Source organism: Lontra canadensis, unplaced genomic scaffold (assembly GCF_010015895.1).
Source record: "Lontra canadensis isolate GAN:19392208 unplaced genomic scaffold, GSC_riverotter_1.0 scaffold11, whole genome shotgun sequence".
Taxonomy (NCBI): Eukaryota; Metazoa; Chordata; class Mammalia; order Carnivora; family Mustelidae; genus Lontra; species Lontra canadensis.
Genome location: NW_022631005.1, coordinates 29422827 through 29494915, shown reverse-complemented (window position 1 = coordinate 29494915; position 72089 = coordinate 29422827).

Sequence of the window (72089 nt, the reverse complement as noted above, 5' to 3'; positions counted from 1 at the left end):
AAATACTCTCCTTGCTCAGCTTCCTTCCTATGCCCTCTACTTCCTATGCTTAACATCTTAACAGAATGTTAAAAGCTATAAAAGAGCTCTAAAGGAAAACTGTTTATAAGATCCAACTCTATTATTACAGAGCAGATAATAAAGGGTGAACTTGGTGCTGTGAGTCAATACATACATCAGTGCAAATAACTGTCAAATGTACATTGTTTCAAGTATATCTTTACCTTGTATATTAATATCCTTTCTTCTATCATTGTCATTCTTTAAACTTTCACTGCCACCCAGATTTAAAATCCATTTTCTCCTGCTACAACTAAATGATCTACCCAAACGGGAATTCTAAATTACTCTTCTTAGAAACCTACAAAACAATACTCATTATTCATAAGTGAACTCTAAACATATTAACATAGCAAATAAGCTCCTTCATCTATTTTTCAAGTCAGATCTCTTAGCATCCATTGGCTGAATTTGTCATTTAGTGCAAAACACAAAACGAAACAAAACTTCAGTGGCATTACAACAATAAGGATTGTTTTTCCCTCAAGTATTTGTGGACTGACTGATGTTGTTTGATTTATGGTAGACACAGTTAGGTGGCTTTTAGCAGCTATTTGAAGCCAGGTCTACTCCCCAAATTTCTTTTTCCAACAAGAGGCCAGTGAGGACATTAAACTCATGATAAGGACAGAATGCATTAGAGAATATCAAATTGTACAGACCCATTTTTAAGTTCCTACCTTCACCACCTGACATCCTTTCTTAAACAGATCATAAGATCAATCTAAAATCAAAGAACTGGGAAATGTAAGCCTCCCATGAACGTGGCAAGGGGAGGGGGAACTGTTTATAAAAAACATAATCACTTGAATTACTTCCTATCATCACTCATCTGCTAAAATGATCCTCTGATTAATAATATATAAGACACCTTACCAGACCATACTAATATAATTCTGAAAAAGCAAAAACATCTAGGACTTTAATTAATGTCTACATACTTGGCATTGTTAAATGTATGATTTGTTATGGTTTCTGAAGTGGTGGAAATAACTTACAGAGTTGTCAATCATTTCCTGTTGCCTATTTATCTCAGTTGAACTTCCGTATAGAAAGTATCAATCAAATGTATTCTTTCATGGTATCATGTTGTCCTTTGGAGAAATTATTTATCTTTTAAATTTTTAGTACTTTCTACATGCTTGTCACATTCATGACACCAACTGTTACAGTCATTCACTCTTTCTCTTTTTACTCCATAAGTCTCCTCCTAAACCTCCTGAGCACAGCTCAGAATCAGGGATTCTCCTTTGCATACCTTTCTCATTCTCTCTTTTCCATCTGTCTTTGGTTAGTTTGGGTCCATGTATTTCATAATCCAACTCATGCATTCATAAATGCTTATACATTTATGTCTTAAGAGAATGAGGGACTTAATTATCATAAAATATTCATACTCACTGTGCTACTTTCTGGCTAATTACTGCTCACTAATAGCTTCTGAAAGGGATTGTCCTCATGTAAGAAACCTAGAAGAACAGACTCTTAAAAAATTAAACAGGACTTGAAATGTTGGATTAAATATTAATTGGCCATTTTGCACAAATATAATTTAGCCAGAAAAAATGAAGAAGGGCAGATGGAAGTAAAGATAAAAATCTTGAAGGAAACAATAAAAAGCACAGTATCCTGACAAAAGGGTTTAGAAAGATGCTTCCTGACCTATGAGTAGAAAGATAAAAGATGAATACTTTCACTGGACCTGTCAAGATACCCATCAAGAATTCCCTTTGATGACAGAAATCTGTATCATTTTGTCTTTGGGCCAGCTATAATCTGTCCTAAGGAGTTCTCACTCCATGTTCTCATCCATCCCTTCTGTGAAAGAAGGATCATTCATTCTATTTTGGTCTTGCTCCAAGAAAACTGCAATAGTGTTAAATGGTGACTCCTGAAAAATGGTAGGGAGACTAATTCAAATTGGAGTTCCTAGGGCCAGAACAGACGTTGGATAAATGTGAACAATGAGGAAGATTTATAATCATTGTCAATCAACTGTGTTTCCTAGCACCTGCTGTGTCAAGAGCAATGAGAAAGGGCACCAGGTTAACGTCCTCCCTCAGTAAGTTCAGAATCTCTTTTAATATGTAACTGGGTCTTAATAATTTCATAAAACTTGTCCTTTTTCTGGTATATTTAAGGGACAGAAATGGTGGGAAAATTTTAGAATGAGTTGTCCCTACTTTTTTTCCCTTTAGCTGGGGCTCTGAGACTTTCCTTATCTACTAACTGGGTTCAGGGTCTTAGAAGGCAAAAGCCCTGGTATAGTCATTCCAATTCACTATATTCTCAGGCAGATTCTGAAAACAAAACAAAACAAAAACCAAAAATAAAACCCACCCAACAACAACAAACACACCAAAGGAACAAACAAAAACAAAACAAAAAAGCAAAAACCAAAAAAAAAACACACATTTTCCAGAGTCTACTACAACCAATAATTACAGGAGTATTGTGTAATCTGACGTTCAAGTGACCTATGATGCAATATAGGAGATCTATACCTCTTTTTATATGTAAATATTATGTAGAAATATATGGTCATGTTTTATTTATAAAAGAATTCTTAGTGGTAGCTACTTTCAATTACTAAATCAAATATTATATCAGCACATTCTTGGCAGTTTTATGATATATCCAAATGCCAAGTTTCACTTAACCAAAATCATACACCTTTTGGCACAATCTGGATTTTATAACAAAAGATTGTCACAATGAGTGCTGGTACCTGAGTACCATCAAGACTAAAAAAAAAAAAAAAAAAAAGGAAAAGTGAAATATTGAAGCCACTGAATAAAATAAATGCATCCTTTCTGGACTGCAGGAAGGTGCATATTATAGACTAAAGGATTCTGGCAAACTCTAATCGTTGTTCTGGTTGCCAGAATATCCTATCTTTTAAAAAGTAAATAAGTAAAAATACATATATGGATGTATATATGTCCATATATATTTTTCAATCTAGTGTATAAAATTTTATTAAATATTTATTAGGAAAGTGAATAAAACACAGAGAATAAAGTACAGTATCAATCCTTTTAATTGTGTGTTTCTGTATATGAAAACCATGATCTAGGGTAGAAAAGGCTCTAGGAAAACTCCTTAGGACTTATTAATACCCTTAAGAAATAAGCAAGAGTATTTGCTTTGCCTGCGATAAACACATGTTGCTACTAATTAACTTTGATGAAACAAAAAATATTCCTAACAAACACTGTCCCTAACTTCAAATGCCAGACATTATCAATCTTTTGACTTTTATCTTCTTTACATAAGATATTTGAAATTGCTAAGTTTATTTTTTTGAAAGTACAAAAGCTGTGGGATAAGAAGAAAAAGTATACAATAAACACAAAATTTTTCATAGCAACTTGAAAAGATTAAATTAAAATGGAAACATCTTGCATAACTGAAATTTTAAATCTATTCAGTAACACTTCCTCATTTTCCTCTCTTCCCTAGCCCTGGCTACCAAAAAACAAAGAGACAAAAAAAAAAAAAAAAGCCTCGTTAGCCAAACTACCAGGACTGATTGTACATCTTTTTCTCCAACACTAAGATAAAATACCAAATAAATTCTATTAAAAACAATCTTGGGGCGCCTGGGTGGCTCAATGGGTTATGCCTCTGCCTTCGGCTCAGGTCATGGTCTCCGGGTCCTGGGATCAAGCCACGCATCTGGCTCTCTGCTGAGCAGAGAGCCTGCTACCTTCTCTCTCTCTGCCTGCCTCTTCCTATTTGTGATCTCTGTCTGTCAAATAAATAAGTAAAATCTTAAAAACAAACAAACAAACAAACTTTACCCTGAAGAAGTTTAAAATCTGTCACTGAAGCCTCAAGAAATAACTGCAATAATATCCATAATAACAAGAACTACAACCACTTAAAAGTATATTCATCAGACTCTGCTTTTGGTTAGAGCATAGAACACAATGTAAATCCCACAATATGAATAAAATAAATACACAACGAGTAAGTAGTTACATTAGAAATTTGAAGGTTGATTCAACATTCAAAAACCAATCATTATAATTCACCATTTGAACAGAATGTAGGATAAAACATGTGATCATCACAATACAAAGGAATAGAAGGGGGCTTTCTTAATCTGATAGAGGAGATCTACCCAAATCCTAAATTAACATCACACTTAATGGTAAAGTATTAAAGACTTTTCCACAGGGTTTCTCCCTCAAAAAAATCACTTCCACAAGAATTTCTATCTCAGATTCAGCATCTAAGCTCACAGATATAAATAAATCAATTTAGAATCTTTCTTAAGATATTAGAAAAATTAATATAATCACAATGATACAGATAAGAACTAAAACTAAATAATAAAATTAATGAAATAAAAAGGAATAAATATTTGAAGATAAACTAAAACTCACCTTTAGAAGAGATTAATAGAATAGCTTTCATTACCTTGATTAATTAAGAAAGAATTTTTAAAAATGAGTAGGAATGAGAAAATAAATATTTTATATTAGTTTTACAGCTGATTATACATAAGAGAAATAAAAATAAGAAATACCACATGCAAGTCTATGACAAAAAATTAAAATCTAGAGTAAAAAAAAAATAAAACCTAGAGTACTTATTTTGAAGTAAAATTTTAATTTCCTAATAACCTAAGAATAACTAGAATATTCCCCCATAAAAGTGATCCCAAAAAAACAAGAGTACTGTGAAGTGTATAAACCTGGCCATTCACATACCTGTACCCCTGGGGCTAATAATACATTAAATGTTTATAGAAAAATAAAAAAATAAATTAAAGATAAATAAATAGATAAGAACGCCCCCAAAAAAGTGATCACAAAAGTAATCCTGCCATTCATAAAGTTAGAATAAGTTAGTTTGAGTTCTATTAAAGAATTGACGGGTCCATTATTTAAAATAATCTATTTTTATAAGGTAATAATGTAATAATGTAAAAATAATGTATACTCTATAATAATAGAGATTCTAACATTAAAATAATATTCAAAGACTATCCTAGGGGCGGCTGGGAGGCTCAGTGGGTTAAGCTGCTGCCTTTGGCTCAGGTCATGATCTCAGGGTCCTGGGATTGAGTCCCGCATCAGGCTCTTTGTTCAGCAGGGAGCCTGCTTCCCTCTCTCTCCCTCTCTGCCTGCCTCTCCATCTACTTGTGATCTCTGTCAAATAAATAAATAAAATATTAAAAAAAAAAAAAGACTATCCTAGAAAAAATATTCTAGATATCTCTCCAACTTATTTTATAAGGCTTACATACATTTATTACCAAATTCTGCTAAAAGTATTATAAAAAATAAAGTATAGGCCAATCTCACTTATTGTAAAACCTAAAATTTCAAATGACACCTTGATATCTTTGAATCTCACAGGACTTTTCAAAAGACAGTTCCCCTAGTCTCTCCACATGTACACCAACCCAGTGAGAAATTATCCCTACCTCAGTTTGCCTATCAGCCATACCAACTGCCTCCTACTAATCCTCAATCTAATGGGTTTTATTTCCTTCCCAGTCCATGAAACTTGTCCCAAAAGCCAAGCACATATTCCCACTGGAATCTGGGGTCTCTCCCCACTCTGTCTACTATAAAGCCTGTCTCTGTTGTTCTCTGCTCAGTCACTTTTCTTCTGAGTGCAACCCCGTGTGGTCCTTTGAGGTGTACAGTGTCCTCTTCCACCAGGGAGTATATGTGACTAATAAACTGCTACCATGCTTATCTGTCTAGTGTCAGGTGCTGTGTATTAAGCCATCTCATACTATTCAGGGCAGGAGTTTCCTTATTCACTAATAGGTTGAATAGGAGGTGTTCAGAACACTTAAAATAGAGATACAAAAAAAAAAAAATCTATGTAAATATTAGCAAATGCAATCCAATAAGGCATCACCAACAACAACTATAATGTACCACAACTAATGTAGATTTATTCCAGAAATACGAGGGAGTTTTCATGTGAGGATATACATTCATCTGTTATCTAAATATAGAAAGACGGAGAAATCTCATATCATCAGATACTGATAAGACATTTCATACACACAAAGAGATTCTAGTGTTGAAGTTTTCTTTAACATATTTTTACGTATCTATTTTCGTGAAAGAGAGAGAGAGAGAGAGAATGAGTGGGGAGGGGGGAGCAGAGAGAGAAGCATGTTCCCTGATGAGCAGGGAGCCCGATGTGTACTCGATCCCAGAACCCTGGGATCATAAACCGAGTCAAAGGCAAACACTTAACCAACTAAGCCACCCAGAAGCCCTCTAGTGTTGAGTTTTATGTACACATATGTTTAGATAAATTTATAACAAGAAGGAAGTTCAAAAAAGACACATGTAAGGCTAGCAATGAGAAGAATGGTGAAAGGGCAGTGGAAAATGCCCTTTAATTTTCTCTTTGATTTCTTGTTTGGTAAATGGTAAACAATGGAAATGGTAAACAGGTAAATGGTAAACAGTGGAAAATGGTAAACAATGACAATGTACACATTATAATACATTACTGCACTTGTTTTAACAAGCATTCATTCATGTATAATTAAAAAGTAAAATTTCCTTTAAAAATTAAAATTTAACATAAAGAGAACAAAGCTAACAAAATCCAACACAGGAGATTTGATTCTTATTATTAAGATTGTCTTTTGTTTCTTTTTGAGAAGAAAAATAATGTAGAAAAATGTTTGTAAAGTATTATTAATTAAAAAAGGGAGACAAGACTTCTAAGGAAGATAATGGAGTAGGAAGATGCTAAGTTCACCTCATCACACAGATACAGCTAGATAACACCCATATCAGGGTAAAAAACCCAGAAAACCACCAAAGACTGTAGACCAGACTATCAACAACTAAATGTAGGGAAGAGGCCACATGAAAGAAGGTAGGAAGGGCAGAGATGCAGTTGGGAGCTTAACAGATCTCCAGGCAATCCCCAGGAGGGAAGGATGTTGTAGGTCCAAAGAGGAGAGAGAGCAAACTTTCATACCAGGGAGGCTACATGAAGAAGATGTATCCCTATAACCTCTAGCTTTGAAAACTGGGGGTGGGGGGTGGGGGGTGGGGGGCAGTATTTAGCAAGTTCTTACAATCAGCAGGATTTAACACCTAGAACCTTAAAAATCAGTGGGTTTGGCACTGAAAGAGCCAGCAGGGGGAGAGGAAACTGAGTCCCTGCCTTTAAAGAGACAGCATAATAAACACCCCACTAAGATATAGCACAGAAGCAGCAGTTGAAAATGCCCTTGGTATATAGGAGGAGGATTTGTTGATTAATCTCAAGAGCATGTGAGGAATCAGCAGGAATCAGTACAGGGAGAACACTCTGCATCTAACTCACCAACGCATGCCTTACCCCCCATATTCTCCTGAAGACAACCCTGGCCAGCCAGGTGTTGGCTCCAGGTCCTCTTAAGCAGACCCCCCAAAACATTACTAACACTGCATACCTGCTCCCATGTTCTTCTGCAGATCTGTCCCCTCCAAACACCCCCACCCCATTTCAGTTCCAGGTAGTGGCAGGTCTCCTTCCACAGACCAAGGCAGACTTTGCTGAGACCATGCCCTTCATCTCTGCACTCTACTGAGGGCTACCCCTTCCAGCCCTCTATCAGGAGTTTTTGAAAGTGACTCCAGGTCCCCTCCTACAACAGACTACACAAACACTCTAACAATGGGCACTCATTATACATGTTCTCCTGTGGTTCTGTCCCTTCCAGCACACTCTTGGCTGGAGCACATCCAAAGCAGTGCCACAAGCCTGGCAGTGTGCGAGCAGCTCCCAAAGGAACCACTACCACTCTTAAGTGACTCCTGACCTAGGGAAAGGGAAAGGGAAAGATAACTATACATACCAGTCCAACTGCAGCCTAGCAATGGGCTGGGGACAGACATCTGGTCTAATGGCAGTCTCTGCACACTGATGAAAGCTACTCAGGGAAAAATAACACAGGGAAATCATCCCATAGCTCAGTGCTACTACATCTCTGGCAACTCTGATCTGACTCATCTTAAGTGCAAGGTGACCCCAGCTGGTTCACTAACACCACATGGACCAAATCCTGCCTACAACAGGCAAAGAGAGTCATTTCAATCCACTGGCATGAGGAGAAGTGACTTAGACACAAAAGCAGGGTGCATACAACACACACAGAAGACACCCCTGAATTGCTGGGTTAGGGTGAACAGGGGACATTGCACTCCATGACATTATAGGACCTCTTCTTCATAAGACCACTACTTTCAAGAGCAGGAGACGTAGTTGACTTTCCTAACACATAGAAACAGACACTGAGAGTTAGACAAAATGACAGAGAGTTAGACAAAATGAGGAGATAGAGGAATATATCTCCAATGAAAAAAAATAGGAGAAAATCACAGCAAGAGAAGTAAACAAAAGAGAGAGAAGTATATGTCTGATAGAGAATTTAAAGTAATGGTCATAAAGAAACTCACTGGACTGGAGGAAAGAGTGGAGGACCTCAGTGAGATCCTCAACAAAGAGATAAAACACAAAAAGTACCAACCAAAGATAAAGAATTCAGTAACTGAAATTAAAAATACACTAGATGTAATGGGTAGTAGACTAGAGGAAACATAAAATTGGATTAGTGACCTGGAGGACAGACTAATAGAAATCAATTAAACAAAAGAGCAGAAAAGAAAAAAAAAATAAAAAATGAAACTAGATTAAGGAAACATAGCAACACCATCAAGCATAATAACATGGACATGATAGGGACCTCTGGAGGAGAGAGACAAGGGCAGAGAATGTATTTGTGAAATAATGGCTGAAAACTTCCCAAATCTGGGGAAGGAAACAGAAATCCAGTCCAGGAGCACTGAGAGCCCAAAACAAAATCAAACTAAAGAGATCCATACAAAAACAAATAGTAATTAAAAAGAGGGGAAAATTAGGGATGAAGAGAGAATTTTTAAAGTAGCAAGAGAAAAGAAGAAAAAAAAAAGTGCTTATACAGGAAATCTTATAGGGCTATCAGCTGATTTTTCAGCAGAAACTTTACAGGCCAGAAGAGTAGCATCGTATTTTCTAAGTGCTGAAGGAAAAAAAAATCTGCAACCAATGTTACTCTATCCAGTAAAGCTACCATTCAGAATAGAAGTAAAGATGAAGAGTTTCCCAGACAAACCAAAGTTAAAGGAATTCATACACATTTAAACCATCCCTATAAGAAATATTAAAGAGGAATTTGAGTAAGAAAAGTAGGAAGCAGAGAAACATTAAAATTAAGTATATCTCTAAAAATCACTCAAGGAATTCACAAAATAAAAGGATATAAATTATGACACCATATACCTAAAACATGGGAGAGAAAGGAATGAAGACTGAATTCAATCTTAAGTGACCATCAACCTCACATAGACTGCTATGTGCATTAAGATGTTGTGTAAAAACCCAATGGTAACCATAAATCAAAAACCAGTAATAGATATGCAAAAAATAAAAAGAAAAGAATCAGAGTATATCATTAAAGAAAGGTGGCAAGTTATAAGAAAGAAAAATAGAAGAAAAGAACAGAGAAGAACTACAAAAACAACCATAAAACAACCAAGTGGTAATAAATACATACCTATCAATAATTATTTTGAATGTAAATGAACTAAACACTCTGAACAAAAGCCATAGAGTGTTAGAATGGATAAAAAAACAAGACCCATCAATACATTTATATGCTGCCTACATGAGAATCATTTCAGCATAAAGACACATGAGAATGAAAAGTGGAGGCATAGAAAAACATTTATCATACAAATGGAAGTGAAAAGAAAGATGAGTTAGCAATAGTTATATTTGACAAAATGAATTTTAAAACAAAGACTGTAACAAGAGAAAAAGAAGGACACTAAAGGGTGTGCCTAGGTGACTCAGTCGTTAAGCCTCTGCCTTCAGCTCAGGTCATGATCCCAGGGTCCTGAGATCCAGCCCTGCATCTGGCTCCCTGCTCAGCGGGGAGTTTGCTTCTCACTCTCTCACTTCTCCTGTTTGTGTTCTCTCTCTTGCTATGTCTGTTTCTGTCAAATAAATAAATAAAATATTTTTTAAAAAGGACAGTAAAAAATGATAAAGGGAACAATCCAACAAGAAGATACAACATTGGGGCGCCTGGGTGGCTCAGTGGGTTAAGCCGCTGCCTTCGGCTCGGGTCATGATCTCAGGGTCCTGGGATCGAGCCCCGCATCGGGCTCTCTGCTCAGCAGGGAGCCTGCTTCCTCCTCTCTCTCTGCCTACCTCTCTGCCTGCTTTGTGATCTCTGTCAAATAAATAAATAAAAATCTTTAAAGAAGATACAACATTATAAATATTTATGCACCTTATATAGGAGCACCTGAATACGTAAAGTAACTATTAACAGACATAAAGAAAGAAACTGATATTAATACAATAATAGTAGGGAAACTTAACACCCCACTTACATAAACAGATGGGTCATCCAATCTGAAAAACAAGGAAAGGGCTGTTCTAAATGACACATTGGACTAGATAGAACTAAAAGTTCTATTCAAAACATTCCATTCAAAATCAGCATAATACACATTCTTTTCAAGTGCACATGAAACATTATCAGAAAAGATCACATGTTAGGCCACAAAACAAGTCTCAACAAATTAAAAATCAAAGTTATACCATGCATCTTTTCTGACCACAACTCTATGAAACTAGAAATCAACCACAAGAAAAAATCTGGAAAGAACATAAATACATGGAGGTTAAATAACATACTACTAAATAATGAATAGGTCAAACAAGAAATCAAAGAGAAAATTAAAAAAAAATACATGCATACAATGTAAATGAATATATAATAGTTCAAAATCTTCAGGATGCAGCAAAAGCTGTTCTAAATGGGTAGTTTATAGCAACACAGGCCTACCTGAAGGGTAAGCAAAATCTCAAATTAGCAACCCAACCTAACACCTTAGGGAACTACAAAAAGAAGAACAAACAAAACCCAAAACCAGCAAAAGAAAAGAAATAATAAAGATTAGAGCAGAAATAAATGAAATAGAAACCAGAGAGAGAGAGATGACAACACAGTAAGAAATGAAAAAAAACCCAACAGAAATACAAATTATAAGAGAATATTATGAAAAATGATATGCTAACAAATTGGACAACATGGAAGAAATAAATAAATTCCCAGGAACATATAACCTCTCAAAACAAAAGCAAGAAGAAACAGAAAATTTGGATAGAGTGAGGTACCTGGGCGGCTCAGTTGGTTAAGTGTCTTACTCTTGATTTCGGCTCATGTTACATCTCAGGGTTGTGAGACTGATCCCCGTTGGGCTCCGTACTCAGCTCAGAGTCTGCTTCAGATTTTCTCCCTTTCCCTCTACCCCTCCCCTCACTCTCACACTCGCTCACTCTCTCTCTTTCTCTAAAATAACAGAGCGATTATCAGCAATCTCTCTCTTTATCTAATCTTTCACAGAGGAGGCAAGGATATGAAATGGAGAAATGACCGTCTCTTCAACAAATGGAGTTGGTAAAACTGGGCAGCTACATCCAAAAGAATGAAACTGTACCACTTTTTTACACCATACACAAAAATAAACTCAAAATGGTTTAAAGACCTCAGTGTAAGACCTGAAACCATAGAAATCCTAGAAGAACACACAGGCAGTAAGTTCTTTGACATCTCCATAGCAACTTCTTTCTAGATAGGTCTCCTGAGACAAGGGCAGCAAAAGCAAAAATAAACTTGGGACTACCTCAAAATAAAAAGTTTCTTCACAGTGAAGGAAACAATCAACAAAACAAAAATACAGTCTACTGAATTGGAGAAGATCTTTTCAAATGACATATATAATAAATGGTTAGTATCTAAAATATTTAAAGATCTTATACAACACAACACCAAAGAAAACCTAAGTAATCCAATCAAAAAATAGGCAGAAGATATGAACAAACATTTTTCCATAGAAGACATCCTGATGGCCAATGGACCCATGAAGAGATGCTCCATATCACTCATCATCAGGGAAAGAAAGACATTGGGATGAGAAAGGTGAAGTTGTTTTCAGCTTAAGTAATTGATAGTAGGTCTACAGCTGAGTTTTTACGAAGGGGAAAGTAGGCCAGACTAATGTCAGAATTATCATAGTGAGTGTCCTTTTGTTCAAAATCCATCTTCAATAAAAGATAAACTTGTAGAAGTCAATAGAATGTGTACCCCCTCAAGAAAAAAAAAAAAGAAATTAAAAGGGAGATGGTACAAATGAGCGAGCATAATTTGAGAAAGCACACTTTTTTTTTTTTTTTTTTTTTTTTTAAGGAGACACCATGCCAGACATGCAGCCTGAATTCAGAACCCTGAGATCAAGAGTTACATGCTCTACATTTTTAAAGAGACAGAATGTTTATAAAATACTTGGTAACCTGTATAACTCTTTGGTAACAAATTTTAAAAAATTGGACAAAAGGACACATTTCTAAGAAAATATAACTTAAATGACAGGAAAAAATGAAAACTCAAATAATCTAAAAACCACTGGAGTAACTAGAAAGCCAGTCAAATATATATAGCATTGACAATAGATGACTAGAAAAATTTCTACCATATTTTCAATAAAGAGTTTATTATTCTAATAATGAATGTTTTTATAGCACAAAAGCATGGACCCAATCCCAACCAATCCTTTAAGCCTATATCAATCATGAGATCATTATTAGTCAAGTATAGGAGATAAAATGAAAAGTCATCCATGAAAATTAATATAAAAGCAATAAGCAAAAGAATAACAATCAAGTCATTAGTTTATTAAAATGTTAGCTTTTAACAATGAAAACTTTTGAAAGCAGGCTAGGAATTTAATAATAGAGACTAGATTGATTCATTACATCTCATCTTTAAAAGATAGAGGTCATGTGCCCTTAAGAATTATTTTTTGAAATCTAAAATGATATTGGCGGGGCGGGGGGGAGTTGCATGACATATATAGTAACATTCTTGCTTTTTAAACTTTTCCTTTGGCCTCAGACAATTAAAACATTGTTTCAAATATTAAAACATAGTATTAATGATGTTTATCTTAGACTTGTATGGTTATGTATAGTACCTTTTACAATTCTGGCTTAAAAAATTTTTGTAATTTTTCTACAATTATACAAACTGCTTTGGATTTTATTGAGCTCCATTGCCAGCTACTTTTCATTTAATATAGTAATTATTTCTACATTTTTCACAATTTGCCTTATTTTAATCAATTTTTAACCCTTACAAATAACCTATGAATAATTATGCTACTATCAAAAATGAGAAAACAGAGTTGTACATAAGTAACCTCAGGAGGTCAGTGTAGCTGGGAACCATAAGCCAGGCTCACTCCCAGGTCTAAATGATCCCAATGGCTGTGCCCTAGGTGCTGCACTATGTTCTTGTCACTAACTAAACAAATGCTAGGCATATAATAAGTAACAAGTATAATACTTGTTCATTGTTTAAGAAATAAAACATTGAGCTGAGCACTTCATTAGGGAAAATGATATTTAATTCAGTAGTTATGGAGACATACAGGATTAAAAACTGACAAGTTTGTTTTGTTTTCCTAAGTACCTTTAAGTGAAGACTGGCCTTAAATGTATATAGTACAAAGTATAATCTGGGAACACTGGTGCATTTCTGCTGCTTAGAACTGCTCAACCAACATCAGTATTCAGGGAGAACCCACTCTTTCCCACTATTCTGTTGATCTTCACTCCTGCCATTATTTCTTAATAGAATTCCCATTTATGAGGTACAGGCCCAGTCAGGCCACTATTGATTACCATCATTTAAAATGCCATCCTGTCTTATCCTTCCCAAATCCCTAGAGATGAGAATTACTGGTTTCACATTATGGGTAGGCTTAGAGAGGTGATGGTGTTAGAACCAAAATTCAGTCATGTCTGCCCAAGAAGAAAACTGTTTCCAAGACGTTGAGGACTGCCGGCCTCACAGCTATACATCTGAGTCAAAGGTTCGGAAGAATCTCTTTTGCAACCCAAACAGAATAAATTATATGTCATGTTTTTGTGATTAATAAAGTGAAGATTGATTTAAATTGCTAAATTAAAACCAGCTTTGTTGTTCCTATGCATTTTCTCAATTAATAGAATCTGTTTATATCACATGAGAGTCAGTGAAACCTCACATTAAAATTTCTTCCTAATCCAGATTGTTGGAAACTCCTGCTCATCTGTTCCTCATTCCTGACAAAGAAAAATGGTTGGGTCAAGTCGATTTAGGGAATTTTCTACACATGTTCATTTATGTAATAACTGTATTGAGAAGATCGTGTGCTAAGGTACTTGACTGAGACCCTGGGAACTCAGCAGTAAACAACAACAACAAATTAACACAGCAGCAAACAAACAAATAATAGAGATACAGATACACATATCTATCTCTGTGTCTCTGTCTACACAGACATCTCCATTTACATCTATATCCAGAGGATCCCTATTTGAATGAGAGGAGACAAAGAGGAAAAGAATGAATTAAGTGACACATTAAAAAATGTAGTAGATGAGAGGGTAAAGGACTGTGAAGTGTCTATGCATGTGTTGCTGTTTAGATAGGATTATTAAGTAATTCCTCGCTGCACAAACATCATACAAGCAGACACAAAGGAAGGGAAAGAACTAGCTGCTGTAGATTTATGAGACAAACAGTCCAGATGCGAAGACTGCAGAAAAGACCTTTGAAGAGCAGTAAGGAAGGTAGCATGGTGGAAAGCAAGTGAACACAGGGAGAAGAGAAGGAGTCTAAGATGAGAACACTATCAGGATTCACATAGGGCTTATGGGCTAATTTTAGGATTGTGACTTTTACTAGGAGATGGGCACCCACTGATGGGAAAGTTGACATGACATGATTGATGTATTTCATCATTTGAATAACTATAAAAGGTGACTGGGTGCCTCCCAAATATTACCTCGATCAGCATGCCATAGTGTTGTGTTAATGTTATCTTTTTAGGCTCTTTAGAAAACTCATTAGAATAGGATGAAGAGTCAAGTTGTATCTGACTAAGCTCATGATGGAGTCCAGCAGCGAGCCAGCAAGGAGGGCATGTGAGCGGCAGTGGTGCTGATGCTAGAAAGAATTTTATATTAGCCTGGCACAAAAATAGAATAGGAGTGCCATAGTGAATATATTGCATTTAATATGTATGCTCATAGAAATCAGCAAGCTTTCACATATATTAACATATGATGCAAGTGGTAATGTAGTTTGGACAGCATGGATGTAGAAGTGAAGCAAGCAGAAGAACTACCAGTATGCAAAGAAGTTCTTCCCCAGTCTGAGGAGCCTACAAATATTCCAAGAGAGAGGGCATCAGAAAAACCAAGAGGACTTCCCTGGGCTGATTCCAGCCTTGATAATTTTTCTGTTTGTGAGTAATAAAAGTCATGCTCAAAAATAGGAAAGACAACACCTGAAAGCATTTAACTAGTTAAGATAATTTTGACAATGCATTTGAACATGGTTTACATGTACAACTTCAGATATTAATTGCCTTTATGGGGTTCTAGGTGTGGATTAGCTCTTCATATAGCTCTCAATTCACCAGGCTCTCACAAGGATCTTAGAAAAGCCAACAGCAAACTCCTCTTTGTCGACATGGCCAAGGCTAGTTCTCCTGCTAATGGCAGGTATGTATTACAGCTACAGTAAAAGCTGGCATCAGTGAACGAGCAGAAGCGTTCATGCTCTTGTTTGTTATAGTTTACCACCCAGCAAAACAAGATTCATCTCTGGTCTGTACACTTTAATCTTTTCCTAGCTATGTTGCTAAGATGGAGACTTCCCAGGAAATGTGCAGAGGAGAACATAGACTATTAGGTTGCAGATAAGAGAATTAAATTTGAATCCCACTTATAACCTTCATGACCTTAAATGAAGAATTTAAATTATCTGTGATTCATTCTCTTCATTTTTAAGCTAAATACAATAATTTCTTTTTCACTTGGTTGTTAGGATGGTTAAATAGCATGACTATTATACTAGTCTTTAATGTAATATGTGCTTACATGGCCTTATTTACAATGGTGAAAATAATATTAATAATAACAAATATTGTTTTTAACCATACAGCAATTTATCCACGTACTTCTTAATATATCAAACTAAAATTCCATTGGACATTCTATCCATATAGTAAACCTTTTTTCCCCCCTATTTTTCATAACCAATGCCAGCCCCAACCCCCATTTGAAATTACCACCATTAGCATTTTACAAGCTAGACACATAGGCTGGCTTTTTAAAGACAAGGGTAACATTAAAACTTTGCATTAAAACATGCAAAGACTTAACAGGATGGCATAACATTAACTTCATTTTTATAAGAGAAAAATCATGCTGAACAGAAATGCATTACTCTCTGAAGCTTCTTGGCTCCTTGCTTATTGCCTGCTGAATGGTCTGCCAGAGATATTAATCACTATGAGAAATGCATACATATCTCAGAGAGCTCTGTCGGACTAGACTAGATTTCTTTTTTCTTCTTTTTCTTTTCTTTTTTTTTTTTTAAGAAAATGAGGGAGCAACTGTCCCTGTTTAAGCTGAAACATTTGCATCTCAATTGACTTTATCCTGAGCTTCAGCTCTCACAAGGAAGTGGCTCCTTAACTGGATTCTCTTGTTTTTTTGTTTTTGTTTTTTTTAATTTACTTACTAGTCAAGAGCATACTCTGGAAGCATGGCATTGAAAGTGATTATTTAATTATTTCTGACTGCTATAAAGGGACTCTACATCATGAAAGCACATTGTACTGAACCACAGAGAAGAGCTATACACAATCATCTTCTCAAAGAATAGAAGCACTGATGGGTGGACTCTAAGGAACAAGAGTGCAAGCCACTGGATCAGCTCTCCTCCTCCTCCTCTGAATCTACTTATGGGAGAACTAAGAAAATTGTTGGGAAAGAAGCCCACTTTAGGCTCAGGTCATGGTCTCAGGGTCATGGGATCGTACCCCCACATTGGGCTCTCTGCTCAGGGGGGAGCCTGCTTCCCCCTCTCCCTCTGCCTACTTGTGATCTCTCTCTCTGACAAATTAATAAATAAATTACATCTTAAAAAAAGAAGAAGAAGAAGAAGAAGCCCACTTTAGAAACTTGTCTCAGAGAAGACCATTAGAAAACATCTGCAATGTCTATATGCTCAGACCTAAACTTCCAGGCTGTGAGAACGGAAAGGCATTTCAGATGATGCCAGTTCCAAAGCTCTCATTTCAGGCATGGAGGAACTGAGCCTCAAGCGGTGGGACAATTTGCCCAGAATCTAGGGAGAATAACTGCAGAGTAGTGGCCCCATAAAGCTTCCCATTTCTAACATATATAATTTCAGTGTCTTTCCTGTGATTATTGTCATCAGACTGAGAATATAGCTTCTTCAAGATTCTACAGTCAAGAGAAGATAACTGAATTGCTAAGAGAAAGAAAGGGAACTAATGAAGCTGTTTCTCTTGGCTTCCTCACCTTATGAAGGCTTTTTTCTTGGTGCTGGTCATATTGCACTATGATCACCTCTTTCCTGTGTCTATCTCCTCCACTAAATCAGTAACTCCTAATACTGTCTACTTAGCCTAATAATTTCTGGGACTAATTAATTACCAAAGGTCTGCCCTAGACCTAATGAATAAGAATCTCCCTGGGAAAGGCCTTGTTGTCTTTAATTCTCAGTGATTCTGATGTATGGTGAAGTTGGAGATCTGTAAAATTTTATATAGTTTCTGGAAAACAAGAATAATTCATTCATCTTATAATTTAATGCCTAGCATGAAGTAGGTCTTGGTATTTTATAAATTAATGAATAAATGAATTGCTCTCAAATCAGGTAAGTAAGGAATCACAGTAAAGTAGTAAGGAGCCACAGGAAAGATTCAGACTTATGAAATAAAATGGAAAAAAAAAAAAGAAAAGAAAAGAAAACTGAAATAAAAATTATTAAAAAAATAAAAACAAATAAAATGAAAAAAATCAACTATAAAGCTATAGGGAATGTTAGTTTATACTCACAGTTTTGATATAAAGACAATAAAACCTAGGGAGATTAAGTAACTCTCCCATGGTCACAAAGGTAGGTAGGGAACTGTGACTAGAAATTAGGTGTCCTGATTCCTTCCTAGCTCTTGAGAGAAGATTACAGCTGAAATGATACAGGGTAGGCCAGTGGTTGTCAAGGTTGATCTCGGGACCAGAGGCATCAGCATCACCTGAAACCTTATAGAAATGCTTATTTCTAGGACCAACTACAATTCTACTGAATCATACACTCTGAGGAAGAGGCCTGGTGATCTGTTTTAACAAGCCTCCTGCTGATTCTGAAGCACATCTTAAATTTGAGGACCATGGATATAGGCAAACTTATCTTCACCAATCCAAGAAATTTGTTCTTTAAATAATACCCATGTTAATCTACTGTTAATCCACAACATTTCCCAGTTTTATTTTAGGAAGAACCCAAGGCAATATATCATACCTTTGAGAGGAGAAGAGTAGAAATTAATTTAGAACCAAATATCCTAATGTGTTGACCTCACTTGAAATTTTTTTCTTCCTTTTAGAACAATGTAGAGCCTCTGTTTCTGTGTTTCTGTGACATTTACATAAACTCCAAAGTTGTTTTTTGTTTTTTGTTTTTTTTTTCTGTCTCATTGTTTCACACATAAGACCATCAAGCTCAAACCCCTATAGATAGGGAGCTGTTGCTTAGGTTCCGAAGGGTTTCGGGTATGATCTCAAGCAATGTGCCGCACCTTCCTTGTCAAAGCTCAAATTCTAGCATGGTGATCAGTATCATGTGCTATGAAGTACAAATTAATCAAGTTTGAGTTCCATCCATTATATTAGTTGTGTGACACAGAACATTACTTAACTTTTAATATCAACAGGTACAAAAAATTGCTATTAGAAACAAACAAACAAACAAAAAAGAAGCAAAAAAGAACAAAAACCATAGGTGTTCAATGAAGTCACTTGTGCTAGGTTTAAATCACCAAATTAGAGCTTAATACCTAACATAATTACAGTTTCAAACTTCCGCAGGAATAGAGTCTTAACCAGCCAGTCAGAAATTTTCTGGTAAGCACCACTGAGATCATCTGCCACGTATGCCCTTTCAATGCTCTTTCTCCTGAGTTGTCGTCATATATCCCCCAGCCATCAATTATATCCATCAGTGATATCCTTCTATACTCACATTCTAATACAATTACATTATTGCCATTGTTATCATTGCATTTAATAAAGATTAAATTCCACCTCGTTGAATATTTATTGACCCATATTATTTTAAATTTCCAGTGATGCCTGGAACAAAGATCTCCCTCAGTCTTGTATGAAAACTAAAAATAACACTTAATAATTGGTTAATTTAATACCAGTTAAACATAAAGGTGAATACTTTAGAATCTAATATACAGTAAAATAGAAAAAATGTATAGAATGGGGGCACATGGGTGGCTTGCTCAGTTGAGCATCTGACCCTTAGTTTGGCTCAGGTCATGACGGCGGGATTGAGCTCCATGTTGGGCTCTGCACTCAGCATGGAATATGTTTGTCCCTCGCTCTCTGCTCTTTCAACCACTAGTGTTCTTTCTCTCTTAAATAAATAAATAAAGATCTTTAAAAAATGGAAAAAAATTTTCTAAAGTAGAACTGTACAGATATGTTTTTTATCATCTAGGAATTATATGTGAATTATATTTAAAATCTTTTCAGGGCAATCTAAAATAACTATATGGAGTTTATCCCAGGAATGAAAGATTCAGCCAACATTCAAAAATTAGCCATTGCAATTCACCATGTCAACAAGCTAAAGAAAAACTATACGATCATCTTAAAATGTGAAGAATAAGCCTTTTATATAATTCAAACTTTAATGGTGACAAACTTCAAAAATTAGCAAAAGAAAGAACTCCTCCACCTGATTAAAAAAAAAAAAAGCTACAGATATACAAGCTACATAGCTATAATCATATTTAAAAATAAAACACTGAATGAGCTTCCCTAATGATGGGTAATAAGGTAAGGGTATTTTCTTCCACTAAACTATGCAGCCTTGTACTAAAGCATCAGCCCTGGATAATCAGGCAAGGAAAATAATTAATGGTTATACACTTTGGAAAAGAAGAAGTAAAATTGTTTTTATTTTCAAACAACAAGATACTTGACAAGACAAGAATCTACCAAAATTACAAGAACTATTCAGTGATTTTAGCCACTGGATACAAACTCAATATTTACAAATCAATTTTATTTCTATATCCTAGCAATTAAGAAACCAGAAGTTGTAATTTGAAAAGATCCACTTATTACTTCACGAAAATGATGAAATACTTAGGTGGACATCTTAGAACACCTGTGCAAGACCTATACATGAAACTATACAAACACTAATTAAAGAAAGTTTAAAAATATACACATAAATGGTGAGATGTATTATGTTCATGGTTTAGGAGACTCAATGTTGTCAAGATAAATTTTTTCCCAAAACTGAATATGCAATTTCAATTAAAAAAAAAAAACTACAGCAAGATTTTCTGTAGAAATCAACAAGCCAATTTTAATCCTTATATGAAGAAACAAACAAAAAATATTAGAATAGTTGAAGCTTAGAAAAAGAAAAAGAAATCGGGAAAATCTGTATTAACCAGAGACCCATACCATCTTACTATACAATTTTATGTGTAGCTTTGTTATGAAATTGCATATATATCCATGTACCAAAATTGAGTCTAGAAACAGACCAAAATGTAAGCTATCAACTCATTGTTAACACAGTTGAAGAAAAAAGGATATTTTCTTTAACAAACAGTACCTTAGACAAAAAGAAAAAAGAGAAGAGAAACAAAATAAATCAAAACCTCGTTCCTACCTCACACCATACATAAATATTAATTCAAAATTAATTATAGACCTACATGTAAAACTTAAAATTATAACACAGTAAGAACTAAACATAGGAGAAAAGTTGCCATTGCCTAAATAATGACTTCTTAGGTAGAAGAGCAAAAGCATGACCCATAGTTTAAAAAATAGAACAAAACCAACAAAAATCAATTATTCAAAATCAAGAACTGGGGCGCCTGGGTGGCTCAGTTGGTTGGACGACTGCCTTTGGCTCAGGTCATGATCCCGGAGTCCCGGGATCAAGTCCCGCATCGGGCTCCCAGCTCCATGGGGAGTCTGCTTCTCCCTCTGACCTTCTCCTTGCTCATGCTCTCTCTCACTGTCTCTCTCTCAAATAAATAAATAAAATCTTTAAAAAAAAAACCCAAAAAACAAAATCAAGAGCCACTATATTTCAAGAGTAGCTCTTAAGAGAATTAAAAAAAAGCCATGAACTGGAGAAAATATTTCTATTTTTTTAGATTTTTTATTTGTAAGTAATCTCTGCACCCAACATGGGGCTCAAACAAACAACGCTGAGATTAAGAGTCACATGTTCTATCAATTAAGCCAACCAGGCGTCACTGGAGAAAATATCTGTAAATCGCTTATCTAATAAAAGACTTGTATCAAGGATATATGCTCAAGTCTCAAAATGGACTAAAAAGGAAAAAAATCGTGAAAGATGATGCTTATTTCCTTAGGGGCATTTCACGGTGTTTCATTTTGAGTAGTTTCAATTGTTATATGTCTAAGTCCACTAAGCTTTTCTTCTACATTGCCTAATCTGTGTCAGTTCCACCCGGTATCTTCATCTTAGAGAAGTTTTTCAATTTCAATAGTTTGATTTTAGTCTTTTTTTTTAAATAATTTTTATGTGTCTATTGTTTTCGTTGTTCTACTTCTTAAAAATATGGGATGCAATTATGAAGAATACATTAGCATAGCAACTCTTTAATCTCTCTTTATACTGTTTGATTTTTTTCTTCATTATGGGTCTTATTTTCCTGCTTCACTGCATGCTAGTCTTTGGGAATTTCACTTTGTTGAACTTCAACATTTTTTTCCTATAAATATATCTGTGCACTGTTATAAGATGTAGTTTATTTATTTGGAAACAATAATTCTTTCAAAGCTTCTTTTTCAAGAATTCTTGTATTTTCTCTTAAGCAGTATAGGGCTAGTTTTGTCTAGGGCTAGTTTTACCCTACTGAATAATAATTCCAACAATCTACTCCATACCCGATGAATTATAAGGTCTTCCATTCTAGTCACTAGAAACAGACAAGTCCTTGCCCTCTGTGAGCTTTAAGAATTTGTTCCCAATGAAAAAAATTAACTAAAAATCTATCAAAGATGTAAATATAAGAGCTAAAACCATAAAGTTGTTAGAAGAAAACATAGGGTAAATGTTCATGACCTTGGATTTGGCATAGGTTTTTACATAGAACACTAAAATCATAACAAAAAGAAAATTAGATAAGTTATACTTCATCAAAATTAAAATCTTTTGTACATCAAAGGACATTATCAAGAAAGTGAAAAGATAACTACATAATGGGAGAAAATATTTGCAAACTGTATATCTTATAGGGGTCTAATAACCAAAATATATAAAGAATTCTTATAATTCAAAAACAAAAAGCCCAATTAAAAACAGGTAAAAAAATGAATAAACTTTTCTCTAAAAAGGGTATACAAATATATTGCTAACAAGTACATGAAAAGATGCTCAACATTATTAATCATTAGGACAACGCAAATCAAAATTGTAAGAGTCACTATTTCATATGCACATCCACAAAACAATTAAAAATAGGTTCTTAAACAAATACACGAATACACATATTATCGCAGCATTAGTCACAGCAGCTAGAAGGTGAACACAGTATAAATTTATCCACAGATAAATGTATACATAAATAGTAGTATATACATAATATATACTATAAATAGGAATGTATATACATATATACCATAAATAGAAATGAAGTACTAATTTCATGCTGAACATTTATCAACCTTGAAAATATTACTGTAACTGAAAGAAGTCAGATACAAAAGGTCACATGTTGTATATTTATATGAAATATCCAGAATAGGAAAATCCATAGTAACAGGAAACACACCGTTGATTGCCAGGGAAGAATAGGAAGTAGCTGGTTTCCTTTTGTGGTGATGAAAGTAGGTGGACACGGTGATTGCACAGTACTGTGAATGTACTAAATGGTACTGAACTGTTCATGCTAAAATGGTTATTTTTATGTTATATGAATTTCACCTCAATAATCATCTTTTGAAATGGTTCTCTCCCCCAGCTTTGCTAATTAATTTATATGCATGCACCAATCAGTACTCAGTTGAAGACTGGAAGGTGATCCTCTGCAGATATTTCTTCCCTTGTACTATTGTAAACTCTACCTGCCTTCAGCCCCCTGGACTTGGAACTGTTTCTTTAAATCAGAAATACCTCTGACATCCACCTGATTTCCTAGTACCTTTGCTTCAGCTTGCAATCTCACTGGATGTAAATTGGAACAATCTTGGGCTCACCTCATTTTTCTCCTCCGTCCCAAATATCATTGTTCTACAGGGCCCAGTGTTTAATGTCTGAAAACCATTATTTTATGTATATTGTCTAGTTTTTAGTTATTTGGGCATAATAAATCCAGTGTCTGTTATTTATTGTGGCCAGAAACGGAAGTCATCATTTACCTTTTACTGAAGTGTTTCTCATCCTGGGTTTCACGTACTTATTCTCAAGCATTAATTTTATAAACCACAGGTGCATGCATAAATATACACACATGCACACACACAGGTTTTCTCTCTTTAGAAAATGTAAGTGTACTACTTAAAAGTGAGAAACACTGATCTAAATCTTCTCCAAGTTACAGAAGCATGCATGCATACAATGTGACACCTCAGATTGTGTTCCATTCACTGTGGCAATGGGAATTTTTAGCACCATAAGGCTCTGATATTGGTGAGTACCACTGTGGAGCTCTTAGTGCTCAAAGGACTAGGAACAGCCAGGGACAGTAAAGAAAAACACACCTAAGGGAAAGGATATCAATTTTTAAAAAAATGTTCAGCAGGAAAACATAAATATGATTAACGGATTCTGCCCAATGGGTAGACTGAGTAGAGAACCATCATTCCTCAATTAAAGGGCTTCATGAACCATATTCTAACTTTTTAAGTGATTCGTTTTAAATAATTGATTTTAAAGGATTTTTCCAACAAGAAGAATGGCATGTCACTTATAAAAGTATATTTTGTTGTGTTATTCTTATTCTTATTTGCTTGGTAATATGAATATATTTTTTATATTCCTAGAACAACTTGTAGGAAAAATAATTTTCAACCAAGCAGTCTCAGAGCACGATTACAACAGTAACCTTTTATTAGTTTGTTGTAGGCAGGCATCCCCTTCCGTGTAACACCTCTGCTACTCCCTCACTGTGGTAAAGGAGCAAGGACATCACACTTGCTTATGAGTCCACTGACAGACACTTTCTAAACACTCAGTGTTCTTTCATGACTCTGTGGCCTTGCAATTATTGTGCCCCTACCTAGCAGACAATGCATTCTTCTTCTATTCTATGTAAACTTACTCATCTTTCAAGACCTATTTTGAGTGCCATCCATTCAATGGAATCCTCTCCCACTTCCATAGTAAATTAAGTAGCAAAACTTTCTCTAAACCACTCCACCAGAGACATCCTTTCACAGCCTTACTGACTGGACTTGGGTTGCTTCACTCACTGCCTTCTGAGCTTCTGGAAAACTTGAGCCCTATTTTATGTTAGGACATCTTTGGATCATCTAACCTCAGTACAATAAACCTTTGAAAAACAACTGGTGGGAGAAAGGGAAAGGAAGCAAGGAGCAAAGTGGATAAAGAAAAAAAAAAAAAAAGGAAAACATCAAATGAGTATCTTACTGTAGGCATTAGATAGTACAAAGATAAGAGAATATCCCAATTCTGACATTTGCACAATTGGACAACCAAAATCAACAAAACTTGGCCACAATATCCAAATTAAGATGATCTTGATAAGCTCACATTTCAGATAGTTCAGAACCTTAAACAGGAAAAATTCTTAGATGAGACAATGTGATAATGATTTCAAATCAGTGCTGTCTATGGAAAAAATATAAATAGAATTATGTACTATGGAAGCAGTATTGGGCAATGGGTCAGAGAGGCTAACAACATTTTATAATCTCTCCACTTTTATTCTCACATTAGCTTATTGTGATATTAAATAAAAACACACAGTTCCCTCACTGGGTTCCAAGGAGAAATGGGAAGATGATAAAAGTCACTGCAACTAGTTTCTATGCGGAGGTGATGATGCATATTGTCTTAAAGAAAGATTGTGAACAAATTTCCAGCTTAATGCCAAGGACAGAAAACAAGACTTTATTTCCAACCTTGAAACACTCATTTTTAACCTGATGAACCATGAGGAAATAATATCCCTCCATGGGACTCACTGACAACATAGAGGGCTAAGAACCCTCCAGCTAGAATATTCATACACAAGCAAATATTTCATAATTGAAGTAAAATACAAAAATATTAAGATAATGTCAGTAAAGTAGAAATTGAGCTATAGGGGATATATTATTATAAACAAAACAAAACAAAACCCTGAAGGGCTAGATGGCATACAGAAACATAAACACAGAGTTCGTGGTTTTGACTATACTCTAACAGGTAGCCAGTGATTGGTATGGCAGTTATTTCATAGTAAACAAAAAAAGTTTATGCACATAAGACAGAGACTACCAGATTATATAGGAAATATGAAGAAAAGATGTCATGTACTTAAAGATGACCATTCATTGGGGGCACCTGAGTGGTGCAGTTAGTTAGTTAAGCATCTGACTCTTGGGAATGCCTGGGTGGCTTAGTCAGTTAAGCAGCTCAGGTCATTATCCCTGGGTCCTGGGATGGAGTTCCACATCAGGCTCCTTGCTCAGTGGGGAGCCTGCTTCTCCTTCTGCCTTCTGCTCCCTTGTTTATACTCTCACTCTCTCTGGCAAATAAATAAAATCCTAAAAATAAAAAAAAAGCATCTGACTCTTGGTTTTGGCTCAGATAGTGATCTTAGGGTCCTGAAACTGAACCCCCGGTGGGGCCCCTTGCTCAGCTGGAAGGCTGCTTAAGAGTCTCTTTCCCTCTCCCTCTGCCCCCTCCCACTGTGTGCTCTCTCTCTAAAATAAATACATAAATCTTTTTAAAAAATGACCATTCATCATCTTATGGCTATCTTCATCTTACTAAGTTGAGCTATATCTGAAGTTAGGGTCAAATTAACTATTTCCACAGACTTGTCTTCAAATATTTAAACAATACTTCCTGCATTTTAAGAAATACTTGGCTTCATGTCTGAAAACATACCAACACTTCACAAAGGAACCCCAATTCACATCTGAATGTTGCAAGAAACTCATAATTGCCTTGACTGATGATATCATTTTTTTCTCAAAATGCTAGATATCCAAGGGCAATGCTAAACTCTCTGGTTACAGTATTAGATGAACTAGTTTTTATTTAAAAAGAAATAATATCTAATGTCTATTTCACTAAAGATCAAATTATCTCCTATTAGACATACAAAATGATCTATTTAGGATTAACTACCAATGCAGAGCACGGTAACTGATATAATTTGTTATTTGTAAGTGACATAATTTGTTATTTTGAGTCCACCATGCCACAGTTGTAAGTTTTTCAAACAGCATTGTTTTTCTTGGCCTAAAAACAAGAGAAAATCTACAGACTCAGGTCTCACAAGTTATGTTAACAATTAGATTTAAAGCAGTTGGCACTGAAGCACAAACTCATTTGTGCATCTATTTCTCAAAAGGTAACTATATTTACTCAACCAGAATTGAGCATTTGCTGGTAAAAACTTAAGTACAATCGAATCTCTTCCCCTCCCCCACCAACTCCTTTAAGTATTTTCGTTTCTGAACAAAATGCATTTTATTAAATTCTGATCTTTTCTGAATTCTTACACAAAATAAGAAGGCTCATTTCAGGAAATTACCAAAGCCTTTTTTTAACCTTTTATTCTGTGACAGAATAATAGCATACTAGAAGTGATAGCACCTAAGGAAAGAAATCAGAGCAATTACCTGAATCATTCTTTTTTGGAAAATTAGCAAACCTATGAAATGGTAATCTTTGGACACTTATATGATTCAAGGAAAGCGTTAAATAGTTTTTTCATAGCCCACCATTGTAAAAGTTCTTTCTAGTACAAATTTAATCCATTTTTCCATAATAAGAATTAGAAAGAAACCTTTCATTAAAAGAGAGAGCTCAATTTTCACCAAGTTCTATATGGTATATAACTAGGTTCTATAAAAATTAGAAATTACTATGACCATTCAAAAACTAATGACTCAAATCTATAAAATACAATGCTATCTCTAGGTAAATAAGTTATTAGAATATGAAGATCATTATAGTCCAGTTACAAGAAGGGCTATGCCACCCATGAATATTTCTTTCTATGATTACTAATGATCTACTATATGGGTCTGACATAGCATTTTATCTTTTAATTTTTTACAGTTGCTTTCTAGCCAGTCTCTTCCATCCATAAATGGAATCAGTTATAATTTCTGTAGTTGGATGTTTCAATTGTATTCTGAGATATTCAGATATTTCTGAGCTTCTTCTAAGACTGTTAAGCTCCTCTGATAGTAATTTCTTGAAATAATACTGGAAAGTCAATTGAGCAGTTTTACGCCTAAAGATGGTGTGTTCATGAGAGGGAAATGAAATGGAGAGTACATCATCATTTTTGTCAATAGTATTAATTTCCTAACATAGGCATCAGAAAATTAATATCCACTGGGAGGACAGAGCTTTTTTTTTTTTTTTTCTTCCATTAAACTTTGTCTAACATTCAGTATCAAGAATGACTTCCTTGGGGTTTCTCTGCAGCGTGTGATACACAAGGAAAAGACTCAATCTCTCCTGATTTTTGTAAAAATTTGAAATTCTAATTGGGGGCATCAATCAGCTCATAAATATTTTACTGAGTGAAAACCTCATAAACAGTTGTAAATCACTCTCAGGCTTTGTCATATCTGGCAAAGCAGGGACAACTATGGGGATGGGGAACACCTGAAACTTCACTGGTAGACCATGGAAGAGAACCACAGAAAGACAATTAATCCTAAAGCTAACAAATCACAAATGCATCCTTCATGTTGAGATCTACGTGACTGTTATCCCTGATGCTCATGCGAAATTCTCGTTCAGAATCCCCTAAGTTCCTGAAGCGAGAGAGGATCTGCACACTGGAATTCCTATGAAAGGATACAGGGAGCAAAAGAGAGATGTTCCAGTGAGACTTTAAATAGTAGGTGCTTTCCACAACATTTTTATTGTAAACCTCCAAAACCTTTACTCATGGAGTTTATTTTGTATTTTCAACTGCCTGAGGGTAGCTCAATAGATGTAGGTTAAAGCAGAGCTCTTGGGCTGTATCCATAATACATTCAGGTTTCCAATACAGCAAAAGGAGACCGAGGCTGAGGTTGAGAAAAAATGCCCGAGTTTCATTTCTGAGTGTCATAAATTCCTCACTGCCCCAGGTCAATTCCTGTGACTGTATCTGTGCATCTGCTTTCTTTCATCTTTACAACACATGGAATTCCCTTATAGTATCACCATAAGATACTTATGAGATAGTAAGTAAAATCACTATAAGTATTGCATGATGTCATAAAATGAATGTTATTTTCCATTTAAAGGGTCCACTTGTCAGCCACTGGTTTGGATATTATAAATACATTGGTTTATGAACAATGTCAGTGTCATACGATTTGTGGACAAGATTATGGCATTAGATTTCAAGTAAAGTGAAATTAGAAGTTATTTTTATTTCTACAGTATTCTATATACTCTTTCTAATTGTGCACTTCATCTGTAGCTATTAATTCAAGAAAAATTCTCCCTATTCTCTGAATGTCATATTTAATTAAGTTAGTATTCATAAGAACACACTCAAGATTTTATTCTGTTATAAACTGGGCTTGTTAATTTTCTTTCTCAATATAATCTGATGAAAACTGAACCATGGAAGTTCAATTTATGGGAAATCTGAAGCCTGTAAAGTAAAAAACAAACCAACAAACAACTTGGATCACTAGTTCCTGAGACCAAAATCGTAATTCCCAGTCCACAATAGCCTTGCTCTATGATCACAGGAAATGCTTACTTCTTCACTTTTTATTTCTTTCGTCTTTTAAATCAGCACTACCATGCTTATTGCACTATTTAAAAAAAAATGTTCTGGCTTGCAACCATGAAAATGGAACATGTAAGAAATTAATCATACCACTAAGAGAAATTGGACAAGATGGATAAAACACACAAACAACTGTTTGAAGATGCAAGAAAGCACAGGGACAAAGGCAGGAAGGAAAAGGGAAGCACACCCAGGTAAGCACTGCTTCACTTCTGTTATTGCCTCAGAAAACTTTCCAATCACATTTTAGGGAAGTGAAAGCTATGGTAGCCTAAAGACTTGAGCAGTCAAACTGGGAAAGGGACACAGTTTGCGGTTCCTAGGGTGAAAAAATTTAAGGGACAAAATACCAGAATCAAGAAACCAAAAAGAGTGAGGCTGAGATTTATAGGTCATTCCCACTTTAGGCACTGTCCAATTCCTTATATTTCGTGTTTGTAAGCTGAGACTTCTAAAAAAACAAGTGGAGAGCAGTATCTGATGAGCTAGAGAGCTGAGAAAATAGTTTGGCAGCCTTGCTACAAAGAAGTGAGAATTCTAGACTGGCCACAGAGGTAGAAAAGAGAGAAAGAAAGAAAGTAAGGGTGGGAAGGAGGGAAGAGCAGTTTTAGGTGAGACACTAAGAGAGCTACATTGAATGAGTGGGAAATCATACCCTAGGATGAAAGCAACCTAAAATATAGCAGCTTGTTTAAAATGGAAACAAAGGATCCACTGGAATAAGGTCATTTACCTATATTCTATTTACCTGCTTGAGTAGAGTCAAACCCTCTCTAGAAAGAGCACCAACCAAGGCAGAGAATAACCCAATTTTTAGTGAAAAGTTAATAGGCATCTCAAGAAATAGAATCAAAAGATCAAAAAATCAAGTGTAAAAACAAGTAACAGAAAAATACCTAAGAGTGGTCCAGATACTGGAATTATCAAGAAAGAACTGTAAAATAACTCTTATTTAATATGTTCAGAAAATACAGAAAAAGGCAGATTTTCAGCAGGAAACTGAAAATACATTCTGGAAATTTTACAAGTGAAAATGCATTAACAGAACTTAAGAATTCAAGAGATACGTTTAATAGAATGACAATACAAAAGGATATTCATAGAACTTTATATTAGGGAAATTAAAATGAAGAACAAAATGTGATATCACTATGCTGATATTCAAACTGAAAACATTAATTTCAAAAACACCGGTAACATGTTAATAGAAATGAGTGTTGGCACTGCTAGTGGGCATGTAAATTACAACCACTACTCTGGAAAACTTCGGTAATAACTATTGAGCTACATACATAAAATTTACCCCATATACAGAAACTATATTTTCCAAAATGTAAGTGCATAAGTGTTGATAGCAGTGTTACTCATAATAAAATAACAATAATCTGTTTATCAATGTTGAAATTAATATATTGTAGTATATTTATTAATGGAATATAACACAGCAATAAAAGATTCTGAAAAAAATAAATGCTGGTACACATAGCACAGATAAATCTGATAGAAATAACTGAGATAAAGAAATGAGATGAAAAAAGTATTATATACTGTATAATTTTTTATGTGAAGTTCAGCAACAGACATAATTTATGTTATAAATGTCACAGAAGTTACAACTATGGGGTGGGAATTAAATGTGAGAAGAAACAAGGAAAGTTCCTGATGTGCTAATATTGTCCTTTAGCTGGGTGATACTTACAGATGTTTATACATTTGAAAAAAATTCACATACAAGATTTATACATTTATTTTGTATTATATTTCACTTTTAAAATATACAAAAACTACGGGGCACCTGAGTGCCATAACCAGCTTAGCTGGTTAAAGTTCTGACTCGATTTGGGCTCAGGTTATGATCTCAGGATCATGGTATCAAGGCCTGCCTCCAGCTCCGCACTGGGATTGGAGCCTACTAAAGATTCTTCTCTCCCTCTTCCTCTGTCCCTTCCCTGCTGCTTGTGTGTGCGCTCTCAAAAACAAACAAACAAAAAAAACCAAAACCAAAAAAACACACAAAAAAAACCCAAAAACTACAAAAATTTTGATAATTAAATTTAGTCATATGCGTGGATCAACTAGAGGGTATTATGCTTAGTGAAATAAGTCAATCGGAGAAAGACAACTATCATATGATCTCCCTGATATGAGAAAGTGGAGATGCAACGTGGGGGGTTTGGGGGGTAGGAAGAGAGAGAGACAAACCATGAGAGACTCTTAATCTCACAAAACAAACTGAAGGTTGCCAGGGGGAGTGGGGTAGGGAGAGGGTGGTGGGGTTATGGACATTGGGAAGGGTACCTGTACCCCTGGGGCTAGTAATACATTATATGTTCATAAAAAATTTAAAATTTTAAAAAAATTTAGTCATATGGAAGTATCTGAAAAAGTAAAAAAATAAATAAATAAAATAAGCCTGGTATTATTTTTGCCAACTTGCTATTTCTGATACTCAGTTTTACATTTAAAGTTTCCAAAATAAATAAATAAATATTCTTGATATAGAAAAGCAGGATTTCTCTGAGGAAGGACTGATCTCTGAACTTTCAAGCGTCAGGTGCCCTCAAGTAGTATACTGTCAATATTGGATTTACTAAAACTAATTTTAAATTTTAAAATGTCATTTCAATTTACCTTCTCTCAAGTCAAAATTATGTGCAGAAAAAGACATTTTGTTTGCCTAAGGAGCAGGTCACTGGAACCTTGCAAAGTCCCTTTGAAAGGTGAAAAATCTTTTTATATCTAGGGAATCCAATATTTATTTGAACAAGCAGAGTAGTCTGGGGCATAACAATGAAATGTTTTGTTCACATTGTGTTAAATAAAGTAGAGAAATGACATACGCACATGGGAATCTGGTTGCACTTTTAATTTAAGGATGCAGCTTTCACATTATTTCTCCATTTATTATATATCTTTCTTCTCTTATATCAAGTCAGTAACTAATCAATTCCCTAATGAATAGCACAGCCTCTTTTTGCAATATTAAGCTACATGAATCCATGCTCCTTAACAAATTTCTTGTTGATATTTTCCTCTCAATCTTTGATGTAGAAAACCATTTTTAATGTAGCAAGATTAAAACTGCAAGTAAAATGAATTATTTCACTCTGAATAAATATCATCTTGTTCCATCACCTTATTTTGTATATTAGAAAAGTTATATGAGATAGGTGAGCTGCATTGATGTTCACACAGCTTTTTCATTCTAAAATTGGAACCCAATTTTCTGACCACTCTCCACTGTTTTCTTTTCCCAGTGGGCTAATGTGGAACTGGCATAAGAACAGCCTCAAAATAGAACTCAAATCCATTCCATCTCAACTCATTCTGCTAGAACTATTCTATCGCATTGATGGCCCACATTAAATTTTGCATTAAGAACTACAACACCAACAAATGGTTCCTTTGCTAAAAGTCCAAATGCTGCTTATTTAAGTCCAAGCTGAAGGATAATAGCAAATATAGTTTTTATATAGCTCTGGACAGTGAGGAGTAGCTTGAGGGAGTGGTGACATTTATAATGGGAAAATCTATGAAGGCCCCAATTAGATTTTTTACACGCAGAGTCAAATCAGAGGGACAGTTCTGTATTAGGTGCAAGATCTTAGCTTTGACAAGTGATAGCAAAAGGGAACATTTCCTGGATTATCTCCAGCACTTCGGCTGAGCTCTGAACTGGTGATTGCAGCGAGTTTGGTATCCATATGGCAGGCCAAAGAGTCCAAAAAGTCAACTCACTGGCTGAATACTATTTCAGCAGAAATGAAAAGCTCAGGCTGCGAGCTTATTAGCTCACTGATTTGAAAATCTGAGTTAATGAGACACATCGTCGATTTAGTTTGTTATGGCCTTGCCACATCCCCCAACTCACCACTCTGCTCCTTAGCGACATATTTGATTTTACCTGTGGAATTTGTCTTATACATGTGTGACCCTAATTATAGGGCTGAACAGGTCTTTGTGTATGAACAAATCAATACAAAACCATTTTATTTCATTCCTTCCTTCCCACTTTCTTCCTTTATCCTTTCATGCATTAAAAAACACTCTTGAGTGCTTATGCTATTCTATGTGTGACTGTGCTAAATTCTGGAGATATAAGAAAGGTAGATTTAGGCCTTGCTGTCCTGGAACTCCGATCCCCTTGGGAACACCTCAGAAAGACAAAGCAATGAGCACAAAGGCAGCAGATACAGGTGAGCTTTCTGTGCTCAAAGAAATGGCAAAGAGTAAAGTATGGATGCAGGAGAGAATCTGAGGGAGAAGATGAATGAGAAGGGCTGAACCTCAGAGGCTGTTCCTCAATGAGAATTCTGAGCCCAACATGATGAAATGATTTGCCAAAAGCCACCCAAGCCTTTTCTCAAACACACCTTCTGACTCCAAATTCCACTCTCTTTAGAAATAGTACACTAACTCCGTGCATGTCCTTTCAGCATTGCCCTAACTTGGCTTCCACTCTCATTTCTCCCTGTCTTCTGGAGAGCCATGCAGTTTTGTTGAGATTTCCATCATGACAACTCCATATTCCAAGACTTGTCTCTCCCTGTTATGACCTCATGATTCTAAATTATCTGAACTGAAAAGCTCAGATGAAAAAACCCATCATTCCATCCTTTATATTTTACATTCATTATCCCTGGTTTTCATTTTCTTAGTCAACCCATCTTCAAATTAAAGCTCACTGGTACATCTTACCCACACAGCTGATAAATCCAGAGGCACTTCTATTGAAGGGGGGAGGGACAGCTTCCCTTTCTCATCTCCCATCCTCATATTCTTTACTAATCCCTGTAGAGACCCCTGAAAGTGATAATCACTAGCTACAATAGAAGGCTTACATACTTGTAATCATTTTACCCATTAAGGGATGAAAGCCTAACTTGCCCAAGAATACAAAAGAGAAAGTGATAGGGAAGAAACTTGAACTTGAGACCTCAGGTTTTATGTTCTTGTCATTAAACCACAAAATTTAAGGTTTATCTATCTTTTTAGTCCTTGCTCCTAACCAGCTCTCCTGTTGCTAAACACATCTGGAAGGCTCAGGGAACTCTATTGGAGGGCACCCCACTCCTCACATAATCCTCTTGAGTGAAGGCCATTTCAAAATGGGATCCTTTCATAGGGTTGATGCCTGAACAATGGGAAACAGGATGTTAGCTCATTTCTTAGTAGAAAGACAGATTGGTTCAACTTTGGCCCATTTATCCCACTCTGCAATCAGAACTATTTCAGAAATGAGCTATATGCAAGTTTCTGCATTCATATATTGAAGCCCAAATTTAATGGGCTAGGAATGAACCAGCTCAACTGTGTCCTTCCTGGAAACACATTGCATACCAACTGCATTCCCCAAAGAATTTCTCATTGCTGGAACCTAACCAAGAGCAGAATAAAATAAGGGTTCCAAAACTTGCTTAACAATTCCTTGGCCTCTCATTCATTGATGGTCTAGCCTCAGTTAATATTTTTAAGTAAAAAAAGTTCAATTTAATATTCTGTTCCTTTTTTGTCATCACACGTTATTATTTTTAATCACTGTTAATCTACACATTGATTGAACCACCACTCACATAATTGATTATTGTTTTTCCAGATTGTTAGTTAAAAGAAAAAGTACACTTTAATGGAAAAAAAGTATAATTATTGTATTTATTTTCTCTACATATTCTATTTATGTTTAAACTATATTGCAATGATTTCTACATGCAATTTTTAATTTTTAATACAGCAAGAAATCTAAATCTACACACATTTCCCACTCTCACAAAGATAAATCCAGGAGCTCAGTAATGATTCTGAGAATAAACCAGTTAAATTTTGAAATATATATACTGTGATTTTTCACATAGAGGCACCTTGAGATATTACTTAGGGTAAGTGTTTGTTTTTTTTTTAAGATTTTATTTATTTATTTGACAGACAAAGTTCACAAGTAAGCAGAGAAGCAGGCAGAGAGAGAGGAGGAAGCAGGCTCCCTGCTGAGCAGACAGCCTAATATGGGGCTTGATCCCAGTATCCTGGGATTATGACCTGAGCCAAAGGCAGAGGCTTTAACCCACTGAGCCACCCAGGCACCCATACTTAGGTTAAGTTCTTAATGAGAAGGAGGTTTGTATCTCTCTTAAGACAAAACTGCAAGATAATATGACAACATAATTTTACCCAACTATGGTTAGTTAATATAACCCATTCAATTGAAAAAGTGACAAAAAACTCTGTTCAGGGCTTCTAATTGATTTTTTTTTAAATATATTTTATAACTTAGTGCTCCTTAGGTGAGTTTCGCAAGCAAGGCATGGGACAAGTGAATGTGTCCTTAGGAAAAGCCTACAAAATGACAACTTTCCTGTTACTTTTTTTTTTTTTTTTCCAGCCTTCTTGATGATAAAGGATAGGACAATCCATAAAGTTGCAAAAGGCTGATCTGATTTAGTCACAGATAGGGGGACATTCAACTGAAAAAGGGCCAATTTATAGGTGGTGTAAAGACCAAACAAGCTCACTTGCCCCAGGGGTGAACACGTGAAGAAAAGCAATGAAGTGACAAACAATAAAAGAGGAACAAAGGATTGGCTCAGCCTCCACAGCATTAGTTTTAGTATTAGATTTAGTGTAGGAAGGTATTGCTTCAGGACCCATGGAACAACACACAGATATTACTGTAATGATCTGATTCTGCCTGTGAACACTATCGAACCCTTTTCCATGATGCCTTCTCCACTCTTCTAATCCTCGTATCTCTAAAACTCATTTCCTAAAATTGATACTGTTTCCTATTAAGCTGGCATGGAAAGTTATATTCTGAGGCCCTTCCTCATCTTTAAATATAATAATAATAGTAAATTAAAAACAAAAGATATGGCCATGCTATAAAATTAAATAAAATAAATGTCTCTAAATATCAGAAAATGGGGCACAAAGCAAAGCTATACCCATGATCACTCCAGGCTCCAGGCCCAGAAGCAGGCAGAAGGAGCTGAGAATCTGACTCCTGTAGAGGTATAAGGAATAAACATTCCATATAAGAGGTGAGGAAATAGAGTCAGGGTCAGGATCACTGTGTTAAAAGTAGGGTATGATAGGGGCGCCTGGGTGGCTCAGTGGGTTAAAACCTCTGCTTTCAGCTCAGGTCATGATCCCAGGGTCCTGGGATCGAGCCCCACATCGGGCTCTCTGCTCTGTGGAGAGCCTGCTTCCTCCTCTCTCTCTCTGCCTGCCTCTCTTGCCTACTTGTGACCGCTGTCTATCAAATAAATAAATAAAATCTTAAAAAAAATAAAATAAAAAAAATAAAGGACTTTTGTTTGTAAAAATAAGGAAGTTGAAAAATGTTCCTGCCAACCCCTGTGTGGCAACATGGCTCACATACATCTGCTTTCTTCAAAAGCAACAGGATAGAGATACCCCTGCCAGCTCAGTCATTGAATGAGAAGCAATACCAGCAGCCACCGTGGAGTAGGAACTGAGCCACACAGAGGATGCTCAGTTCTCAACTGGGAGCCCTGGGAGGCTGTATGAAAGCAACTGTAAAACCACAAGAGAGCAAGGATCTGATGGAAAGAGAGAGCCTGTCCCTACACACTGTCACAACAAATCCCTGAACATATAAAATACAATAGAACCATAGAAATTACCAATAAAACAAACAATAGTAGATGAATTCCCTCCCAGTAATAAGGAAATGACACAACAATCAGACAAAATCTTCAACATGATTATATTCAGAATTTTCTCCTGATTAGGATATTAATAATATTCATAAAAAATAACATGAAATCAAAATGTATGGAAATTAAGGCTGAAGATAGATGTATATTCTACAGCTCAACACTGCCTATGATATATGTATAAGTCAGAGAAATTGAAGTAAATTTAGGAAAACATAAAAATATTAAAGTTTTATCATAAGCCTTTCTACATGCTTTTGCATAACAATGCCTCATATAGCTAAAAATCCATGAGATTTTTATAGCAATTTCACATCTTTTTTAAATTTATGGGTACTAGGTATATGGTAGGGCAGATATTACATCCATATCATTAAAGACATATTGAGACAGAGAATTTTAGTCAACAGTCACATAGCTACTGACAGGTATTACTCAAAATTAGCTCTCCTGATACAAAAGCCCATTAATGTAGTTCCAAAGGCAATTCGCTCAATTTCTTTGCAGTCCCAATTTCCTCACTTATAATTCATGAGGATGTTGGAAAAATGAATTACCATATTTAAAGCACCAAATGTGTCTTCAGTAAATGTTATTATACTTTCTTTTGTTCTTTCTAGCAACTCTTTGCTTTCTTTAGTGTTGGCTACACTTTGTTTCTGAATAGATTAAAAAGTTCATGTAGCTGGAACCAAGTTTAAAAGTTTAATTATATATTTCTTTATGCACCACACCTGCCATTACAAAGCATAGATTTCGACTACTTATAATAACTTCGTTCCTCACAGCTAACCTGTAAAGTAGATAAGGAAGCTATCAGTATTCATTTTAGTGTTTTTTTAAGTTAAGAAATTGAAGATTCAGGGTTATATGACTCAAAAAGCTGCCATAACTAAGAGAAAATTGAACAATTTTAAATTTGGTTGTGTAATTCTAAATCCAGCATTTTCCTATAAATGTGGGGCTTTTAGTTATCTACCTACATAACTATTTTTATTTATTAATTATTGCTCTTGAGTAAAATTATTGCTGGAAGCTCAATATAATAAATGACTGTGAATCTTCTATATTTTGTGAAGTTATGGTGGTTCATTGTAAAGGCAAGATCCAGCCGCAAGGTTTCTGACTGAGTAGGCATGAGGTGGAGACCAAGAATTTGTATTCTTATAAGCTCCCAGATGAAGCTGATGCTGCTGGTCTGGGGATCAGGCTTAGAGAATCACTGTTCTAATTTCTTGCTACTCATTGTGTGGTCTGCTGAACAGCAACATTAGCCTCCCTTGGAAACTTATTAGAACTGCAAAATCTCAGAACCCACCCCACATCCACTGAATCATGATTTGCATTTTTTTAGGATTTGTATGCACATAAATGAGAAGTTATGGTTTGATTGTGTACCTGGGAATATATGAAAACATACATGTTTGGGTCTCTCCTCCAAAAATTTTAATTTAATTGATCTAGGGTATAGGTAACTATGAGTGTTTTTAAAAATGTTTCCCAGGTTACTCAAAAGTACAGAGAGGGTTGTGAGCCACTGGCTTAGAATACATCATTTCCCATACTTGCCTTAGGTCAAGAAATATCTGACAACTTGATAAAAGCGCAAATTTTCAGATAAAAATGTTCAATAGATCAAGGAAGGTCCAAACATACATAATTTTAACAAGAATTTTAAGCAATTCTTATTGTCAGATAAGTTTGAGAAACTCGACTTCAAAATTCTAAATATATCCCTAAAATAAATGAACTACATTTTGGTCACATTTTTACTGATAGTATGATTTTCAAAGTGCTTCACCCAACATTTCAAATTTAATAGAATAATTTTGAGGCTTATATTTTATTTTTAAAGAATGTTGAGTTCCTCAGTGATAGGCATTATTTTAGCAGAACATTTAACTTTGTTAAGTTCAGAAATAGGGATTCTAGCCCTGTGTCTTTAATTCCATGCATTAAGTTGACTATTTAATTAATACCCTTAAATGTCAGTTTCTATACTCACATATAGATAGAAAGGTACACCGTGGATGACTATGGCTCTAAAAAGGGTTATCATTTAGGTAAATTTGATGAGATGAGTAGCAGCCAACAGAAGGTTAATAGCCAACTTAGGAACACTTCATTTTAACATTTGGTTAAATGACCCACCTCTTATGGTTATTGATATAGTCAACAGTCAACTCCCCAAAAGATCCCCACTAAAATATCTTAGAGCTGAGCAGTAGAGAATTACCCTCTTAACCAGTTCTGAATAGTGTCTCAAAATGGGAAAATTGGGATCCAGTGTTTGCTGGCGATTTTTGAGGTAAGTCTTGCAAAATGAAGAGCTGGTTGAGATGAGGCAGGGAAAGTGTCTGACCCAATAATTTTGGATTAATGGACACAATAAAGTGAAACAAGGGTCTAGAAAATTAGCCTTGATGAGGAAACCATTGTGTTAAATGTTTAGTTGGTTTATAGGAAGAATATGCTCTATTCTAGAAAGGTTTAACACAGAAACAGGAAGTATGTTGGTTTCAATTTTGGCACTAAATTAAAATAACTTTATAAAGTTAGTTTGCTTTATTATAATAATCGTTCATGTATTTCCAACCAGTTAAGTCCTGGAGTCCAAAAGCTGGAGAACCAAGAGCTCTGAAGTCTAAAGGCAAGAGAAAATGAAAGCCCCAGCTCAAAAAGGGAGAGAAAGTTCACCCTTCCTTGGCCTTTGGTTCCATTTTACACCTAGCAGATTGGATGATGCTCATCTACATTGGTGAGGGCAGGTTGCTTTATTCAGCCAACTAAACCAAACGCTAAGCTCTTCTAGAAACATCTTCACAGACATACCCAAAAAGGTCCTACCAGCTGTCTGAACATTGGATAAGCCAGTCGAGTTGACGCATGGAATTAACCACTGTACCCCTACTCATATCCTTGACCTATTCTATTTCCTATTGGGTTTGTGGTAGATTTCTTGTTGAATCTTAATTATTCTCTATATATTTATCAGTTTGCTTTTAGTATTTTGTCTTCTGGTATTCCTTTTCCATACATACATTTTTTTTAAAGACTTTATTTTTAAGTAATCGCTAAACCTAGTGTGGGGCCTGCACTCATGATCCTTAGATCAAGAGTTGCACATTTCACTGACAGAGCCAGCCAGGTGGCCCACCACATGTACATTTAAAATTTCACATAATAAAAATTATCTTATAAATTCTGGATTCTTTTTTTATTTAGGAAATTCTTTCCCTCTCCAAGATCATAAAAGAAATTCCTCTCTATTGTCCTCTAGCTTAATCCTTTGCGAGAAGAGCATAGTGTAAAAGTGTTATTCAGATCTAGTATTTTATTTTTACTTGGTTTATCAATTATTTATTAACTGTATATTGACTAATTCAGAGCTTTCTCATTGTTTTTAAATGATGGCTTTATTATATGTTTAATGTATTTGTGAAATCTTCAATCCATTTATCTACCTGCTGACTTCTGTGACATCAAAGGTTTTTATTACTGTGTTTTTGTAGTATGTTTTAATATCTGTAGACATATTACAACTAATTAAAATTATGTTTTTATCACGACTTATCATCATAATTATTTTTGTCACTATGCTAACTCTTCATGTTTTCACATATGAGGTTAGCATCAAGTTAAGGATCAAAGAAACATAGTAGCCAATATTTTATCAATTCCTTTAACTTTATAGATGCATACTGAAGGAACTGAAACGTTTATAACATTTATCCTTATTGACTAAAAACAAGGTATTTATGTGTCTCATCTTCTCTTCCTTTGTAAATATAGTAATTAAAAGTGGTCATAAAATCTTTGTAGTTCTTCCCATTAAGAGTGGAATCCCTTTTCCCAGATTGGCCTTGAATACAGGATGGCCTTCTAACTTGAGTTTGTCAGGGAAGAAAAAATTTTTCCACTACTCTCTTAGATCTGGTACCTGAAACCTGCAAATTAAACAGACAAAACCCACATGAACAGAGGAAACATGTTTGTTCATAGGAGACAACAAAACAAAACATGTAGCTAGCTTGTTAGATACTTAAAGGTAAAGGTTTACATACCTTAATTAGTAAGGGAAAGGAAAGAAATGCCTTTCTGTGGGAAGTACAAATAGGTCCCTTAAGGAAAGACAGATAGTTTTGAGAACAAATGGGAGATAAGAAAGCTTGTGATGTTTGTCTATCCAGGTATGAGTGGTCTTCTTCAGGGCTGTAAAACTCCCAAAGAGGAGATTTTTAGTTAGTTTACTTTTGCCTTCTGGGAGTAGATGGTGCCCTAAAAAGGAAATTTATGGTAGTCCTCACTTCCCAGAGGTACCTGCTTTTAGTAAGATCAGAGAAACTCTGAGAAGGCTTCTTTCTGCATCTGTTAAATCTCGAATGTCTTCAGCTTAAAATAATCTTTACATCAACTCTCAATTTCTGAGTGAACCCCTACAAGTTCTAAGTTTAAGACTAAAATAACCTTGTGGCTTATCCTCTCACATGGAAGGCTATTGCCATGTGTGAATAAACTCAAGCTATCCTCCTCGAGGAAGAGAGGACACATGGAGACACAGGTAAGGCCAACATCACCACTTGGAGCAAGGCAGATTCATTCCAGCTGAGTACAATCCAATCTTCTGACCAAGAGAAACATGAGTAAATATACTATTGTGCTTTAAGCCATTAAATTTTGAGGTGATCAATTACACAGTAGTGAACAACTGATGGGTACTTAAAGTTTTTTCCCTCTAGGTCTGGATCTTTCTTATTTTTTATAATTCACATCTATTTACTATTATAAATGGAATCTTTAATTTCCAAAACTTGTTTATAAATATAAGCAATGGGTATATTAATTTTGTACCTACACTGATGAATTTATTTAGGATTTCTAATAGACTAAGTTTAAATACTTTGAATAACCAGCTAAGGATAATTTTACACCTTCCTTAACTAAGATTTTTTATGCATATTTTATGCACATTTTTAATGTACTTATGTTGACTAGTACTTCTGGAATAATGTTAACTAATAGTGGTAGCAGTGATACACATACTTTACGTTTTCTGAATGCAATTTATTTTTCAGTGTTCCATTTTAAACATTACACTGAAAGTATCCATCGCTTACTATTTTCTTGAAAGCTAAGTGATTCTAATGGAAAACACATTTAAAATTTTATCATATGTCTTCTGGCCTTCAGTCTAACTTTTGTATATGTTTTTATACTCATTCTATGCTATGTTGCGTATGTTTTTATACCAGTATACATTTCATACTACATTCTATACATATATTTCCTAACATTAAGTTATTTTTTTTTCCTGGAAACAAACTCTAGTTTTCTGTGGCATTTCTTAATTTAGCTATTTGCTAGAGTCTATTTTATTAGGGACTTATAAATCAATATTTTTAAATGAGTTTTATTTCTTTGAACTGATTTCTCTGGTTTTGATATCAAGGCTAGGTTTGACTTTTAGAAATAGTTTTGAACTTTTCTTTTGCTCTCAGTGCTCTCAACAAGTTTAAATAGCATCAGCATGATCAATTTCTTAAAATTCACCTGTAATAACCTCTGGTTCTTGGCCTTTTGCAGGATATTAGAGATGCAGTGGTCAGGAGGAGGCTATTTTCTTTTGGATCATGTTTAGTTTCCCTCATGAAATTGGTCTGTTTGTATTTCCTGTCACTTTAACTGTCGATTTTAGCAATTCTCATTTTCCCAGAATCTCATTTATTATATTCAGCTTTCAAATTGATTTGAAGAAGTGATAAATTGTTTAATTCATTTAATTTCCTCTGTAACTTTGGTTCTTTTCCATTTTCTGTCTAATCTTTTGTGTCTATGCTTTCTTACTTATCTTTTCCTGACTTGGTTAGATTTTACTGTTTTTGAAATAAATCACATTTGGATTTATGTATTATCACTACATTTGTCTGAAATGTATTCTTTTTTTTTCTTTATTAATTCTGTTCTTCCACTTTCCTTCTGCTTCTGCTATTATTAACTTTTCAAAATCCTTGACTTCAGTGGTTTGTCTTTTCCTTCTCAGTCTTTCTCTGTCTCTGTCTCTTTCTCTGTCTCTCTTATTCCCTCATTTTCTTCTGGTCCAATTGTTCTGAAATTGTTGCTAGCTTTACAATAGTTTCATGACTGCCCCTGACCTCTGAAAAAAATCACACACTTATGGAATAACATCCTTAAAAAGAGAGAGAGAGAGAGAGAGAGAGAGAAACAAAAAACCAGATTTCTAAATACAGAGAACAGATAGGTTAGGTTACCAGAGGGGAGGTGGGTGGGGGAAACAGATGAAGGGGATTAAGAGTACACTTATCTTGATGAACCTGGAGACATGTATAGAATTGATAAATCATTATATCATACACCTGAAACTAACAGAACACCGTATGATGATAATACTTCAATAATAAATAAAGACATATTTTACACACTAAGCTGCCACAATTTGCACACTTGTATGATTTCATACTTTGAAAAATACTTCAAAAAATTATACATATTAGTATAAATAAGTTTTGTTTGCCAGTATTAAGGCAATCACGCACAGCATTTCAGATAAAGTGTTAGAAGAATTTACTAAAGAAAACCAGCCTATTCAAAACATTAAGAAAGGTCTAATTCTAGCCCCACTTTTTTTTTTTTTCTATTTTCTGCAGAATACTCTCTTGCCTTGGTACAAAAGCTGAAATTTCACACAAAAGATAACAATCCTAACTAATGAAATACTAGAAAGAGAAAAAGAAATAATTACCCTTTCCAGTGTACATATTTTCCTGTTGTCAAACTAATTTGTTTCAGCTTTATCTCACTTTTGCCTAGAGAGTTGTTCATAGTGAACCCAGGCAATCCACATGGGTATTTCTTTCTCAAAGATCTCCAGAACTAAAATTACCATTTCTTTCAGAATGATGACAACAATAATGAAACAAAAAATAATAACTGAAGTCTCCTGGCTCAGATTTGAAGAAGCGGTTCTCATTCTGAAGCTAAACTGAGATGATGAAGCAGCACCTGGTCAGGTTTCTGTTACCTCTCCTTGTATTTGTGTGGGAGCATAACAGAAAATTTTTCCCTGGTTTGATCTAATATTGGGGATCACTTCATCAATGGAAAGAATTTTACATCCATACTGAAAAAAACACTTTCTTTAGATGATTTTGATCACTCGAGAGGCCAGTTATAAATCTCTTATTCATTCAGTGTTCTGGGGCATTTTTAGGCTTCACATGATTTTCTATATTAAATTTTTTCCTTGGTTTTCAATGGTTTTAAACCTTTCTCCATTCACACATTTTATCATCATAATGTAGATGTAGTTGGGCATGCATTTCTCCCCAGTGAGTCTCAGGCAGACTTTCAACTTCCATTCCCAATGGTTCCTACTCTCTGTGTATTTCCCCCCCCAAAGAAAATGCACAAGAAAGAAAAAGTAGATTCATAAGTTATACTCACACTTATTTTAACACGTCACTTAGATGTTATGAAGCATCTCACAGCTGTGGCCTGTGCTCTCCACCCACATACAGGTTCTTTCATTTTGTGGAATTTACCGAGTGAATGAATAGTTCAATAGCTTTATATGTCTTAATGTCATTACAAGAGTAATTATATAATTTAACATTCAAAATGGGATATTTTTGTGAATGAAAAAAAGTTCTATTGGTTAAAAAAAAATTGGGAAATTGGTAAATAAGTCACTGAAGCAGTGACTACCTGGCCATGCTATTCCTTCCTTTTATAACCTTCTGGGACATTTTAGGTCCCCACCATTTCCAAGTTTGGTTTCTCTGCTTCCCATGCATGCTGTAAGACCCTTCATAAAATCAGAACACATAAGAAACACAAAAACACATAAGAAAAGTTTTTATATAAAAAATTAAAGGTGACTCTTAGTGAAACCTTAGTCATCTTGTAAGTTAAAAAGTTAATATCATTTGTTTAAAAACTGGCAACCTTATGTGAGGTGAGCACATGGACATAACTACTTGGGTGATTCAAAATGTTCTATTGAAATTACTTTGGTTAATGGGAAAAGAAATGAGTTTACATAGCTGGCTGACAGATGTAAGATAAATAAGATGTCTCAATTCTATTCAAATGGGATTCAAACTTGGTTAAATTGAAAAAGGATACTCCAAGTGTGCATTTTTATAACTGCTTTCTCATGTCAAATATATTGTAAAAAGAAATGTCATATGCAACTGAAATAAACAGCATGTTTGGGTTGAGCTACCTATATGTCATGATTATGGAGGTCTAAGAAATTGTGAAAGGTTGCTTGCTTGTTATCTTGAGAAATGAGAAGCAAGAAATGAGAGGAGGATGAGCTTTAGATTGTAAATAAGAGTAAGTATACTGAGTTTGTAAATTAAGAATGGTTCCTGCATTCAGGGGCACCTGAGTGGCTTAGTCAGCTAAGTGGCTCAGTCTGCTTTTGGTTCAGGTCAAGATATCAGAGTCCTGGCATCAGGCCCTGCATTGCACTTTCTGTTAAGTGAGGAGTTGCTCTGTTTCTCCCTCTGCCCACCCACCTTCCAACCCCAGGGCTCATGCTTTTCCTCTCGCCAAAAAAAGAAAAAAAGAATAGTTACTGCATTTTGATATTTTAAATAGCACAGCATCACCTGTGTATATGGCCTCATATTCTACCTGGTGGCCACTGCAGCATAGGAAAGGAATGCTAGAACTGAGAGAAGACTGAGCCATTCCTCTAGAACAGTGGCTGGTGTAAACTGTCTGGGGCTTCTATAAATGTGTCAACCTGCTACCTTGATTGATCTTACTGCTCCCTGCTGTCATCAAGAATGTTGATACCATCCAAAGAGGATAGGAGGGATCATCAGTAGATTCAGGTTTGCTAACAGGTTTCTGGTAAATTGTTTTTTTTTTTTAACCGAAACTAGCCTAAGACCAAACTATGCTTTTTACAACCAAGATTATTGAGCTGTTTTTAATGCTGTGTTTTGTTTTGCTTTTTAACTGTTTGGTATAATGAATTTGGGACTTCCTGACATGAGACTGTTAAGTGTTGACCCCCTTTTAGAGCATCCTTTTATAATGCCATCCTATAATGCTTTTCAGAAATCATACTCCAAACTGGAGATGTGAGTGAGTAACAGTGTGTACTCCCATGGCTTATTGATTACACCGGATATCTAAAAAGGAGTCAGAAATGTGTATTCATGAATGTGTGCTGAACTGGAAGAGCCAGAGTGAGGGTGGGGGACATACCCTTCTTCATGAGTGGCTCTTAGGTCCAAGAGATTTTTACTGATAAACAAATGAGAAGACTAGACATTCTTTTCCTCCTTGACACACAATTAAAATAGGGGTGGTTCCCAAGCTTTTCAAATTCTTGACTTGATTCAAGATTCATTCATTCACTCAGCAATTAATTAATTAATTGAGTTAACCAATTAATTAATTGAGTTAATTAATTGAGTAATTACTACAGAATAAACAGTAACAAAACAGTGTATCTCCTCACTGAATTTACAATCTATTGATGAAAGTATACAATAAGTACCTAAAAAACTGAAGGAGACAACATTTGAACAGAGATCTGACTGAAGAGTAGAAGCCAAGCACGGAAGTAGTATGTAAGCAGTCAGAGGAAGAACTGCATATAAAGGCCCCAGTAAGAGACTATATTTAGTATTTCAAGAAATAACAAGTGCTTAGGATGCTTAAAGAGAGTGGATAGAAATGTGGATAGAGAATAGACCCAGGACTAGGCCACATATAATGGGCTTCATAGGCGATGCTAAAAACTATTAGAATGTGCCATGGGATTAATTGTGTCACCCCAAAATTGGTATATTGAGGCTCTAACATCCAATTTGAAGACAGGGCTTTTAGGTTATAATTAGGTTAAGTAGAAACACAAGGGTGGACTTCTAATCTGATAGGATCCGTGACCTTACAAGAAGGTCTCCCTCTCTTTCTCTGTCTGCCTGTCTCTTGTCTCTCTGACATGTGAGGACACAGTAAGAAGTCTCCATCAGTGAATCAGGAAGAAAGCTCTCACCAGAAACCAGACTGACTGGCATCTTGATCTTGGACTTCCAGCCTCCAGAACTATGAGAAATAAACATTTGGCATTTAAGCCACCTAAGTTATGGCATTCTGTTATGGCAGCCCAAGCCAAATAATACAGAATGGGATCCCCAGAAATTTAAATATGACTCACTCTTTCCAAATGCTGTGAGTTTCTAGACAAGAAATAGCCAAGTCTTCTAAATTATGTCAAGATATTGAAGTAAGATGACCTTACCACACCTCACCTGACCTCCAGATTTCCAATATTACTTTGTTTTCATTATAATCGAGATGACTTTTTACGCAGAGTTCTTTCTCTCCACAGGGTGTCCCATTTTTAAAAGAGAACAGATACAGTACACTGGGTTTAATTTTAATGTTCTCTTTAAAATGCTAATAATTATGGCTCAATTATTACAGTGGTTTCCTTGTTAGAGTTTTCTACCTTGAGTTGCTCTAAATTTTAAGTGGTATAGACTCACTGAGCTTGCATGATTATCTGCCCAGTCCATTGCCAGTGCTATGTGTCTCTTCAGGACCTGTCCTTTGGACTGTTTCCCAGATGTAAGCACATGGCTGTCTATGCTAAAGTCACCTGTACATCATTTGCTTTTATTCTCTTTGACAGCACATTGCCCTCATTGTGAGTATGGGAACTTGCTTCCTAGTTTCCACAACTGCTATTGTAAGACTGTGCTTGGAAACGTTCCCAGGGAGTAGCATGGTGTTCTTGCTAGGATGTTTGGAGATGCAGCTGCCAAGGTTGTACCTGTAAAATTTCTATAAGGTCTTATAAATATCTTGATTTCAGTACTACTCATTTTATGTTAACATTTAAAATGAGCTGAATCAAAATAGATGGTGTGGTGTGCCTGGGTGGCTCAGTACATTGGGCATCTGCCTTCAGCTCTGGTCATGATCTCAGGGGCCTGGGAATGAGTCCCATATCAGGCTCCCTGCTAAGCAGGGGGCCCACTTCTCCTTCTCCCCAAACTCCCCGCTCAGGCTCTCTTTCACTAGCTCTCTATTTCTCAAATAAACACATAAAACCTTCAACAAAATAGAGGGTATGTAGATAGGTGACTGAAACTACTTTTTAAACAAAATTATAAATGGTTCCCTTACTTACCTGTCAGTGGAAATTTGTCATTTCCTTCAGTTTACTGAATATAGGCATAACTTCTACTACACTGAAAAAAAATTACTCATTTTTTATAACTATTCCCAATTACTCTCTTATTCTCTTCTTGAATTCATTTCTAATTTATGGATCAACTGGTGGTCATCTGCAGCCTATACATTGCAAGCTGTATCTACCTGAACCTCTAATAATCTGATTCCTATCTAAGCCACTCCAGTGAACTATACCCAAAGTCACATTTGATGTGACAGACACATTAATTGTTTTTTTCTCTTTACCTTTCTTTTCCTTTTTACTATTTTTTTTTCATTTTTTAAGTCAGCTGACTCTCTATGCAGTCTGCATAAGTGACAAATTTTTAACAGCACCTTCATTAGCATCCTTGAATCCTCCCATCACTTAGCCAATGCTAAACATAGTCTGTGTTGCCATTCTTTGCTCCAAGATACTATTTGGATTTAGGCATTTTCTTTTTCAGTGGTGGCCCCTCCTCAGTTCCTCCACCTCCTACCAGGCAGGCTTGTAATGATTCCAGCTTCTACTACATGGCAGTGGGCTCTGGTAAGTCATCTTTTCATCCTGTCTCTCTGCCTGAGAGCATAGTGTTTCCTGATGTTGCTAGTCTGTTACTACTGTGAACTCACTGTCCATTTGGCTCCTTAATTCCTCCATGATAGGTACAACCAACTCCTGCAGTAAGCCGCATCTACTGTAAACTCTGAAAGTGGATTTTCTTTTCCTGATTAGACCCTGACTGACAAAAAATCCTTCTCCCTTATTATTTTAGTAAATAATCTCCCTTCCCCGTAGTCTTCGTTCTGGACCTCCTCCTATAGTTACTTATCCTGGCATGTCCTCTTCCCGCTCTTGCACTTTCAAGTAATTTCAGTAACCTAATTCAACAAACTGTTAGGGTTATCCCATTTTGTAGGGATAAAATGACAGCACAGTGACAGAACAAAAGAAAAGAACATAACGAACAAAACAAAACTTCTCTCAGCCTGTTAAGATCCATACCATAATTATATGTCTCTGTCTCTTTGCCTCTCCCTTTCATCCCCTTCATCTCTCCCTTCACTTCTACCTGCCTTTCTTCCTTCCATGCCAATCAACATGCAAATAAATGCATCTTAGACCTTCAGAATCCAGAATCTATAGCCATTATTTGATTTTCTGCAGTATCCAAACTGTTCTTAATTTTCTTAACAATCATATTAGTAAGCTTTATTCATTTCTAGAAATCTCATTTTATTGCTTCTTCATGACTATACAATCAATATTCCCTGTGCTTTTTGTATGTGTGAGTATACAAATCAGAAATAGCCTAATTATTTTCTTGGTTTTATAGAGAAACTATTTTAGATAAACAAAAGTTCTGATTTTTCAGGGTAAGGACTTTGTCTTGACTTAATGTGGCTTTCCATGAACCCAAAGAGTTCTTCTTAAGTCAAGCTTGTTTATTGTGGCCCTAACTATGTTAACAGTTGTGGAGATATTTTTCAGTACATTCCCTGATGAAAATCTACCACATGAAAAACTGGTGTTTGGGACTCTGACTGAAAACCTTGCTACCACTGTATCCAGCAGCTCCCTTATCACGTGCATTTCCTTCTTCTGTTTGCCTGTCCTTTGGCTGGTCATTTGGCTGGTTTCCACCTCCAAGTTAGGAGTGTTGGTATGGCTTCATCCTCCTTCTTTAATACCTTACCAATTGTGCAATTATTAATTAAAAGTCACCCCATCATTTTTCTTTTATTCCAATTTCATTATTCTTCTATATCAATGAAAGTCCTTAAGTTCTGGCATGAAGATGACAACATTCCTTGGGCAGAGTAACAACACGAATTTCTCTTCTATGTGAAGGTATAGACACCTTGAAATCAGAGTCATTTTAAAACTGTATAGGCTTTCAATAAGTGGAAAATTTAATAAATGTTTCTCAGGAATAATATTCTATGATACACAAAATATAAAAATTTTCTCCTGGCACACAAAACTTGATATTACAGACTTCTTTACATTGCATTCACTCACACTGAATGTGAAATCTGTCCTGTTTCCCTCAGTTTATTAGAACGATATCCAGAGAATTCTGATAGGGTAAAGGGTATAGATCTGCTTTTCTTGCCCCATTCTCCTAAGCACAACTAAAAACCCTGTGATCGACTCAAGAAACAACGAATGAAAATTCTCAAAGGTGGTAAGAAAAGTGCAATCTGGTTTGGGATCCCAGAATGAGAGGAACATCACAGTGACAGGCACTTTCCATCTTCCCACCCAACATGGGAAGTCCACCCAGACATATCATTTACTCATGTTTGATTGTTTGATGTAGCAACAAAAAGTAGCTCATTCTTCTCCCAGAGAGGAGGAAGTCCTTCTGACAACAACAGGTGAACTGGACAGCACTGCCAACAAGGAGAGTTATTTGAGATTCCTGCCAGAAGTAAGCTACCAGTGGAGGCACGCTCCCTTGCTAGGCATGAGACTTCTCCTTTTCCTCTAAGAGATACTGATGTAAAAAGAGGACAAATAGAGCAGGTAGGAGAGAATTAGCTGGAGAGAGTGACCTGGGTTGGAAATCATCTTTGTCTATGTGGGTCAGAGACTCTCCTTCCCCTTCCAGAAACATCAGATGAGTAGAGGTGAGAAGAGGGGAGGACAGTGGATGAATCCTACCATACTCGCTCCTTCACTGAGAGACATCCTGCTGCCAGACCTAGGGAAGTCAGTAGGAACTACTGGGAACCCCAGTGGCAGTAGATAAGCCAAACAGACAAAAATAATACTACCAAGGCTCTGAAAATTAAACTGACATTAGAAACACAGCCCCCAAAATTGAACAACACCCACATGTTAAATCTAAATAGCTGAATGCTGCTAAAATAAAATAATATCCAGTCTCCTAACATAATAGATAAAATGCCCAGGGTAAATTAAAACAACAACAAAAACAAAACGTGACAAAAAATAAAATAAAAAACAACCTGTTATGCCGAGAACTAAGAAAATAACAATTTCAATATGAAAAGACAATCGAATGATATTAACACCAAGGTGAATCAAATATTGGGATTATCAAACAAGATTTTTTTAAATATCCATAACAAAAATGTTTTAACAACTACAATTCTTTTTAAACAAACAAAAATATAAAATTTCTGCAATGAGGTGAAGTTATTTTTTTTAAAAAGAAACAAATAGCAATTTTAGAAATGAAAAATACAATATAGAAAGAAACTCACTGGATGGCCTCAATAACAGAGATAACAAAAGACAGATTCTATTAGCTTGAAAATGAAAACAATAGGATTCACCCAATCTAAATATCACAGAGAATAAAGACTGAAAAAAAAAAAATAAAGCCTCAAGGACTTGTGGGATAAAAACAAAAGGTCCGACATTCATATTTTCATGATACATAAAAAAGACTGGAGCTGATTGATTTGAAGAAATAATAGAAAAATCTCCAAATTTGGTGAAAGACATAACCTATAAATACCAGGATCTCAGTAAACATTAATCAAGATAAACTGAAAGAAATCTTTGTCAAGATACGTGATACCTAAACTTTTGCAAACTTAAAGAAAAATCTTGAAAGCAACCAGAGACAAGCAACATATTTTCGATAGAAGAATTCAAATTTAAGTGACAATGGATTTCTCATATAAAATCATGGAAGCCAGGAGAAAGTAAACTGATATTTTTTAAGTTCTGAAAGAAAAAACTGTCACAAATCCTATAACTGGTAAAACTATATTTCAGTAATGAAGGAAGAAGAAAAAATGCATTCTCCAAAGAATGAAAACGAAAAGAGAGTTTTGTCATTAGTGGACTTGTCCTTAAAAACTGGCTAATGGAAGTTCTTTAAAAGAAAGAAAATGATAAATGAAAGAAATCTTAAGACATCAGGAAGGAAGAAGGAAAAACAGAAGAACAGAGATATGAGTGCATACAATAGACTATCCTATCACTTATGATTTTATAAATCAAATTTGATGATTGAAACAAAATATTTGATATCCAAGATAATGATATTTAAAAGGTAAGAAGGTAAAAGGACCTAACTGGAAATGCCATTTCCATACTTCCTTCAAAGTGTTGCTACCAGAGGACTATTATAAATTATATATGTATATTTTAAGATACATGGGAGCCATCACAAAAATTATACAAATATATACATCCAAAAACAGGACTTAGACAATATAAGTAGCCCAGAAAAAGCAAGAAAACAAAACAGAGGAAGAAGTACCAAAAGAAACAAATAATCAAGTAGCAGACTTATGCTGTACTATATCAATTTACCCTAAAAGTAACTTTTCTAAATACATCAATTAAAAGACTAAAACTGGCAGGGTTGATAAACAAAACATAACATACCTTACTAGTCTAGTATTATTAGGGTATTCAGTTGTGTTCAGCAGAGAGCATCAGGGAAAGCAGATCTTTTTATCTCTATCAGAAGTCTCTGGATATCATACCAATAAACTGAGGGGAAGAGGACAAATCTCACATTCAGTGTGACTTACAAGTAAGTCACTTCAAATTCAAAAACATAGGTAGACTGGGGTGCCTGGGTGGCTCAGTGGGTTAAAGCCTCTGCCTTCGGCTCAGGTCATGATCCCAGGGTCCTGGGATCGAGCCCCACATGGGGCTCTCTGCTCAGCAGGGAGCCTGCTTCTTCCTCTCTCTGCCTACTTGTGACCTCTATCTGTCAAATAAATAAATAAAAAATCTTAAAAAAAAATAGGTAGATTGAATGTAAAAGAATGGAAAGAGATATACATGCAAACATTAATAAAAAAAGGAAGGGGGAGCCATATCAATACAAATAAAGTAATTTCTAGGGTGGAGGGCATTGTTAGAGACAAAAAGATACATTATATGAGATAAATGGATTGACCCAACCCACCAAGAAAATCTAACAATTCTAAATGTATATATACCCAATAATGGAGACTCAGGATACATAAAGTGATGACTGATAATGCTATAATGAAAAATAGGCATGATTATAGTCAGGGACTTCAACATTCACCTCTTAACAAATGATAGAACTATTAGAAAATTGGCAAGAATATAGATCTGAACAACACAGTCAACAAACAGACTAACTGACATGTATAAAAACACACTAACCAGTAACAGCAAATTACATTTTTTCAAGCACCCATGGAATATTCACCAAGATAGACTATATCCTAGGTCATAAAAATACTTTTTACAAATTCAAAAGAATTTAAGTCTCACATAGACTGTTCTCTGGCTACACCGGAATCAAGCCAGAAATCAATAATAGAATGAGAACAGGAAAATATAAGAATGTAGGAATTTCTTATATAAAAACATATTTCTAAATAATCCATGGGTCTCAGAGGAAATTTAGAAATACAAAAACTGAATAGGAAAGAAAAAAGAGGCATAGCAAAACTTAGAGTATGTATCTAAAGGAGTGATGAGAAATAAATTTATAGAAATAAATGTTTACATTAGAAACAAGGAAAGTCATCAAATGAATAATCTTATTCTCTACAACAAGACTCTAGAAAAAGAAAAATAAACTCAAAACCACCAGAAGGAAAGAATTAATAAAGAACAGAAGTCAACAAAATTCAAAATAGTGCAACAACAGAGGAAAATCAATAAAACAAAAAGATGGTCCTTTGAAATAAATCAGTAAAATTGATAAATTTCTAATCAGATCTAAAAAGAGAAAAGACAAAATTTGCAACTGTCAGGATAAAATGGAGACTATCACTAGAGATCCTGGAGCCATTAAAAAGTAACAGGGGAAGATTTGACACAACTTTGCACTCATAAATTTGACAAGTTAGAAGAAACGGATCAATTCCTTAAAAACCACAAACTACCAAGACTCAGACAAAATGAAATAAACTATCTAAATAGGACCTAGATCCATCAGAAAATTAAATTCATAATAAAAAATTTCCCAAAATATAAATCTCCAAGCACATGTTTTCGCCAGGGAATACTACCAAACATTTAAAGAAAAAAATAACGAAATATATACAATCTCTTCCAGAAAACAGAAAATGAAGGAACATTGCCCAAGTCATTTTATTTGCCTATTATTACCCTGGTACCAAATGTAAACAAAGACAATCCTCCTCTGCGATCCTGAGCATACAGTCTAAAGACCAGTAATTCTTGGGAATCTAGATGCAAAATACCTAACAGAATATTGGCAAAGAAAATCTAAAATGTTCATAAAAAATTATGATTAAGTAAGATAATTTTTAGATTTCAAGGTTGGTTAAACATTTCAAAATCACATAATATAATCTACCATATCAAAAAAGCTAAAAAAATCTTATAATTATGTTAATTAACAGAGAAGAACAATTTAAAAATCCAATACCCATTTATGAGAATAAAAATTCTCAGAAAAAGGAATTAAAGGGAAAGTCCTCACCCTGATAAAGAACATCTGTAAGAAGCCTAAACTGCATGCTAGTTAGTAACACGAAAACTTATGAAAGTATATTACTCAATAGTACGAGTAGATATATATCTAAATTCAAAATAATATTGTAATGGTATCATATAAATTACTTTTAACTCTAGTAGAAAGACTAAAAAAGACAAAATGATTTAAAATAACTATAGCTATAGTATTTTGTTAATGGTTACACAAGACAAAAATCTATAAATTGAGACATCGAAAACAGAATATGTGAGGGCAAAAATGTGTTTTTTCTATACTATTAAAACTAAGTTGTGAACAGTATAAAACAGACTATTAGAATATTAAGATGTTTTTTGTAAGCTTCATAACCACAAACTAAAAACCTATAGCAGATATACAAAAGAGAAGAAAGGAGTCAAAGCATATGATGCCAAGAATTATCAAATCAAAAGAAAGACAGCAAGAGAGAAAGAAAGGAACAAAAGAACAGCAAATGAATTTTAAAAAACGGCAATAGTAAGTTCTTATCTACCAGTAATTGTTTTACATGTAAATGGTTAAGTTCTACAGTTGAAACACACAGAGTGGTCAGGTAGATTAAACAAAAACAAAACCCAACTATATGCTACATATACATGCTGCCTATGAGAAACTCAATTTAGCTTTAAGAACACACAGAAACTCAAAGTGAAGGAATGGAGAAAGATGAAAACTATATAGGAGAAAACAAAAGAGAGCAAGGGTAACTACAGTGATACCAGACAAAATAGACATTAAATCAAAATCTATAAAAAGACAAGAAAAGTCATATTGTTAAGATAAATGTAGATATATCTTTATTTATAATTATAAATATATATGTATCTAATCAGGACACCTAAATAATATGTCAAAAATTAAAAGGAGATAGAGACAGCAATGCAAGAATAATAGAAGACTCCCCAACTCACTTTCAACAACGGATAGATTATCCAGGAAAAATATCAATAGGAAAACACTGGAGTTGAACTATGATTTAGGTTAGATGGAGCTAAGAGACAGTGAAACCATTCTTTACCATAGGAGCAGAACATACATCCTTGAGTGCAAACAGAAAATTCTCTAGAAAGGTTATCTGGCAGGCCACAGAACAAATCTTAACAAAGTTAAGAAGACTGAAACCATATCAAATATCTTTTTTTATCATTATATTGTATACCTGAAACCAATATTATACTGTATGTTTACTGAAATTTAAATAAAAATTTAAAAAAATAAAATAAATTGAAAACAAAAGTTTTTTTTTTTTTTTTTTTTTTTTTAGTCAAATAACATGAAACTAGAAATCAGTAACAGGAGGAAAACTCACAATATGTGAAAATTAAAAACAAAGAAACAAGCAAAAAGTCTCCTGAATAACCAGTGGATCAAAGAAGAAATAAAAAGGAAACCCCCCAAAATATTTTGGGACAAATAAAGATGGAAACACAATATACCAAAACTTAGGTGATACAGCAAAAGCAGTTCTAAAAGAGATGTTTATAGCAATAAACAGCAACATTAAGGAAAAAGAAAGATCTCAATCTCACAGAAACAGAAAAATAATACATTAGGCCAAAGTTGGCAAAAGGAAAGAAATAACAAAGATCAGAGCAGAAATAAACACAATAGAAACAAAAAAAAAAAAAATTCAAAACCAACATTGTTTTAAAGATAAGTAAAACTGACAAAGTTTTAGCTCAACTAACAAAAAAGAGATGGCTCAAATAAATAACATCAGAAAGAAAAGACATTACAGCTGATATCACAGAAATACACAGGATCGTAAGAGGCTACTATGAACAATTGCAGGGATTCTGCCAGATTGCTAAGAACATCTATGTCTATTATGCATGTGGTGACTGTGGCGTTAACCAAAGAATGGGTTCACTGACCCACTGTACCCACCATGCGATAGATATGAGCTAAAACTCCATTGATCACCTGACCTCTGTAAACATCTACACTGATTGTGTGATCTCAGCTTTGGGTCTCCTGAAATTAGTGTCAATTCAGAGGTAGTGTCCGGTAATCCCCAAAACTCTGTCAATTTCTTCTTCCCTCATGAACAGTGATCCTACCTAATTAAAGATTGTAAGTCCCTTTGGGGAATGCTGAGAGAAATATTATCAGAATAATAAATTATCAATATCAATTTTAAGGAAGTAAGATTCTTCCTTAAGTGAACACAGCCTCCCCCTTTACTCAAGTGGCTTTGGGTCTATAAACTGCATCCAATGTAGGAACTGAGTCTGTAGCTGTTTCAGTGATTCAAGTTAAACTTCTGTTCAGTTCACCTAGAAGTTTTCTGTCTATAAAGATCAAGTAAGATTTTGGTAGATTACAAATCGTTTTTTTGTTTTTTTTTTTTTTTTCTAGAAATATCATCATCAACTGGACACCATTTTTGGTCTCCGAGTCACTTTTGATTGTTGCTTTGATTTTCTGTCTTTTAAAGCCATCATGCCTGCCTTTGGCATTTACATGCTTTTGGCAATTAAGTGCTTCCACTGGCATCTAACAATCTCTCACTGCAATTAATAATCCCAGTTCAGGGGCAACATTTCCCATAGTAATTTCTGACTGACAGAGGACAGAAACCACAGCAGTCTTCAAGGAAGCTCAGGCACCTCTCACAAATTTACTTTTCACAATAATGGTGAAATGTTGGACCCTTCCAACATTTCCCTTCCACCTTTCCACCAACAATTGGTGGACCCTTCCAGAATGAGTGACCAGTACTTACAGTATTACCAGTACTACAGTATTCCAAGACTGTTTTGGCATTTCAGCCTCAGTTAGTATAAGTCACTTTTTGGTCCATGTTTCACCCACCTCATCAATTAAATTGTTAGAGCCCCTTCGAACCCCTTGAGCTGCAACACTAAATCCAGATTCTCTGCTTAGTGGTCCCATATGAATTACTTTGGCCTGATCCAATTTTTTTTTCATTCTACTGTTACCCTGTACCTTTAATATTAATTCCCACACATATTCTCCGAATTTCTGTCCATATACATTAGGAAACTCTTACAACTATTTTCATGTATCATCCATCTGTCACTCACACAACTGACCTTACCCTTCTGCGCTGCCTACTGGCGCATGGGCCTAGTTATAGGTCTTGCAGGAAAGAGGGATGGAGGAGGTAATGTCTCGTAAGGCAGTCCCTCAGGGAGATCACTATAGTTTATTCAGGCAAAGCTGAGTTAAACTCCTCAGAGAGGGCATTAACTCCTCAGACAGGGGTGCTAGACTATTGTCAAAGAAGACTCAGCAGAATTTAGGGGTTTTATGTCTCCAGCTTCATTGAAACCTTTTAATATGTTCCTATTTTAATTTTCAAGGTCCCACTTTTCTCCCAATCAATGTCCTCACTTTAACGGGAATCCTGAGAGGTTGAGAATTCAATTTGTGTTCTGATTCAGTCACTAATAAGGTAAGAGTCTGCATATGCTTTTCAGAAATATCAGCCCTACAGATGCATGAGATAAGGGTTTCTTTCAGGTTAGACATAGAAGTTTTCGAGTCATTTATGCAAAGTTCAAGCTGGAAATTTTAAGTCCCGAACTTATCCTTTATGTCCCCTACTTTCTCCATTAGTTAGAAGCAATTATTCAATCTCATTATACTCATTAGATTGACAAAAATGCCTTAAGGTTCAAATATATAGTCATCCAGAAACCTACCTTTTCGAAGTATTTCATTAGGAGTATCAAATATTGCTTTTTTTACCACTAGAAATAGTCATTACTACCTTAAAATCTGATCAGATTAGATAATTCCAAAAAACCCAGAACCAATGCAGAAAACTCATCCTTAATATTCTGTTCCTCAAAACAATTTTCCATACAAAAATCTAAATAAGTCAGTTTTCTCTGGAGAAATGCAACCATTAGGACATATGGGTATATTTACTTAAAGAAACTGGCTTCAAGCTTGTGGGGACTGTCAAATCTGAATCAGTAGGCCAATTTGGCAGATTGTAAACTCTCAGGCAGGAGCTGATGTTTTTGTCTTCACACAAAATTTCTTCTGAAAGAAATTTCAGTGTTTCTCTTAAGGACTGACTGAAGGAGGACTACTCACATTATCAAGAATATCCTTTAAGTCAACTGATTTTAGATGGTAAGCACATCCTATAAAATGTAGGTGCAACAGCAAGCCTATAGTAATGTCAGATTGAATAATTAGATACTACGGTTAAGCTGACATAGAATACTAACCATTACACCATACTACTCGGGAATTCCTCTGCCATGTATACACTCAACATAAGTGAAGGTATATTTACACACAAACTTGTATGTAAACATTTATAGCAGACTCATCCATAATAACAACAACAAAAAAAATGTAGAAGCAACACTTGTGGTATATCCATATAATGAACATATGAAGTAAGTGCTGATACATACAACAAAATGGACGAACCTTGAAAATATTATAATTTAGTGAAGTCAAACACAAAAGCCCACATGCTGTATGACATAATTTATATTATATGTCCAGAATAAACAAATCTTTAGAGACAAAAAAAGTAGATGAATAGTTGTCAGGGAGTAGGTGAGGTAGGAAAGGGGAGTGACTGCTGATGAGGAGAAGACTTCTCTTAGAGGTGTTAAAAATGCTCTGAACTTCATGATGACTAATGACAGTGATTCCATTAAGTTGTACACTTTAAAAACAAATTTTAATAATTTTTAAAAAGGTAATGTTTATAAGGTAAAGTACTCTATAAGTGGTTTTCCATAAAAAGATAAATGAGAGGGTGGAATTTAAAAACAGACATATGTCTGCTTTGAATATCTTATTTTATTGTGTAATATATAAATCTATATTTATTTCACAATTTTTATGTGGGTCCTAAACATTTCTCTATTGATTTAAATTAACATCTTTTTTGCATAATCATATCAATAATACATGATATGTATTCACTGTTTTAAAATCTTCAAAATCCAACAATAATTTAAAGATTCTTGCCAATTATTATCAGCCTATTACTTGGTGGAATTAATTTTTTCTCATTTTTTATGTTATTTTTTTCTCAGCCTATTTAGAAAGACAAAGACTTTCTTAAGTTCTTACAAAACACTTGTCTTGCTTTTCATAGAAATAACTATTTTCATTGTATTTAATCAGTCTATATCTTACTTAATAAAATTATATAATTATATTGTGAGTTCAAAAAGACATAAAAGGGAATATATCAAATAATGGAAGGAGAAATACAATCACTCTGTTTTGCTAAGACATTGGAAGTATATTTAGCTTAGTGAATGGTTAAAGGAGATAGGTTAGAATTCTATCATACACATTTTACTTATTGAATTAGCATTAGCAGTAATGTCTAAGGTGCTAGAAAACTGAAGATGACTAATACAGGTAGTTGGAAAGATAGGCAGTGGTGTTAGCTTGAGCCCCAAAGCCAGCCTCAATGTGAATCCTGGCTTCCCCTGGCAAGCTGTATGATTTGCATAAATTACTTAACCTTTCTGTACCTTGATTTTTCTCATAAATGGTATAAAATTATAACTAACCCAGACTTCTATGAGAATTAAATGTGTTGATTACAAGTAAAGGGAATAGAATAGTGTTGGTTATATTGATATCAATAAATATTAGCTTATCAAAGAAATAAAAAGTAGAAGCAGACCTATAAATACAGAGAACTGCAGGGATGGGCAAATGGGTATAGGAGAGTGGGAGGTATAGACTTCTGGTTATGGAATGAGGAAGTCATGGGAATCAAAGGCACAGCATAGGGAATATAATCAGTGATACTGTCATAGTGTTTTATAATGACAGAAGGTAGCTACACTTGTGGTGAGCATAATATAAGGTATAGAGAAGTTGAACCACTATGTTGCACATCTGAAAAGAATGTAACATTATACAACAACTATATTCAAATAATTTTAAGTTAGTTTAAGAAGAAGAAGAAAAAAGACCCTCCCTTGAGAAGAGTTCTAGACTGTATGTACAAATGAAGTACTGAAGAAGTACTGAGATTGTGCCTTATTTTTTAACTATTTTATTGCTGTTTATCAAATTATGTTATTCAGTAGAACATAATGGGATAGTCTACAGCATTGACTTTAAAAAAAGGAAGGGGGGGATTTGTTTTCCTCCCATTTTCAGTGTTAAGCTACAGATTAACTACCAATTCTTTGAGTGGAAGTACTGTTCTGTGTGATAGGCAGGTGTGTCAGTTAGGTCTACCCTAAGAAGTATGCATAACGTGCCTTCAGACTTGACCAGGATCAACTCCTCCATGCCTAGGGTCATCCATGACCATGGTCATCCTATTATTACAGCTGATTGAGGTGGACAGCTGACCCATTTGGGATAATTAGTTTCTTTGTCTCAAGCATTTAAAACTGAGATTGAAACATGGCATGTATCTAGTTTCTGTTAATACTTGAACTGAGAAGGTATTTATACGGAGAAGCAGGAGAAAGCATTTGGCTGAGAAAAGGATTAATGAAATGTCCACATTGAAACAGGAATGAAAGATAATATATTTGTAAAAGACAGAGATACACAGCTTTTTCCTTGGGTGTTTTCCAGGCTCCAAGTCAAAAAATTTCCCTTTTATCCTACCATCAGGTTGAGTGAGTTCATGCTATTCTTAACCAGAAAGCTTTAACCAAAAAAAGTCCATTTTTTTTCACAAGGAGAAAATGGGTAAGGTGGTAATTCCTGCTGATCAGGTCTCCTCAATCAAATAGAAGGGAGAAGCGATTGTGTGGAAAATTCCAGCAAAAAGCAGCTGAATTATTTGGGTCAGAAGTAAGGAGAGGAAAAGAGAGAAAAACTACTTTTTCTAAGTTTAATTAACCAGACTGTTGCCTACATATAGTTTTAATTTTCCCAGAGGGAGAGCAGTTCATAAAAACATTGGAAATCAGAGTCCTTAGATGTGCAGTGCAGTAGATTCTACATTTGGAAAAGATCTCATTTGTAGTTAAGTTAAAAATCTCCCTGACAATAGAAGGTCTCTGCAATGAGTAAGAATATTTATAAAGCCCAAAGCTCAGAGTATCTAAGTGAGGACAAATTGGTGATGATAGATATGCACTTTATACCTCAGAACCCTCTCTATTCCACAGAGCCAAAGAGCCACTCATGTTATACTAGAATTTTTAGATATATCTTTCTGAATACAAAATTTTCCAAACCTATAAGAATATTCTTTTTCTTTGTCAAAGCTATAGGAATATTCTTAAGTATGGAGAATCCTCCTGTGAAATCCCTGGAATGACTTAAAGGACCTTTTATGTTCATAATCTGCTTCTACTTATTCTTACATTTCCCAAGGATTCACTGATTCATTCATTCCATAAACATTTATTGAGTAACCTCTATGTGGCCTGTTTAGAACTAAATAGGTAAACAGGTAAACAAGAGGCAGGTATGAAAGTCAGTCTTTTATCTCAATTTGAGGCAAGGAAATAGAAAAGTCAAGAAATAATTGTAATAACATGTCAAGAGTACTATAAGCATGAGTGGTTTGAATCAGAGAAGGGCACCCACCTTACTTTGTATAAAGGTACAAGAGCAAAAGTTTCTTGGGATAGATAAATTATGAATGAGTCTTTTTAAGTTTGAAAAAAGAGGACCCTCTGATCAGAAAAAAACAGCACGTGAGGAAAGTCATGGAGAGGTGACAGAATACCATGTGGGGGATCGGGGGATGAGGAGGAGTGATGAAACAGGCTTAAGATGAAAGCAGGGATGAAGTCTAGAAGGGGTTTATAGACCATGCTTACACATTGGAAGTCTGTCTTAAAGGCACGGAACTTGTATTGAAAGACAAAGAAATGACATGTTCAGATTTCATACGTATCATCTATTTTGTCATATTAAATAATGATGAAAATAACAGCCACCATTTATTGAGAATCTATAGCAGATTACTAAACCCTGTGCAGGATAACAAATATCTAGAAAAAAAAATGGGCAAGGGTGTATGGAAAGGTTTATCAAATTATGCTTAGTTGACCAGGTGATACTTTTTTAGAACCAGAACTGAAATCTAGACCTGAGTTCATGTCTTTTTTATTCTACCACCTGCTACCTGAATCAGAATCAAATTTTAGTAGTCAAATTCCACTGCCTCTTTAATGTGCTCTTCTTTGTGCTTGCACTGGTGCAGGTCTTTGGGCTCTAAAAGAAGTCAAGGTTACTGCCTGTGATCAGAAAATAACTGTTTGAGGGGCACCTGGGTGGCTCAGTGGGTTAAAGCCTCTGCCTTCGGCTCAGGTCATGATCCCAGGGTCCTGGGATCGAGCCCCATATCGGGCTCTCTGCTCAGCAGGGAGCCTGCTTCCTCCTCTCTCTCTCTTCCTGCCTCTCTGCCTACTTGTGATCTCTGTCTGTCAAATAAATAAATAAACAAAATCTTAAAAAAAAAAAAAAAGAAAATAACTGTTTGAGAGGGAGAATGCCCTGTTAGGACAGTATGTCACTACATATGCACATCACACCCCTAAAAATTGTTTATGTGACTCTACTATATAATTTCCTTATTTCCCATTAAACTATATTTTCTTTAAGGACAGGGAATATGACATATCTTCTTTCCCAATAATAATGATTTTAAAGTTATTTAGACTGTTCTAGTCAGTTCATGTCTTTAAAATCTATTCATTTCAACCCTGTAAAGTATTGTTCCCATCTTAGAGATGAGGAAACTAAGGTACCAAGTATTTCAGAATTGTCTAAGGTAACTCATAAAGCAAGAGCTGGACTCAGGACTGGATCACAGGCTGTGTGAACCTGTATTGGGCTATCATGTTTATTTTGCTTGGCTTGGCCCATGGTAAGCACTCAGTAATTACTTGTTGGTAAATGAATGAAGAAACTAATTCATTCATTCATTCATTATATTTTAAAAATGAACAACTCCTAAGTAGTCATTCTCCAAAACAAAGTGCTCACAAGATTTTTGTAGTATCTAAGCACACAGATGATTTAAATTAAATGCTGGTAAAAATGAGCTAAATATATGCAAACAATACTGTGAATGGAGTCTGAGCCTATATTTGTCAAACCATCAGACTAAATGAATATTCTAACCACCAGCTTGGGTTTTTCTTACATGCCAGCTTGGTCTACACTATCACTGAGGGTCTGTACTATCCTGTGATAAGGATCATGGATCATCATGGAGGAGTCTTCCTAGAGCATATGATCATCTCTTTAGGCATGTGCTCCAAGCATGTGAAATTCTGCAGCAGACTTAAGAGTACTGTCTCATGAGCCTTCCCATCCAACACTCACTCACTCTAAAACTTCTTTCTCTTAGTTTTCCCTGCTTTGTTTTGTTTTGCTTCATTTTAACCTACCTTTATCTACCTCCTCATTTATCTACCTCTACTTTTCTCTAGATCGCTGTTTGATTTGGATTCAACATCTACATTTGAAGCCAGTGCAGCCTCTGGATCATAGCATTAAATGTTAACCCTCTTGTACACCATGTTCTCCACGGGTATGAGGAACTCCACAGTTAATCTTATCTGAGGTCTCAGGGGGCCCAGGGTGCTGAAGGGGCGACTAGTTTTTATCATGCCTCCATTGGCATAGCAGAGGGACCATATTTGTAAAACTTCACTTTTAATTATATATCTTCCTATTCAGCTCACTTACTCTATCATTATGCTATGAGAATTAGCTTCAGAAAGGTTTAGTGCATGGAATGAAGGCATCTGGATTTAATAGGCACTCTGCAACTGATTTGCATGCTGGCTCAGACAAGCATGGACATTTTTTGTCTGTCTCTCTCAAATGAAGCAAGTGATGCCTGTCCTACCTGTAAACAGATACTATTTGGTTCAAGTGATATAACCTATGTAAAGTCTTATTGAAAATATCTTTCATGAGCAAAGTAAAAACTAAAATCAGAATATTGAAGTACATTATTCATAGATGAGAATTTAAGCAAGTTCATCTTTTTTACACACAGAAAACAAACATTTCTTTTGTTAATAATGTGATAAATATTGAAGTTTTTATAGGTAATATATAATTAAATACAGTAACAGAGTAAGTATAGGTTAAATAAAGTGAGAGACTCTCCCAAGTTAAATTCCGAATATTAAGGAATTTATTTTTCTTATGAGCCTTTGAAACCACATATTTTTTGGTACCTCTCACTGATTGGAATTAGGCTTAATCCAACAGGAACACTTAGCACTGAGAGCACTTATCAGTTTTTCTCTTGAAGTTGACAGAAATAGTGAATGCAACTTTAGATTATATGTATACTTAAAACTTTCTCTACAGTATAGAATTTACCTTTTGCTTTTCTAAAATGTAGAATATTATTTAAAAAGGAGTTATTATCAAGTCAAAATTAAGATTCTAATAGCTGGAATTCAAATTTTACAGCTTAGAACTTAGCGGCTCAAAGCTTGGTAAATAAGCACCTCTCTGAGCCTTTTAAATAGTATTTGAGCTGAGTTAAGTTTATGAGTTAGCTATAAAATTATAATTTGGTTCTGAACAGAAAAGCTCATTTAGTGGCACTCAACAAACTAATATAGTGACCCTAAATCCCAACCTGACTATTTAGTTATTACTACATACCACTATGAAGACTATTAACAGGCCTAATTAAGGCATCAATCACCTATCAGAACTTCAATAACCCTACAATAACTCTTTTTATGGCATTTTTAGCAATTTGCTCTAATGCATGGGGGCCAAATACAAATGAATTGGATATTAGAGGCCCTGATGAGAGGAGGCCATTTGGCAAGCATTCCCAGCCCCAGCATTTCTACAAGTTCACTATGAAGCAGACCAAGTACCCTCAAAGAAGGACAGAGTGAAGCTTGAACAGGCATTCTTTTAACACAACTCAATATACTTCCAGGTTTTGAGACCCATGTAGGCATTCAAACAAAATAATATAGGCCATTGGACATTTCCTGGTTTATAGACTCTTTTCTGTTTAGAATGCACTATCCAGAACAGTCATCTATGTGGAATGAATCACCTGCATGATAGCCACTTTGTACGCAGCTGTTGGGCAAACTTTCTGAAGAGCACATTAACACTTCTGACCTACTGTGTTAATGGACCTGACTTTCTCCACTGAATATCTCTCCAATAAATCAAGGACACTTGAGTAAAATAGGAAGGGCATGCATTATTTGGTAAATCACTATGAAGTCACATACTTTAGTTTACCCTGATGTAGCCTTCAGTATTTCCCAACTGACTTTTCAGTTGGGAAATCCACAGATCAATCCACACTCTCCAGTGAAATCACCCTGGCTTCCTATTTCATGGGTCATCAGGGCATCAGGGAGGGAAGGAGGATACAGATAGGGAATAAACAGCTGTACTGGGTGAGTACCGCTTTCAAATCTCCAGAAAATACAAATTTCATGCCTGGAAAGGAATAGATGGGAGGACAGTAGTGGTAAGGATATGACTGATATTTTGGGGATACAGTCCCTAATCTGATGCTACCAACTGATGGCCAGTCAGGCTGAAGGCTGAAAGTTCATCTTGAGCACAGCTGGATAGAGAACACATTATGAGATGTGAGAGGAAGGACCAAAAATCTTCCTAAACTAGTATGTCTTGAAAACGCTGGTCCCATGGCTTAAGTTTCTCATGTTAGTCATTCATTTAAATTAGTGTATTGTGAATTGCTTAAAATATAAAGGTATTAGTACTTGAGAGGCAATGTTTTAAATTACATTCAAGTATTTACATATTTGAATGAATTAGTTAATTGTTCTTTTAAGGAAAAACATACCTGAAGACATGAGACAGGGATAGTCCATTTTGAGAGAGGAAATAGGCTGGGGTTATTGTAAGAGGTATGTAAGCCTTGATCATACCCAAACACAGGTGGGGGCAAATTTAATACAGACAAATAAGAAATGAAGAGACAGGTTTCCTAGAGGGACATTCAAAATTAAAGGGGTATCATGGAGATAAAAGAATACCAAAAATCTTTTCTCTGTTTACTTAAATAATTTTAGCTATTAAAGCAAACAATTCCCCCAAAATATAAAGGCTCAAGAATACCAGTTCATTTCTTGAACACATTAAGTAAAACTATCGCTCTTAATTGACAGGCAATTTTGCTTCAATTAACAATTTGGGGACTCACTTCTCTTCTATCTCATGTCTTCGTCATCTGAACACATAACTCACAAGGTTACTAAAACCATCTGCAACAGGTTGGTGGAAAGGAAAAATAGCATTAGTCACATCTAACTGCAAAGAAGTCTGGAAAATGGGGTCAGTGAATGAACTCATCTCAGATACACTGGCATTTTCCTGAGCCATGGTCCTGGCTCTGGGTCTCAGGTTCCAGCATAGTAAAGTTGTTCATACTAAGACAGAAAGAGATATGAGTGACAAAAAAAAAAAAAAAAAAAAAAAAAGAGAGAAGAGTTTTTGTTGCATTTAGCTTTAGTGAAAATAAAAATAAAAATTTGCCTGTTGGTATAAGAGAAAATAATATTTAAATAAGAAGGGCTGGCATAACCAGATTGGAGTTTTCTGCTTTGTTGATATTCATATGGTTATTATGCGTGAAACAAGGGCCACATTATCCCATTAAATGAGTAGAGTATGGAAAAACAGTCTTGGCACTCCTGGTCTTCCACTGCTCCCAGCTATGCTGAATTTATCAGTAATAAAATTTATCCAGTGGTTTTCCAAGTTAAAGCACCACACATATTAAATCCTACTTCTAATCCAAAATATCACAGAGACTGTTGTAGAATTCTTTAGTTTAATTCTCAGTTGGGGGACTTAGTTAGCTAGGATATGGGCTCAGTAGTGTATTCTGATCACAATGGTCTTTAAAGAATGAATAATAATCTGGAAAATGTGATTCCCAAAATATAGAGAAAGATAACCCAAATGATTTTTCACTAAATTAAAGCAAAAACAAAACCAAAAACATTCTGCATTGGTTGCCATCCCAAATTTATACATTTGCCTCTAGGAAGAACATTTTTGAAAACTGCAATGTGGTGCTGTTGGGATCCCACAACTGGACCACAGAGCCACACCCAGTATCTTGATTTAAGAACCCTACACCCCAGTGCCCACAGTCTCCAGCTATTCTTGGGACTGATAGCTCTACCTGAATACCAGAGGCATTATAAAATGAAATTTTCTATTAGAAGAAACAACAGGAAAAATAACATTTCTTCTGAGGTTTAATTCCTTTTTCATATTAATAAAAATGGCTTTTTGTTGATGTTGTTTTTCCTTGAGCATTCAGAATCTACAGAGGAATATTGTTACTGTTGAGTAATGTCAGATCAGTGGCTAATGTTGCATCCCTAAATGCTTGTGGAAAACATTATTGTAAAGTTTATCATTAGAGCTTGAGGATTGTCATTAATTTTAAACCAAAGCCATTAAAAGCATGAAATGTCCACAATGATGATCAACTCCTTAAAAAGATGTGAGAATAATTGTGCAGATTTCTTACAACTGCTCAGTCGATTTTAAAAAAGAAATATTGTTGGTATTTTTTCCATTCTTCTTCATAAGGGATGCATCTATGCTCATAGCATAAGGTGACTCATCACAACTCTGTCACAGTGAGTGGGCAGAAGGCATAAGCCAGAACTCCAGCATTATCCAGCAGCTGTCACTTCCATTTAAGGGATTGGCTCATCCTCTCATGGACACTTCCTGGGGCAGCCTTTTGCAAATTATTCACCTAATAATTGCAGAAACCTGGAAGGAGTTTTCTCCAAAATAATTTTAGAAGTTGACTTAACATGAAATGGTAAGCTAGTCTTATTAGTATTGTTTAAGAATGAAATGTTTCTCTTATTGAGAGATCTCATTCAGATTTGGGGACTTTTGTAGGGCCATTTCTTACTTTAGATTATAAAAAGTGCTTTTTCCAGCTATTGGTTGGTCTGCAATTTGGTGTAGCATACACATTTTTAAGTCAATGGATTTTACTGGTTATCATTAAGTACAATGAAAAGCACTTATACCTAGCCAAAGTTTTCAATCTCGCCTTATGGAGAAGGGCACTTTGGTCAATTCTTTCCTTGTGAGAAAAAGTATCATTTAGAAATTATAAAGTTCCTGCAAGCAGCAGAGATTCCACCACTCCTTCCAACAACAACAACAATAACAACAACAACAAGTGGTTTAAATAAATTAAGGAATTTGTGTTTTCTTCTAGTAATGATAGTCTCAGGACAGGCTATCTGATATTGGTACCATACTTCATGTTGTTATTTATACCTCAAGCCATTAACCCTCATATTTGTTTTCATGAAATCGTTGCTGTTCCTACAATCCTCACATCTGAGTTTCAGGATAGTGGAAATAGCAAAGCTACATATAAAAGCTGGTATGTCCTTAAAGGATAATCTTCCAGGGAAACTTTCTTTCCTGTATGCTCTGCCCAACAATTTCCAGTAATGTCACACAAGTCAGAAGTCTGTCCCATGGATATCAGTACCCAACATGGGACTGGAAAATGTTGCTTCTAGACAGAGCGCATTGTCAGTCTCAAAAAAACCTGGGTTGTGTTGTTAAGGAAGAAGTAGAGAATGGATATTAATAAGCTGCTAATGGTCCTTGTCATAGAAGGACAGAGAGAAAAATCTCTGTTCTTGCTGTCCCCCATCCATTACCCACATTCAATCTTGTACCCAAAGAGGGAGAATTAGCCAACCAGATTCATCAGAGATTAAAATTAATCTTCTCTTATTTTAATAAGAGGCAGAACAGTTGTCCTAAAAGATACAGTCTTGCTTCTTGGATCCTCTCATGTGCCCTGTGGCAAACTAATATGCATATATTCTATTAGACCAAACTCCAAAAGGGAGGAGGAAAGCAAGAGATATCATGAAGCCCCCAGAGAAAGCAGTTTCTGTGTTGGTTGAACTTTGAAATTTGCAATATATAGAGTGTTGTCTACTTTCCTAGTTTGTTTGCCCCTTTTCCTACCTCTGTAACGCATTTGATTGGGTCTTCTCCTGATCTCTCCTACCAATGAAGTGCTTCCACCTAGTTTCTTTCCACAGCATTGCTGACTTCCTTTCTGCCTGGGCCAGCCCTACATGCCCAGTTTTAGCAGAGTATTCAGCCCCTACACTGTCAGAATGGTTTGTTTTCCTCTACTAGTTGGATGGCTTAAGGACCATGGCTTGACTTTCTGGAATCTTCAGGGACTATCAGTACCTTGTCATATAACTCTTAATTAATGGAATTAGTTATTATTTAATGTAGAGATGGAAACTAATTGCACTGAATCATGAGTTCTAAGCAGGCCAAAGTATTATCTTTCATAAGAAGCCTGGAAAGTCAGCAGAAGTCAAAATCTTTATTTGTAGTAGTGGTTTACAGAGGCTGTGTTAGGGAGACCTGTGGCATGGAATTTTAAACAGGGGTATGTACGATAATTACTTGTGTTCTACCTTCAACACTAAGATTCCATTAAATTGGTGGGGGGTGGGACTGAAGCTTTTGTATTTTTACAATTATCCCCTAGGTATTCTACTTCATAACCTAAATGAAATTGGTGCAGAGATAACCAGTGGCATACAGTTTCCTTTACTCCCCTTCCCTGTGTGCAATTCTGTTATGGTCAGATTTGCATCTGTAGAAATCCTCAACCTGGAATAACAGAATCACCTGGAAAGGGTCCAAATCTCCATATGCCCAAACTACACTCAGGAAAGTTAATTTGGAATTTTAGAGGAGTTACCTAGTCATCAGTAAAATTTAAAGCTCTTCTGGTCATTCAAATGAGTAGCCAAAGTTGAAAGTCAATGACATATAGAGATTCTTTAAGAATTTGTCCCTGCTGCCATAAAACACCAACAAAATAAAATATGAGGAAATAAATTAAACCCTACCAGTGACTTCAGTTGTTAGTTTATACATGCCTAAATTTTTCATACCAGCTACTTAATACCTTCATATTAAGATGTCTCTTGCTGGCTTGCTCTGCATTTTGGTGCACTCACGTTTCCTGGGTCTTTGAATCTCTCATTCTTACTCTGCCCACAAGAATATGTGAATTTCTACATTTGTTCTCAAAGGATCCTGATACACTCCTTTCTCTGACACTTGCACATCATTCTTTCTCTATGGCCGACTGCCTTGATTATTACCCATGACTTGCTTTACCTCTCATATTACCTGATCCCTTGAGTATTTCATTGTTACCATATCCAGCTCTTTCTCTTTCTCCATCTTGATCTCAGGGTTATGTGTGACACAACAGCACACTTTAATGCATATTCAACAAAACTCTGAAGTATTCCAAAACTTCATGTAAGTAAAGTTTAAGGAAATTAATGTGAATTTTTAAAGAATTAGAACCCATTATGATTTTTAACACATCCATTTATTTGTTTTGTTTTGCTTTCTTGCATACGAACAGCCAGAGCACAGATGGGATGTGTGCCTCTGAATGCCTCATATTCTTACATTTGTCATAATGCCCATGGACAATCTTTCCTATTTTTAAGGGACGCTTCAACATCAGTGGATATTTACCTATAAAATTTAGTGCTTAAATAAAGATTTTCCTCTTAAATGGCCCAGATCACTCCTGTGCTCCAGTTCTCATGTTTTCTAGCTCATTAAATGCACATCCATGCCTCACACTTGACTTTGTCATTAGGTTGTCTTTCCTCTCACACTGTAGCTCCTCCTTCAGCCTCTAATTCCTTTTCTAATGATTTCACCAGCCTTTCACAGCGGATCTTTTATTTTTCCCGTTCCTTTGTGACAGACATGTCAAACTCAACATGGTTGAGTTTTTTCACAATGTTTTTGTATCCTTCACAAGCAAGCTTTCCCCTGCCCTAACAAGACTGCCACTGGTCTTCCATTAACCACACAGTGCTGTGCCCCTCCAAGTTCACTACTTTGTAATATGATTTCTCCGGGCAAACACTGGGAATGGAACACATCAACCAAAGACTAACTCCTGGGTCCTTCCAGGCCCTTCACAAAAGAGCTTTGTACCTTATCACAGGGGACATTTCCTCTCCTCACACTGAGCCTCATTTCCTATATACAGTACAGGCTTTTCCAAATCTGAACTGTTATTCTCATTGAATATGGCATTCTGTTTAAATCTTGTTCCTCTTATGTATTTTTCTAATATGTCACCAACTGTATAAAATCTCCAACCATCACAGCTGAGATCATTTTCCCTCTTCCGAATATAAAATACTTCCACCCATTCTCATGGTACTTACTACTGTCTTCCTTATACTGTCATTATTTATGTATAGCTTGTCTCTATTAATAGCTTAAACTTTGATAACACAAAGCTTATTCATGTTTATATGACCCCACAACCCACACCATAACCACTTGCTAATTGACCTTGTCCATAGTAGCTTCTAGATAATTAGTTATTGAACCATTTTAAATAATTGAACATCAGATTAACTAAATAATTAAATTAATTAATACAAAAATATTCCTCTGAATAGAGATCATGTTTGCATTAGAAAAAAAAAAGTGCTTCTATTTTATAAGGTATTTATATCTCTTTCTCTATTCCTTTAAACATAGAA